This window comes from Marmota flaviventris, chromosome 16, assembly GCF_047511675.1.
Source record: "Marmota flaviventris isolate mMarFla1 chromosome 16, mMarFla1.hap1, whole genome shotgun sequence".
Classification (NCBI taxonomy): domain Eukaryota; kingdom Metazoa; phylum Chordata; class Mammalia; order Rodentia; family Sciuridae; genus Marmota; species Marmota flaviventris.
This window is the reverse complement of record NC_092513.1, coordinates 417,025-486,494: the sequence shown is the minus strand read 5'-3', so window position 1 is coordinate 486,494 and position 69,470 is coordinate 417,025. Positions and strand designations below refer to the sequence as shown.

The 69,470-nt window shown below is 55.5% G+C and overlaps 1 protein-coding gene across 3 annotated transcripts; it reads left to right on the top strand.

The window, feature by feature from the left end:
* Positions 1–22,392: 22,392 nt before the first annotated feature.
* Ctdp1 (CTD phosphatase subunit 1) lies at positions 22,393–65,821 on the top strand. Of its 3 annotated transcripts, none has more exons than XM_027935294.2 (13): positions 22,393–22,821; positions 34,796–34,879; positions 35,558–35,651; positions 37,972–38,100; positions 39,827–39,977; positions 43,624–43,714; positions 44,419–44,585; positions 45,498–46,529; positions 48,082–48,223; positions 49,050–49,259; positions 58,266–58,428; positions 62,649–62,836; positions 65,087–65,821. In XM_027935294.2, the coding sequence occupies exons 1-13, from the start codon at positions 22,508–22,510 to the stop codon at positions 65,226–65,228; spliced, it is 2,907 nt and encodes a 968-aa protein (XP_027791095.2). In that variant the 5' UTR covers positions 22,393–22,507; the 3' UTR covers positions 65,229–65,821. The 3 variants fall into 3 exon arrangements, with proteins under 3 accessions (XP_027791095.2, XP_071458690.1, XP_027791096.2); XM_071602589.1 differs by having other exon boundaries at positions 22,513–22,570; XM_027935295.2 differs by lacking the exon at positions 49,050–49,259 and having other exon boundaries at positions 22,748–22,821.
* Positions 65,822–69,470: the final 3,649 nt, after the last annotated feature.

Here is a 69,470-nt window from a genome sequence, read left to right as displayed (position 1 = left end):
GTGAGGAGACCCTCCAGTCACATGGAGACCTCAGGGGCACTGTGCTGGTGGGAGACCCTCCAGTCACCCGGGGACCTCAGGGGCACTGTGCTGGTAGGAGACCCTCCAGTCACCTGGGGACCTCAGGGGCACTGTGCTGGGGGGAGACCCTTCAGTCACATGGAGACCTCAGGGGCACTGTGCTGGTGGGAGACCCTCCAGTCACCTGGGGACCTCAGGGGCACTGTGCAGGTGAGGAGACCCTCCAGTCACATGGAGACCTCAGGGGCGCTGTGCAGGTGAGGAGACCCTCCAGTCACCTGGAGACCTCAGGGGCACTGTGCTGGTGGGAGACCCTTCAGTCACCCGGGGACCTCAGGGGCACTGTGCAGGTGGGAGACCCTCCAGTCACATGGAGACCTCAGGGGCACTGTGCTGGTGGGAGACCCTCCAGTCACATGGAGACCTCAGGGGCACTGTGCTGGTGGGAGACCCTCCAGTCACATGGAGACCTCAGGGGCACTGTGCTGGTGGGAGACCCTCCAGTCACCTGGGGACCTCAGGGGCACTGTGCAGGTAGGAGACCCTTCAGTCACATGGAGACCTCAGGGGCACTGTGCTGGTGGGAGACCCTCCTGTCACCTGGGGACCTCAGGGGCACTGTGCTGGTGGGAGACCCTCCAGTCACCTGGGGACCTCAGGAGCACTGTGCTGGTGGGAGACCCTCCAGTCACATGGAGACCTCAGGGGCACTGTGCAGGTGGGAGACCCTTCAGTCACCCGGGGACCTCAGGGGCACTGTGCAGGTGGGAGACCCTTCAGTCACCTGGGGACCTCAGGGGCACTGTGCTGGTGGGAGACCCTCCAGTCACCTGGGGACCTCAGGGGCACTGTGCTGGTGAGGAGACCCTCCAGTCACATGGAGACCTCAGGGGCACTGTGCTGGTGGAAGACCCTCCAGTCACATGGGGACCTCAGGGGCACTGTGCTGGTGGGAGACCCTTCAGTCACATGGAGACCTCAGGGGCACTGTGCTGGTGGAAGACCCTCCAGTCACATGGGGACCTCAGGGGCACTGTGCTGGTGGGAGACCCTTCAGTCACCCGGGGACCTCAGCACACGGTGTTGGTGGGGAGCCCCTCACAGTCTCCTGGGGACCTCAGGGACACTTGGTTAAGGAGATCCATGCAGTCAGTCCCATCTGGTCCTCAAGAACACTTTGTTATGGAGACCCTCTTAGTCCCCTGGGGACCTCGGGGACGTTGTTCTGGAGTCTTTCACCTGTTTTGTGTTTTCCCATTTGCAGCACCAGACCTTTCTGTACGCTGTATGCTGCGATCCCGTCACACTGTCGCCAGGGCCCGCCAGGCCTCCGCTCAGCCACCTTCTCCTTTCCCACACATAACCCGATTGTCCAGCTCTCCGCCTGCCCGTGCAGCCTGGCCCAGAGGAGCATGCACTGAGGCCCCCTTCCCCAGTGGCCAGTGGGTCGTGGTCCCTGGGCTGGAGATGGGACCTGAGATGATCCTGTCGGCTGCCCCTGCTCTGGCACTAGGACCTTCCCTCTCCTGTCCCCAGTGGCTGTCCGAAACAGCCTTAGGGTGGCAGATGGAGCAGTCCCAGGATGACCACTGCTCATGCAGTCTCCCTGAACATACACCTCTGGGACAACCTTGTGGAGGTGAGTTTGAATCAACCTCAACCTCACTGCTGCTGTGGGGTTGAGCTGGGGTTTGTAGATAACTTCAAGTAGCCTGGAAAGCCCTGCCGAGGCCCAGGGCCCTGGTGGCTTCTGGGGACATCCCGCCAGGTGGTGTCCTGCAGGCTCACAGGACCTCCCCGTGGCTCTGTGCTGCTGCTCACCCACCCTGCTCTATGGGTGAAGACGAGGAGTCTCAGGGCTGCGGACCCCCCACCTGAGATCCAGTGTTATGAGACGGATTCCTTTAAAAAGCTCAGTTCTCTTTAAAGAGAACAATTAAATAACGACAGCGTGACCCAAACAGTGTCCTGCTCCAGCTCACGAGGCTGCGACAACTTGTCTTGTGAGATGTTGATGTATTCACTTAACTAAACCGTGGGTGAAGCAGAGGGCTTGGAAGTGGGACTTTCCTCGTGTGAGTGTCTGTCTCAAGCACTGACATGTCTTGCCGACAGAGGACTATTTCTGGAGAAAGCAGAAATAATCAACGCACCCAAAATACCCATGATTGATCCACACTTCCTCTTTCAGAGGGAGACGGGAAGCTTCCCCTTTGGGGTTCTTGTGGGAGCCCTGGCAGGTGCCGGGCCATGCCTGGTGCTGGGACGATGACCTTCCTGCTGTGACTGGGCAGCCAGGCCTCGGTGAGCAACTCTGGAGTCACAGTTCTGTGGCGGCACAGGGCCCTGACCGCACCACCGGGGACAATGACCAACTGGCCTGAGTCGGTTCCTCCACTTTGGAACTTGAAAAAACTGCATTGTTTTCTTGGAGAAGTAAGAAGTAAAATGATCAGACAAAACCCCGTGAGGAAGGAGGGTCTGTGAGCCAGAAAGACAGGAGCATCCAACACACAGTCACTGTGCAGGTGGCACTTCCAGTGGCCAGAAGAGCACACTCCTATGGGTGCACAGACCATCTCAAGTGCCCGGAGCCTCCAGGGTAGTGGAACTCCTGGCTGAGGGGTGGCACGGCCCTCCCACCCAGACAGGACAGTCCTGGTGCTGCACAGGCCGGGTGTGGCGCTGGCCCTGGGGGAGGGACGGGCTGCACCTGCGGCAGCTCTGGGCACGGTCTCCTCCACAAGAGCGCAAGCAACACCAGCGCCTGCTGAGTCTGAAAAAGGGCTCGCCCGCTCTGGTTCTCCTCAGGGCCCAGCTCCCAGCCCAGCCAGCTCTGCAGACCTGGAAAACCGCACGCAGCGCAGGGCACGGACAGCAGCAGGCTTCGTCCTGCCTCCCTCCTGTGGCATCTACTGGGGAGTCAGGGCCGGTGCTCTGTGGACACCTGGCAGGAGTGACTGCTGCCCTCCTCCTGGACCGTCATGCTGCCATGTTCCTTCTGCTCTGGGCAGACTGGCGTGGGTGCCCTGGCCTCTGCTGTTTCTCCTGGCTCTGAGCCTCCCCACAAATTGCTGCTTCTTTATTTATGCATTTTGCTCCTTTCCATGTATCCCTCATCTTTTCTGCAGCTCGGACAGATTTAGATTGATCAGCAAATTGACGGCTGTGGAATCTGGTGGTCCTCACCCGAGTAGGGACACTTGAGCTGGTCAGGTCCCATGTGCAGAGGTCTGTTGGGAGCCTGCATCTGCAGCAGGCCTCATCCACTCCGCCATCCCCAGGAGGTCCGCGTGCTACAGGGGAGCCAAGGGGACTGAGTCACAGCCCACCTCAGCTGCAGCAGGGGGGCTGTCACAGCTGCCCCATTGCTGCCCACACCACTGTCCCCTGAGGCGGAGATGCCATCCAAGAGCTAAGTATAACCCATCACATCCCAAGGCCAGCCGTCAGGGAATCTGGAGCCTCCGCCCAGTTCCGGAGTCTGCACTCCGGAGGAGCATGTGTTTAAGGGCCCCAAGAGCAGGTGTCAGCAGATGTCCACGCAGTGGCCTGGTGCTCACAGGGACGTGGCCTGACAGTCACTGAGTCTGTTTGCCCAGCTGGCTGTGAGGAGGCAACGGCAGAACGTTTAGGACGCTTGACTTGAGAGGCAGTGACTTTCCAGTGAGGCACTGTCTGACATGTCCAAATAAGCAGGTGTCAGTCTTCTGCCGGCCTCCCTGATCAGCGCACAGACAGCTGTGCATTGCCAGAGTGCCGGCTCCGGGGGAAAGTGGGGTCCAGACGTGGACCCGAGGAAGGAGGCTCGGTGATGGCAGGTGGGGGGAGGTCGGGGGAGGTCTGCAGCTGGACACAGGCAGATGCTAGCCTCACGGGCACCAGCAGGGCTGGCACTCGAGCAGCATGGGCAGAGGGCCCCCTACCAGGCATCCCCAGGACACCAATATCAAAACAGGAGCTCTGGCACAAGGCCGAGCCTGGAGCCCTGGGTATGCTGCCCTGGAGGATATCTGCCAGTGAGGGCCGGGGAGCCCTGTGCAGCCATGGCCTCCATCTCTAAGGGATGAGCCACGGGACTGCTGCTCTCCTACCTGTGAGTCCAATGGAAGGTCTGAGCCCAGTTGCTCTTGAGGGATGGTGGAGGTGAAGGTGCAGGAACGCTTTGATCATCCCAAACCGAGACACCTCCCACCATGAGTCTGACCCCCGAGCACAGCCCACCCATGGCTCCTGACTCAGGATCTGCAGGGTGCAAGGATGCACCCTGGGTGGGAGTGCAGGGCGCTCTCTAGACGAGGGAGCACCCTCCACACAAGAACTCACCACGCAGGAGCCTACTGACCAGCTGCTGCCGGAGGCCAGCCCAAGGCAGTGCCCCCTGCTCCTGAGCCCACAGCACTGCAGCGCAGGTGGGAGGAGCTGCCAGTGCCGCCCGCATCCCCCCATCCCCGCTGCAGGCTCAGGTGGACGTCCTCATGGTCATGACTTCACAGGCCTCAGGCGGGGCAGGGGCTGGCCCCCTCCTGGAAGGTGAGCTGCTGGCTTCAAGCTCACTCCTTGCAGAGACCTGGCTGGGGAAAGCAGCGTGGGAACTCCAGTGTTGGCGAGTTCTCTTTCCCAGGCCCTTCCCCTTCCCGTTAGGGGCTGGCAGGAACCCACAGAGGGTCAGAGATGTACAGGTGACACTGGGCACCATCAGGCTGAGGGCACACACCAGAGAGCAGAACGTCCTTCCTGAGATTCTGTGTCACACACTGGCTCCACCGGTTGGCCGCTGTACTCTCAGCAGCCTCTCAGTGAGCCCAGCACATTCCCTGATTCTGCGCCTCACTTTCCCCTGGCGAGATGTGAGAGCAGATGCTTTCAGCCTGCAGGAAAGCTGTTGTAGAAATGGGAGGAAGCGTGGTTTCGGTCCCACTGAGCACAGCGAGCATGAGGGTCCACGGCCCCCCAGTTTCAGCACCTGGGCCATCAGAGCTCCAGTCAGAGCAGAGGAGCTTTGCACCTGCTCACCTCACCGGCACCAGGCACGGGAGGTCAGATGTTGTTACCGTGTGTGCACACGTGTGCATGCGTGTGTGCCACCGGTGGTGTTCTGGGTGTCAGGCGATGGCCCTGCTGGGAGCGGCCTGATCAGGACATCGCACCAGGGAGTCCAGTGTATCCTCTGTGACTCCCCTGGTAAAACCTCTGCTTGCGACTTCATTGAGACAACGTGAAGTTAAAGTGATTTTAGAAAAATCTTTCCTTGAATGTCCGTGACGTTAAAAAACTGAACACAAAACAGAAGTGACCTTCATTGAGCAGCAGGCTCAGTAAAAGGGTCAGATGCAAACCACAGGGCTGGTGAGCCCGAGGCAGGCACTTGCAGGCCCCCAGAGGCATTGGATGTGTCTTGGTGGTGGCCACAGTGTGGCTGGCTGTGGAGAGATGCACATTGGGCAGGAGTGAGCAGAGGTCTCTGGTTTCCCCACCCAGGCCTTCTGGGACATTCTAAGGAAACCCTGAGGTGGCCACCAAATGTTTTCCACGAGCTGACCCAGGAAGAGTGAAGGTCAACCAAAGGCACATGCCTGCAAGGGCCTCAGTGGCTGGGGGGCCTCTAGACACTGAGAAGTCCCAAGAGTCCGTCTGCAAACCCAGCCAAGAGCCCCTCACCCAGGTCTCTGCCAAATACCTTTTGTTTCCTTAAAAAAAACAGGCAAGATCGTATTTAAAGTTCGGTAATTCAAAGAAAAAGGAAAACCAGAAGTCACCACAAAACCAGAGGCTGCTAATGGCCACCTTTCTAGGTGCCTCCTGATGGTGTGAGTGAGCCTGTGTGGGTCCCTGTGGGCCAGGACAGCTTAAAGTTGGACACCACTGAGGCCAGACGGCTGGGTCAAGATGCAGCTGAGCCCGGTGGAGCCAGGCAGCTGCACCAGCTCCTCCCCCGTCCCAAACACCATGGGTACCCACAGCACAAGGCAGACACTGGACACTGCCAGGTCTTACTGTCACATCAGGCTCTTGAAGAGTGACACGCACCGCATGCACCATTGCGGGTCCCGTCTTGGCTCTGTCCCCGGGAGCCGAGTAGCTTGGGGAATGGTTTCCAGTCTAGGCTGCCATTTCCCACTCCTTGGACGTCGTGCATTGTGTTTAGGTTACGATGATGACGCAGTGAAGACCAGGGACCCTGTGATCCCTCCCAAGGAACAGTCTCAGAGCCAGGGTCACCACGCGTGTGGCTCCAGGCCTGGCCCTGCCATGGTGCCTGCCCTTTAGGCCACCTGCCGTTCCAGGAGGTGCGTGGGCGGCACAGGGAAAGGCGAACTGCACACGCTGGGCTCTGAGGGTGGGAGGGGGCCAAGGTGGAGAAGAGCCGCTGGGCCCCCACAGAGGCCCCTTCCTGGGCTTCTCAGGAATCCTCCTGCTCAAAGAGCTCTCCCTGCCACCCGAGCACCAGCCTCTGAGGCAAATAGCTCCCTGTGCCTTGGGCTCTGGGCCAGAACCCCAAGGTGACCTTGGCATCTAAGGTGAACGGCTGGTCAGTCTGCTGCCTCTGGTCAGTTTCTGCGTGTGGTGTCAGCTAGCTTGAGTTTATGTGTCCTCTCACACACAGGACATGGCATTATTAGCTCCCCGTGCTTCGGGATGGGAGAGTTATCAACCTTAGAACCAGATTTAAAAGTGGTGGGTATCGGGAATGATGAGAGGCAGAGCCACCCAGCCATGCTAACCCTGCCCAGTCTCTGAGGACGAGCCAGCCAAAGGCCACCACAGCATGGCACAGCTCTGGTGGGAAGAGGGACTTCTACAGCATGTAGCCTGCTGTCTTGGACGCTGGGAGGGAACCCAGTCATGCTGTGCACAAGGTTAGTTCACCTCAGAGTTCACAATAGTTCAGAAATAAATAGTACACTGAAGTCCAAAGGACTTCTACAAACATCAGGGAAGTAGACTACCAGAAATAAAGTAAGACAGATTAAATGAGAATCCATCTCTAAGAACCAAGGGTCTAAGTGAAGAGACCTAACGTGGGCCCAAGACAAGTGTGGGCTCCTACCCAGGGCTCGCCCACACCTGCCCAGGGACGCACCACCAATGACCTCCACAGGCGCCAGTGTCCAGAGGCACAGGCACCTCCAACCGGGCTGAGCCTCCAGGCAGTGAGGCTCATGTTCTGCCCATCCACACCCCACTCCAGGGAGAGCAACCTGGAGTTGCTCCTGGGCCAACCTGGGCCACAACCTGGGCCACAACCTGGCCCAGTGTCCACAACACATGGATCAGCCTCAGCCATGCGGGCCTGGTCAGCTTCTTTCTGCAAGGACTTAGTTGCAGGCAGGTGTCACTCATTCCAACAACTGGTCATTCAACAAATCTGGCTGAGTGCAGGCCTTTCACTGAGGTGCTGTCCCCAGATGATTGCCACCTGCAGCAGAGGGAGCATTCATAAGGTGTTCTTTTTCTTTTTGGTACCAGGGGGATTGAGCCCAGGGTGCTCAACCACTAAGCCACATTCCCGGCCCTTTTTATTTTTTATTTTGAGACAGGGTCTTGCTAAGTTGCTCAGGGCCTCTCTAAGTTGCTGAGGCTGCCTGTGAACTCGGATCCTCAGGCCTCAGCCTCCTGAGCACTGGGATTACAGGCAAGGACCACCACGCCCAGTAATAAGGTGATCTTAAGGTGTTAGATAAAGGTGGAGACAGCCCAGGATAGAGCTCCAACTGGACTCCAGAACTCTGCCAGGTCTGGACCTGAGAGAAAAGTTGGGAGGTAAACATAGAAAAGGCCATGGAATATGACATGTCCTTGACTCTGTGTTGAGCAACAGCCATGGGACAGTTCTCAGGAGGGGGTGGCTGGTGCCTGCCACCACAGCAGGCCTCAGATGGAGGGGCCAGCCCAGAGACCAGCAGGAGGTGGCTCCAGCAGAAAAAATGGAGGGTCCTCAGGGCAGAGCTGCAGGTCAGAGGGCAGGGCAGGGCTGTCCTCCTGTCCTGGGGTACATGGGAGCTCAGGATGGACAGAGTGGGCAAGGGGGACCAGGAGTCCAGGGGAACCAGAAAGGTGCAGCTGGACCCCAGGACAGAGGGTGCTAGCAGACCCTGGAGCCGACCCTGGGTGGAGACGGACATAGCCCTGAGCAGGAGGCCAGGCTGGCCAGGAGACAGCACCCTGTCTCGATTTCCGCACACACATAGCCCCCGACTTTCCATCTGAACACATGCCAACCAGGACTTGGGTTGCTCCGTGGATTCCGGGACCAGGCGAGCTGTTCCTGCGGTCACTCCAGTGACCTCACATCTCCTGAATGGGGCTGGGTGGCCCTTTCCTGCTGCCAGTGGCAGGGCTGGCCTTCCTCCTGGCTCTGCCGCCCGTGGACCCTGGCCCTGCAGGCCTGGCCAGCCTCTGCCTGACAGCTCCTCAGCCACGGCCTTCGTGGCGCCCATACCACCCTCTGATGAAGCCAGAGGCCTCAGGGATTGGGCAGTAAGGAGAGTTCAGGTCCTCACAGCTGGCCTTCCCCTTACCCCACTAAGACCACTGAAGGCCACCCAGCTGCCCATGGCCCAGAGCCACCACCCTCCCCACTCCCCAGCACCCACCATCTTCCCAGTGCCCTGGGGCTTCCTCTACAGCCCACTCCCCGGCCTCCGGCCTCCGCTGCACAAGAGCCGGCTCCTGGAGTGCTCGGCAGGACCCCGGGGAGCCACCCCGCAGCCCACAGGGTGCCGCCCCTCTTACTTGGAAGGCAAGTCTCCTCACTCCCCCCCGGGGGGGGGCCCCTTGCCGCCTCAGTCTCCACAGGCAGCCTTCTGTCCCAACCTAAGTCCTCCTCTCTGAGGGCCAGGCCCTGAAAGAGGGCCTGGTGGGGCCTTGCTGGTCTTCCCTCTGTGCACACGGCACCCTGGGGAACTGCCTCCCCTCCTCTGTGGGGTGGGAAGGGTGGTCCAAAGAAGGGTGCTCAGTGAGGGGGACCCACTGTGACCACAAGGCCAGGATCTGTGTGAACACATGGTGAGGGGACACACAGGGGGTCCACCTGCCCTGCTCACCTGCCCCCTCACAGGGGCCTTTTCTACTGCCCAGACGCAGCAGCTCTGTTCCTCCTAGCAGCTGCCCTTCCTCACTCCAGTGAAGGCTGGGGACTGCTGGGAACCAGGCGCCCTGCCCGGCAGCCAGCAGTGTGGGAAGCTCGGCCTCCTGTTTTCTCTTAAGGCTAAGCTGGCCGGCCTGGTCAGGTACCCCGTTCCCACAGGCTTACTGCAGGGTCCTGGATGGGATGGATCTGGGCCCTGGCAGCTCCAAGGGGCCAGCAGGGGTTGGGAGCCTGAGGAGCCAAGCTGAGTCCTGCCGCGGCAGCACTGTCAGAGGACAGGGCCGTGCGACGCTCAGGGCACCTTGGGCATCACGAGTCTCTGTACAGTCCTGTCAGGCTCAACTTGGCTCCGGGAGTCCAGCCTGGCTCTGGTCCAGCCCTGGGTAGAGCGCACAACTCCAGCTACATTGCAGTGGCAGCCTGGACCCTCCCCAGTGCTGGGGCTCCATCCTTTGCCCCCAGCTCCATTGGAGGCTCAGGAAGTTCTGTCCCTGGGGTGGTGCTTGGCTAGGGGGATAGGGATAGTGTACCTATGAATCCTGCAAAGGAAACGCACACCGCTGGGACTACACCACCACCAGTGCTGCTGGGTACGAGGGCACCGGAGGGAGCCTGCAGGGGCCGCTGAGGCCATCAACGCAGACACACCCTTGGCCTCCAGGAGATCACCAGTCCACATCCTACAGTCACAGGGCTCCAGGCTGGAGAGTGGGCTCTCCAGCACCCAGGAGGGCCAGGGAGTGCTCCTGGGCACACACAGTGGCCACCTGGAGACAGGTCCCAAGCACAGTCCCCACAGGAGCAGGAGGGCTGTGTGGTGCTGCCAGTGGGGCCAGGCTTGGTCCACCTGTTCCTCAGCCGCACTTTCTTTCCATGGCAGCCGGCATGGTGCAGACAAGGTGTCTCTAGAGACAACCTCCAATTCCTGCTTTCAAATTGGAAACAGCATTACTGGCTCTAATTTTCTGTGAAATTAACCCACACACTCGATCTCCTCTGGCATGCAGGCTGCCATCCTGTGGGCAGAGGCAGAGAAAGAGCCCGAGGGGACTTCCACTGCTAGAAGAGGGGCTTATTCCCTGGAAAAGGCACAACTGAGCAGAGCCCCTGCTGGGATCCAGCTGTCTGCTCTGAGCAGCCAGGACCGGCCGCCGTGCTGCCCTGGGACCACTGTCTTCCCAACCATGGACCCCTGTGGTTCAGCCCGGGCCAAGGCACCACCTCCTCTGGAAAGGAGGGCAGAGAGTCCCCCAAAGGGGCCATGGCCCTCCGCTCACATCACCCACATCATGAGACTCCAGGAGGAGGGTCCCAGGTGCCGAATCAAAGGGAAGCAGGCCTCCCACCAGAGCCTGGGGGGGCTACAGAGGAACTGGCTCCCGCACAGTCAGCCGCCCAAGACTCGCAGGATCCCGGATCTGGCCAGACCAGCCTCCTGTGCGGTCCCTGGGGCAGAGTCAGAGGCCAGCATGCTCAGGAGGGGTGGGCAGACTCTAACCAGCACCACGGCCTAGACGTGTGCCAGTCTCTGCTGTGAATGAGGACGTTTGGTTCTGTTCTGACCTGACTATGGAACCGTCAGGCTCCACAGCAAGAGAGCGAGTGGCCTCCGAGTTTCAGTGAGTTTTAAAGTCTCAGTAAAACACTCGTGCAGTCACACTTCTTGAGAAGTTCAGTGTGAAAAGGAAGTCTTCTTATTTTAGGAAGCCTGGCCATTGGCACCCCTAGGCCCTGGCCCCCCACTCTGACCTCCACCTATGGTGTAAAGATGTCATCCGCCCTTTCTCCCCAATGGGTTCGCCTCACTTCTTATCTTTTTGGCACTGAGGATTGAACCCAGAGGTGCTCTACTACTCAGCTATGTCCCCAGCCCTTTTTTAATTTTACTTTTTATCTTGAGACAGGGCCTCACTGTCAAGCGCAGACTGGGCCTCACTTGCGACCCTCCCTCTGTAGCCTCCCAAGTCACTGGGATCACAATGTGCACCGTGCTCGATGCTCCTGACTTTACAACAGCCAGGGCGAAACTATGGAGCTCCACGTAAAGGATCGCGGGGGGAGAGGCCCTCCTGAAAAGGAAAGCCCCAACAGGGATTTTTAAACCGAGGTGGAAGATGTGGAACCCAAAATCCACCATCCCAGCCACTGCTAAGCACTCGGGTCAGTGGCCTGACGGCCACGTGCCCCCAGACTCTGTCCCAGCTCCCAGCCCCACAGTGCTCCAGGTGTGCCACTCCAGGGGCCCCAGGTAAGAGCAGCCACGGGCCATGCCTTGGTGGCCCGCTTCACTGGGCACAGGGTCCTCAAGGGCCACCAGGCCATGGCCTGTGTCAGCACTCCATTCCACTGTGCACAAGAGCATGCCGCTCTGCGGACGCACCACATTTACCTTCATCCGTCCACAGACACAAAGTGGCTTCCAAAAGCCGGCTTCTGTGAACAGTGCCAGTGTGGATGTGGGTGTGCAGATTCTCCCCGAGGTCCTGATTTCCAGCCTTTCAGGCCTATATTCATCGCTCGTCGTACTTTAACATGTGCTTTTATGTTTGTTAAGCCACTTCTTACACAAGTTTGTAAGAATCAACTCATTTTTTAGTTGAGACGTATCTATAATAAATACTCTTCACATCATGGCCAGGGTCATCTCTCAGTACCTTTTCTTATTTGGGGAGGGAGACAGACAGGAGAGGAGGCAGGGGAGGGACATCTGACTGGGGTCTCCAGCCCAGGCATGGATTGGCCTCCCAGACAGAGGCCCCTTCTGTGGCAGTGCCTCTCCCAGCCCCCATCCTCAGTTCCAGTTTCCCCAATGTCCAGCCACCTCCAGCTTCTCCACAGAGGACTGTCCAGAGCCTCCAAGTTCCTGTCCCTCCCTCAGGAGCCTGTTATGCAGCCAGCGATTCGAAACGCCTCCTGAGCCTCCTGTACTCCCCGTACACGGCTGGGGCCAGCAGGGCCTGTCCTCCTGGTCACCTCCCCGTGTGACTAGCCACAGGCCTTCCCTCCTGCGCTTTGCCTTCCGCCTCCTCTGTCTTGTGACCAGCACGGCAGGTGAGTCATCACCTTGACCAGGGCACCTCTGGGACAGAGGGCCACCGACCATAAGCACCAGGGACAGACGGCCACCAGGGCAGGCAGCCCACGGAGGGCTGGGCCGAGGCCCACAGCCCACTCTCGGGCAGGTGCGGCTCGGGTTCACACGGGCTCCCCTTCGACAGGGGACACTGCCTGTACACCTCCACGTACTCCACACGTTCCCACTCCTCTCCCTTTTGTTTTCTGAACGCAGCGACATCCCCTCTCGCATCGCCCTCTCCCTGTCCACTATGGAGCCTGGCAGGTTTGGTATGGAAGATGCCAGGAACACGGGAAAGTCAACGTCCTCTCACACGCGTCATCTGTGAAGGTCCAATTGCGCCCCAGTGTGGTGACAGTGAAGACTGCAGACTGAGGACCTCCCACCAATGCACAGGCTCAGGGTCCGCACAGCACCCCACAGTTGGGGAGTGAGCAGGCGTTGGGGGGCCTCAGCCACACCACAAGCTCTAGGGTGAAGGCCCTGGAGGAGGAGCCGGGCCTGCTGGCCCATGGCTAGCTGCCGAGAGCCTACCTTACCCCTCACCGGCTCCTCAGCAAACATCTCCAGACACCTTGAAATTCGCCCCAGCATTTTATTTCTTTATTTTTATTTTTTTAAAGAGAGAGAGAGAGAGGAGACAGAGGATTTTAATATTTATTTATTTTTTAGTTTTCGGCGGACACAACATCTTTGTTGGTATGTGGTGCTGAGGATCGAACCCAGGCCGCACGCATGCCAGGCGAGCGCGCTACCGCTTGAGCCACATCCCCAGCCCTCGCCCCAGCATTTTAGACGGAAGCTTTACAGGGGACGAGGCTGGCGCTTCCTGCAGCCACGTCAGGCCGTGCCATGACTGGTCCATAGGATGGCTCACGGGAACGTGGACTGCCACCTCAGGACCTGCCAGCCCGTGTGCGGTGGAGCATCTTGGTGCCCTGCCAGAAGGCAGCCAACGCTCGGCGGTGCCGGAGCAAGTGCAGCGTACTCCTGGGGTGAGGATGACCCTGAGTAGGGGTAACAAGGAGACAGAACATCTGGAACTAGAAGACCCTCACTCAAGCACCAGCTACCAGTAACCAGTCACACTGCTCACGTTTCCTCATGGAGAAAGTGGGGATAAGGGCAACTCTGTACTGTCACCAACATGGCGCGGGGCCTTGGGTCCCAAAGCCTTAGGAGTATTGCAACTCGCACACACATGTGCCTGTGCTCACACTGGCAGGAGATCTGCAGTGCACAGGAGGAGCCACCAGTCCTCCCAGCCCCACAGAGGCCTCAGCAGAAAGACTGGGAAGAGCCAAGGTCCTCTCACAGGACTTCCAGGCCTCGAGGCACTAGGCCCCATGGATGGTGCCTGTGGCCCTGACCACCCTCTTTCTATACTCCTCTTGGGCTCCTGGGACACCCTAGGTCCAGCACTGAGGCAGAACTGCCTCCTGACTGCATCACTGCAGGACGAGACTCCAGACTGTCCAGGGCTGTCCTTCCTCAATACAGCCCACGTTCAAATAAGTGAGAACTAAGCGTGAGGAACAGCCGCAAAGTACCTGCTCTCCATACGCTGCCCAAAAGGCCTCTCCTAAGGCTGCAGGCTCCCAGCAGGAGACTCCCTTCCAAAGGCTGTGCAGCCTGCTCCCCGGCTGGCCAGGGCTATGGGGAGACGTCCCCACCTCGTGGCCGCCATTTTCACTTCACTGAGAAGCAGGCTCCTGGGTGGCTCCGGAATCAGACAAGGGCATTTGTGCACGACCTCATGACTATGCTAAAAACCATGCAATTGGACATCTTAAGGGGTGAATTGTATGGAATAAGTCATATTTCCATTTAAAAAAAAAGAATATCGTGAAAGGTTTTCATATGAACAGAAAGAGAAATCATCATCCATGTTTCCTGACAGACAAGTTGCGGCCTGGAGCCCAGTGAGGACCTCCTCCTCACTCTGTTCCTAGGACACAGGTCGGGCCTTTGGGGGGCATTTGAAAACCACAGCTACAGTCCTGGGAACGACTCGCCCAGGACCCTCGGTCTACGACTGCAGGAAGCCCTTTCTTTTTAGGGCCACATCTCCACCACACACTCCTGGCTGCGACCACAGCCCTGAGTGTGCCACACACGCCACCGCCCCTGCCCGGCCTCCAGCTTGCTGCATCCCCTACACGACACCCAGCTGAATGCCAGGCAGGGCTCCCAGTACTGCCACCACACGCCACCTCAAGAGCCTTCCCCCACTTCGTGTGGGACTGATCAGTGCAATTATTTTGTAAAGGTCTTTGTCAGTGGCTTCAAAATAACCAGAAACAGTAATTATTATCATTTAGGATTCAAGTGTTATTTTCCAGCTGAGACGCAGCCTCAGCGTCACACAGCCACAGGTGTGGTTGACGAGGAAAGCAGTTCTCTGGCATTGTCTTCAGGGGGGCTTCTGAGACCAGCTCCCCGTCCCTCTGCCCAGAAGCCGACTCTCCACACAAGCATGGAGGAATCTGCTGTGGCCTCACTGTGTGTTTCCCTAGCCCTGCAGGGGTCCTCCTCCTCCATCAGCTCAGACAGAAAGTGCCTCCGTGGAGGAAACAGAAGTGCTGCCCGAGGGGGGAGGCGGCTGGAGCTGCCTCTGTGCAGAGCCACAGCCAGGCCAGAGCAGCCATCAAGTAGCCTCAGGCAGCACAGCGGCCACACTCACCATCCATTGGCTGCTGGGCTCTGCTGCCTGCACCGTCTGCCCCCTCTGCCCAGCCCTTCCTTCAGCTTCCTCTCACAGCTGTGAACCAAACACATTCCACACCAGATGTGTGCACCAATCAGACACAGCCCACAAGCACAGGGCAGCCTTAAGACCAAGAAAGATCGGCCCGAATGCCAACAGTGCTATGGCCAAAGACCCTGAGGCAGATCAGCGGGAAGGAAGGAGCAGGGAGGGAGGGAGGAAGGAGCCTCGGCCACTGAGCTGGAAGCCAGGGGTCGTTAGGGACACCCCAACAGCCGTGTGCAAAGCAAGACGCAGCGGAGAGTCCTAGACAGGTACAGAGGGCCACACCTGACTCCAGCAGAGACAGGAAGCCTGAATAAGCCTAACAGGTGAAGAAAGTTCCTGTTTTAAAATCTCCCCACAAATACAAGCCCAGTCCCAGCTGGCTTCAATGGCAAAGTCTATCAAATACTTAAAGAAAATAAAACACTGATCCTCATGGACTGAACCCACAAGAACGTGAACCCCAAGCAAACCCTTGCTCCTCATTGTTCTTGTCAGGAATTTTGGTCCCAGCAATGGAAGGCTGGGCTAACACACCCACTTACACAAAAATGGACTGACATTAGCGGGCTCAGCACCCTTTTAAGATGACAGGAAAGAACAATATGAACAGAAAGAGGAATTATGTCCATGTCTTCTTATAGCTGAGTTCCAAGGCCTGGAGTCTAGTGACGCCCTCTCCTTACTCTACTCCAGGGAAAAGTTTAAGACATCCAGGGACACAGGCTGGCCATTTGGTGGCCTACAAAATATGATTTCCAAAAGTGATCCCAGGTGAGAGCTCTGACTGAAACTATGACTATGAGACAAATCTATCAGTTTAAACTTTCCCACAGAGAAATACCACGACCAGAATGGTTTCAAAGGCTGATTGCACCAAACTTTTAAGGAACAAGTCATTCCACACTTACAAAACCCTCTTCAAAACCAGAAAAGCTCCCTGCTCATTCTCTGACCCCAGGCAGCCCTGATGATGCCAGAGGGGAGGCCTGTGGATCAGTCTCACCCACAAACGTGGGTGTGAGAATATCAGCTAAAATATCCACCAGCTGAGCGGGGTCGTCCCAGAAATGCAGAATTTGATTTAGTCATGTGTGTGTGTGTGTGTGTGTGTGTACACATTCACATATTCATAAGTTACTATTTTGGCAAATGAAAGAGAAAAGCCACATGACCATCTCAGTAGACTCAAACCAAACATTTGAAGATATTCTGAAACAGTCATAAAAAGCTTCCAAGGAGACAGGAAATGGATGCAAGTTTCACTTGACCAAGGATATCCTAACACTGTCCACAAACTTCTTTCTTAATGGACATTTGTCAGAAGCCTCCCTTTAAAACCTGGAAAGAGGTAAAGATTCTACCAGTCCTGCTCATCTTCACATGAGAGAAACTAGCAAGTCAGGACAGGAGCGGAAGAAGCCACAATCCTGGGAAGGAGGAGCAAAAGGCGCCTGCACACAACCTGAGTGCACTGGGGAACTCCAAGCACCTGCTGGCACTATACGAGACCCAGGTCACAGTAAGGTGGGTATACCAGAACTTGATCGGCAGTTGTATGCACCAACAATGACCACTCAAAACTGATATTTGAAAAGGAACATCATACACAATAGCATCAGAAAGATAAGGTAACTAGGAATAGAAGGAAACAAAAATCTGCAAGTCTGATGTAGAGAAAACCATCCCTTTTTTGGAGGACTTGTGAGGATCCAGCAGATCCTTGTGCAGATGGCATGATTCAAACCACAGGGTCAGTCGACCCCCCAGAATGTCTTACAGATGCCCTAGCAAATTTTATCAATAAACTTGACACATTAATAAAATTTAACAACAACAAAACACCAAGAACAGCTATTAGACTCCTAGAAAGGGAGATGCCCATGTCCTCCAGAGACCAAGATTCTGAGAGGCTGCAGCAGTGAGGTAGGGTGGTCATCACCCAGAGCAGAACACCCCCGTGGTCCCCTGCTAGGGGACATGAGCACAAGAGGCACTGCACACAGAGCAGGAGTGTTTCAGTCCACAGGGCTGGGACCACGGGTCATCCACACAGAGAAGAACCAGGGCCCTGCCTCACACCATCAGAACATCCACTTCTTAGGAAGACTTGGTTGTGACAGGCAATTTTTTTTCAAAAAAGAAGATATTTCTGTGACCTCATATTAGGGAAGGCATTTTAAAAATTAACAGCTTCTGTTCATCAAAATACCTCAAAGCCAGGTGCAGTGGTGCATGCTTGTCATCCCAGCAGCTCGGGAGGCTGAGGCAGAAGGATTGTGAATTCAAAGCCAGCCTCAGCAATAGCAAGGCACTAAGCAATTAAGTGAGATGCAAACCAAACATTTGATAATATTCTGAAACAGTCATAAAAATCTTCCAAGGAGATAGGAAATGGATGGAAGTTTCACTTGACCAAGGATATCCTAACACTGTCCACAAACTTCTTTTTTTAATATTTATTTTTTAGTTGTAGTTGGACACAATGCCTTTATTTCACTTATTTGTTTTTATGTGGTGCTGAGGATTGAACCCAGGGTCTCGTACGTGCAAGGCGAGCACTCTACCGCTGAGCCACAACCCCAGCTCCAACAAACTTCTTTCTTAATGGGCATTTGTTAGAAGCCTCCCTTGAAAACCCGAGACCCTGTTTATAAATAAAATACAAAAAAGATCTGGGGATGTGGCTCAATGGTTGAGTGTCCCTGAGTTCAATCTCAATCCCTGATACCACCCCCCCAAAAAAAAAGACAAACCAAGAATTGGCAGGTGGAGACGTACCCTGAAAGCTTTGTGTTTAGAACCCATGCAGAGCTGCTGCAAATCAGGAACCCACAGGAAAATGAGCAACAGACATGAACTGGCACTTCACAGAAAATACCCACAAATAAAAAGCAGAAAGATGTGCTATGCCAAATGATATCAGAAGCAGCAAGTTAAGATGGCAGGTTTTATTCTCCCTGCCATCTTTTGTTTGGCTCGGCAAAGGTGGAGTCTGACGAGACCAGCTCCTGAGGGTGCATGGGAACATTGTACCCTGTGCAGAGAGGGCTAGTGAGGAAAACCACTTTGAAAAATAACGTGGCCTTGTCTCATGAACCTGAGGTATACATCTTTCCACACTTGGGTGTACATCCTCAGAAGACTAACTCGTGTGCACCACAAACCAGCACCATCGCAGCACTTCTCACAAAGCAGAAAGTGGAAACAGCCCGAACACCCTTGTCCAAAAGCACCCCCACCTCTCAGAAGTCTCAAAGAACAGGCCACTTCCGTGAGATAATATGGATGGGATCTACATAGGTGATAAGTGGAAAAGCCATCGACAGAACAGACACAGTATGTATACATACATGTGCTGCTTCCATGAACCTCAAGAGCAAGAAAAACTAAATACCTTGTGCCAGCCTGTATCTCTGTGCAGCAAGGACTACACAGGACAATGACACACATGGGCGGGAGTGGAGGGACAGGGCCTGAGCTGAGGCAGCTGGAATGACCTGGTGATGTCCTGGTGAGTGCTTTTCAGGATCAGGGTCTTTGGCATGGACGTACATTGCACGGTTTTCAAAGAGGGAAACTGGAAGCTGGCAATCTGGACACTGGTCTTCTTCAACACGGCTAAGCCTAAGGACTAGAGGCCTAGAAGACAGCTTTGGGGAAAAAGCCTAACAGGGCAGGTTCGAACAAGAAACCCAGGAAACGGTGGGCAGCAACAAGACTCAACTTCCCCTCCTCTGAAGGGCCTAGAGTCCAGGAGGCCTAGGTGACCAGATGAACCCTCGGCCTCTAACTTGGGACCGCTTTCTTAAGTCTACCTGATACTGAGTCAAACAACACGTCCCCCAGCATGTGGGGTCCAGGGGAGGGAGGCAAGTTGGCTTAGCTCCAAGCTGAGTGCCCTTCTGTTGGCAGGAGTCTGTCTGGAAGAACCCTGAACACAGGCCTCAGAGACAGTTCCCTGAGTGGCAGAAGTCATTGTCACTTCTGACGTGACAGTACATGGGGGAGGAATACTACCAACACCTTCCTCCAAGCGGGTCCAAGTGGAGCATCACCTGTATGCCCCAGTCAACCTCACCTCTCCTTGGGCTTTGCCCTACTCCTCTGGTGCCTTAGGAGGAGTGAGATACCTGCTGCCTCAGACCCAGGGCCAGTCACCATCCTCACCTGTCTTGGAAGGCTGACCCATCGGCTGATCCCCTGCCCTGCCCAGACAGCTTACAGAAAGACAAAACCAAAGAGCTCAATGAAACTTCAAATACATCCAGTGTCTCATCTATCATTAGTTTCTACCTTATTCTGATGATATTTATTGAAAAGCCCTTCCATTTTGTTTTCATGGCCCTTGACTATGGCCCCTTAATCAGATGAGAGAGCAAAGCTGACCTGCAGAGGTTAGGAGAGCAGGTCTGCAGCCAGGCACCTGACCTCAAGACTCCAGTCCTGCCCCAGCACTGGGGGATCTCATCCATCCTCCTTACTTCAAGTAAAGCCAGTCACTGCCACTGCAAGCTGCATACCAGCTCTGCAGTGCACTAGCAAGACGTCCATCAGCACACCTGCAGAAAGCCATGCAAGCTAAAGACGGATTCGAAACTGAGGTTCACTGCGTAACAAAGATCTAAAGCTGTTGTGATTTGGAAGTGAAGTTAGGAAGAAATCACAAAGGAACATAAAAAGGAAATCAAGGATAGTGAGAACTGGTGAACACTTCATTTTCTTAATTTGCTGCCTAGAAGTCATCAATTTTTAGAAATAGCTGGCAACAATTTTTTTTTTTTTAGAGAGAATTTTAATATTTATTTTTTTTTTTTAGTTTTCGGCAGACACAACATCTTTGTATGTGGTGCTGAGGATCGAACCCGGGCCACACGCATACCAGGCGAGCGCGCTACCACTTGAGCCACATCCCCAGCCCCTGGCAACAATTTTTAAAAGGCTTCTAAACACACCTGGGCCTTGCTTTTTCTATGTACATAATTCCCCTTATCAATCTGCATGCTTTTCAACCAAATATGGCTTATAGTCTAAGAATGAGCACAGCCTCAGAGTATTCAGAAATATCAATATTTATTATGCTGAAAATCATGAACACTACAAAGGGTTTCTAAAAATACATCAGAAAAATAATCATCTTATTCCATTCGCACTTTTCCTTTCTTTTAAAATTTCTAACTGTGGTTACAAACATAAAAGTTGGCACATTAACCATGGTGCACAGCTCAGGACCGTTGAATCTGTTCAACTGCTGTGCAAACTATCCTGCTGAACACGCACGCCTCCTTTCCCCTGCCCCCAGCCCTGGTGACCACTCCACCTTGGTCTGAGTTCTAGGCACCTCACAGGTAGACTCTTACGTGTCCCCCGTGACTGACTCATCTCACTCAGCACATCTCCAAGGTCCACCCAGGTTGTATCATGTGCTTTTCATTGCTTTTTGAGGCTAAATAATATTCCATGGTGTGCACATACATTTTGCTCATAATGCACCCCACCTACAGGGCTTGTGTTGCTTCCATATGCTGTGTACCTTTCTAACACTGCTGTCAACCTGGGTGTGCACGCTGCTCTTCTAGATCCTTCTTTCAATACCCAGAAGTGGGACTGCTGGATCATGTGCTAATACTAATTCTTCTGTACCTGAACACCATTTCCCACACTGGCTGCAATATTGTATACCAACAACAACAGTGCCCAGGATTTCTCACATCTTTGCCAATACTTATTTTGATAGTACCCCCCTAGCAGGTGTGAGTGATGTTTCGTTGTGTTGTTGATTAGCTTTTCTCAACTAGTGATTATATTTTCATGAGCTTGTTGGTCATTTCTTATCTTGGGGAAAATGTCTACTCAAGTCCTTTGCCCATTTTTAAATTGGTTATTTTATTGTCCTTGAGTTGTAGGACTTCATACATTCCAGATGTTAACCCCTAATGACGTAGAAATAAATATTTCCTCTCATTCCATAGGTCCCATTTTCAGTGTCAGGTGTGTCCTTTGAGGTGCATAAATCTTAAGCTTGATGTGGTTCCATTTGTCTACTTTTACTTTTGCTGCCTGTATACTTGATATTATAACAAAGAAATCATTGCCAAGTCCAAAGTCATGGAGCTTTCCCTGTTCTAGAAATTATGTGGCTTTAGGTCTCTTTAGTCTTCAATATGCTTTGAGCTAATCTTCATAAATGGTGTAAGATAAAGCGTCCCTGTGGCTTTTCTTGAGGCCACACACTGGTTTATGAAGCAGGCGAAAGCCTTCGGCACAGTCACATAAACGTGCAGATGAAGTTCACAGCTCAGGAAATTGGGCCTTCCTGTGGTAATACTGCCACCCTACCGCTGCTATGCCTTTCCCTGCACTCCTCAGTTGTGGCCTCACTAGCACTGACCCCAATCAGAGGACAAAGGAAATACACATGAAAAATTGAAACACTTTCTGGAAAGTAAGGAAAAGGGCGGACAGAAGTTTGAAGAGCAGTCCACAGGAAGTAGATGGAACCCTGACGCAAGAGAGCTGGATCCCTCTCTCCCTCAGAATACGTGCAATACTGTGCGTTTCTCCATAGGCCCCAAATCCAAAGTTTTGAAGGTGGGAAGTTTTGTTCAACTGATTTGCAAAGTCAGAACTAACAGACGCTTGTGGTCTTTTCATCCCACGCAGATTTTCATGCACACCTACTGACTCATTTGATGAAGATGCTGCCCAGGTTCCATGTCCACATTACGGCTTTCCTAAAGTCTGAAAGACTTTAGGAAGTTTTTTGGAGTGTAGACACCACCTGTTCTTTTAGGGTGAGGGCTGGGCTTATGGCCACTTTCCGGGCGGTGGTTTGCTTTCTGCAGAGTAGCTGCCTTCCTCGGATAAGGCACGATGCTTGGTCTCAACCCCTACCTATTCCTTCCTGCCTCGTGACGCTGGTGGAAACTGAGCACAGGACAGGGGTGACCTTCCGCCGGGCCGGGCGGACAGCGGCTGGGCACTCGGTCTCGGCCTCCGCCTCCGCACTCGGCTGGCTGCTCCGAGCCGCCTGCTCCCGCCCACCGCGCTCTGGCCTCCGTGCCCGGCCGCCCGGGGCTCCGGCCCGAGAGCGGCCGCGGACCTGCGCCCCGGAGCCTGGTCCTGGGCCTGGGCCCGCGCTGCACGCCGGGAGCAGCGCCCTCGCCACTCCGGGTCCCTGACTGAGCGCGAGAGCCCTGGGACGGCGGCCCGCGCGGCGCGTCGGGACTTGTAGTCTCGCGACGGCGGGACTCGACGCGCCGGGGTCCTCCGACCGCGGCCCGCTCGGCACGCCCGGACTCAGGGACGCCGCCCCGCGCCGCGCCCCGCCCCGCGCCCCGCCCCGCGGGAGTGGCCCCGCGTGGCCCCGGTGTTTACCCGCGGCCGGGCGCACGCACGCGACGGCACGTCGCCCGCCGTGACGTCAGCTCGCCTCCCGGAAGCGGGCGCGCACGGAGCGGCGGGTGAAGCCGGTGCCTGAGCGGGAACCGCAGCGTCGCCGCCGCCCGCGGTGGGCGCCGCGCCCCGAGCGCCCCGGCTTTGCCGACCCCCGCCCGCCCCGGTCGCGATGGAGGTGCCGCCTGCGCCCCGCCTTCCCGCCGCGGGCGCCCCGCCGGCGGCCGTGGCCGAGGTGCGCTGCCCTGGCACCGCGCCGCTGCGCCTGCTCGAGTGGAGGGTGGCGGCGGGCGCGACTGTGCGCATCGGCTCGGTGCTGGCCGTGTGCGAGGCCGCCGCCTCGGCGCAGCCCGCCGGGCCCGCCCCGGCCCGCGCCGCTTCGGGGGGCTGCGTGCGCGCGGCGCGGGCCGAGCGCAGGCTCAGGTCGGAGCGCGCCGGCGTGGTGCGGGAGCTCTGCGCGCAGCCGGGCCAGGTGGTGGCCCCTGGGTGAGTGGGCCGGGTCGGGGAGTGGGGTCCCGGGGCCGGGCGCCGCGGGAGGAGTGGCGGGGTGGGCAGTGGCACCCGGAGGAGCTGCGCTGGGTGGGAGCTTGGAAAGGGCGACCCCAGCAGCTGCGCGCCTTGGTAAAGCTGGGGACCCACCACTTGTGACCATACTACTGGAGGCATTTTGAGTTGGAAATGAAATTTTTAGTGACCCAAAGTTGCTCCCTTTGGGGAATCTGCACGCACTTCTACTTTTCTGTAGTAGATGGACTCCACCTTTTGTAAATGAAGACAACTTGGGGGTGGCCGTGAGTACAGGACTACTCAGGCAGGTTCCAGATTTGTTATTGAAATAGAAGCTGTGTGCAGGTCTTTAAACACTTGTAAACTTTGTGAAACGCGGTTGTAAAACCCGGTGGTTCTGCCTCATAGCTGAGAAAGGGACAGAGCTCAGGCTGGGTCCAGGTGACAGGATCGTCATGTATGGACTCCACGGCTTTCCAGGCTTCACAAAGGGACATGTGTCCTCTTCTCAGGTGCTTGACTGCTGAGTGTCCAGTTTATGCCTGAATTTGCCAGTGTCGTGTTCTTAGAGTGTGCTGACACACGGGCACGTGTGTGTACCTAGGCTGTTCTGATTCCAAGGAACAGAAACTGCGGGGAGTGGGCAGGCTGCTGGCCTCACTGGGTGTGAGAGCTTCCCTCTGGAAGGACACCACCCTTCTGTTTCTGCCCACCACCGTCCTCTACCTTGGGTTGGCACCACCCTGCCTGTGTTGAATACTTTCTACTTGCTGTTCTGCACAAACAAGGATTAGGGCAGCACCATCTTTTGATCACAGACCCAGGCATTCTGCCTCATTGTCTTTCCCAACTTCACTTCCCATGTAATGGCAGCCCCAGTGTGTCTTTGGAGATGGAGCCTGGGTAACTGGACTTTGGGTCACCACCCACTCCTCCTATTGAATGCTCACAGGCAGGGATAGGAAGCCCCCAGGCAGAAAATATGCTGCTTCAAGGATGTGCCCCTTGAGTGCCGCCCACATGGCTTCCTTCAGAGGTCAGGGCTGTGAGTTTGGTGGGCACTGTGTTGGTATGTTAGGAAAGCTACCTAATGTTCACTTGGTCCCTAATTAGCATTTAGCCTCAGTCCGAGTACCAAAGGGGTAAAGTTCACTGATCCAGAAGTGGAGAGCTCTACTCATTTCATTCCATTCCTCTGATTGTACAAAAGGGGCCACTGAGGCCCAGATAATGAATCAGGCCACCCAGCTAGTTGGCCTAAGCAGTCAGCTGAGCAATTGGCCTGATGACACGTTCCAGCAGCAAGTGGCTGTTATCTTCTTTTTGACGTTTGAGACCTTGGGGTCCTTTATAGTGGTGGTTTGTCATGAGGCTTGAGAAACTGATGAGTGGCCTCCCTTCTCAGATGATGTATCCAGGTGACACCAGAGGTGTTCCTGGACTCCTGAGAAGCCCAACTTGGTCATTCCCCACCAATCCAGGAGCAGCAGGTGGATCCTTGCTCTTAGAAAATCAAGCAGTGTCACCTTGAATTTAAAATGCTTCCTTTCCTGTTGGAATTATTTATATGCATTTGTATGTGGGGTTTTGTGAGTCCAGGGAACATCATGATGATGTGATATTCACAGCTGCGGTGGCATTCCTGTGTGCCTGCCTGTGTGCGTCAGGAGGGAACAGTTGACATAAGCATGAGTTTAAAGCCTTGTTGTGTTTCCTCTGGCAGTTGTAATTGCCTCTCTGGAATGGGTTCCACGGCTCAGGGTTGCCTGCCTTCTTGAATTCCACAGGTGTGTTTGAGCATGGACTCAGGGCTGACTGGGACTGTCTGGCTTCACACAAAAAAATGTCTGCTGTACTTCTGTGTGACACGATTTAAAAATCACTAAATTAAATCACTTGTTGACAGGGGTTTTGTAAAAGACACCTTGCCAGTGACTTCTTTAGTAAGGTGGCACCCCTGACGTGAGCAGCCTTCCGCTGTGTGGACTGCAGAGGCGTGACTGGCATGTGTCTGAAGAGCTGTAGGGAGAACTCTCCATAGTAAAGCATACAGCCATCTATGGTGGGTTCCCACAGCTCATGAATTTCGGCTAAGTAGTCCTTTCCCCACAATTTAATTGTACAGATTGGGTGTCACTGATCCTAAAATCTAAAGTCCAAAATGCTGCAAGATACAAAACTTTTTGAGTGCTAGCAAAATGCTCACGCAAAGTTTCAGATTTTGAATTTTCAGGTTAGGGATGTTCAGTGTGAAGTCTATTCAAATGTTCCAATCTCTGAAACACTTTTGGGGGCAGACATTTCAGGTGAAAGATGTCAGATGGATGTGTTTTTATGTGTAGCTAAGCAGAGAATGTGGTCAAATTCTATCCTAATGTTGGACGGTAATCACCTTCCTGGTCAGTAAAGAGCTAGCTGGTTTGCTCCCTCTCAGGATCCTGAGCCCAGCACTTCATTTTGAAGGATTTCCTGTTTTTCTGTCTCTGGTTTTGTGACCCACAGCAGTTCCATAGTCCAACTGATGGCTTCACACCAGGTATAGACAGAACAGTAGGGTCATCAGGGAAGAGGAGCCGGACCAAACCCATTGGTCTTTCTGTCTGATAGCCCCAGGTGTTTAACTTATACTGAGCAGGTCCCCAAATCATATGGACAGCTGTTTCATGACCGGTTTATATTGATAGCTTTCTGGAGGTGTTCTAGAAGTCTCAAGTTCTTAAGACCATGCAGGACAGACAGCATCTGATCTGGTTTGCACTAAACGTTTGTACACAGATTTGGGTTGTTCGCCTTAGAGAACCCCTCTGATGGCTTAAGTCACATACATCTGTTCAGACAGTGCCGAGGGGATTGAGGGGGTCTTGGCCTGCCCTTGTCATCTTGTCTGCAGGGACAGGTCTGTCCTTGAGCTTGTCTTCTCTGCACAAGCCTCCCCACGCCAGTGGAACCTATGGCTCTTGTAGCAGTGGCTTCTAGCCCTGCTGGCTAATCAGAAACTTGGGTGTCAGCATGGCATTCTTGGAGGGCTGCCTGAGGAACATGTAGGTGTACAGCTGGCCAAGACCACATGTAAACTTTGCTCTTGGGGGAAGCCTGGCCCCGAACCCTTGGTCTGTGCAATGGACCGTTTTGGTCCCTCATGGAGTTGCTGAGCCACTGCTGGCCCTGATCGCCGAGTTGCTCTCTGTGTGTGGTGTTGGGATGTCCCTCCTATAGAACTCCTGTGAAGGGCAGTGGTGTCTCTCCTGAGGCTTGAGTCCCTGGGCCCCTGCAGGCATCAAGAACGATTTCATCACAGAAGATTTGTCCAGAGTTTCCTACTATCATCATTTTTTCCTCTTGATTTTCATTAGGCTTGTAAAAAGCTTATTTTTGAATAGTGAAGTGAGGTTTTGAAGAAAGTCACATTTGCTGAGCAGGAGCCTGGTAGCTGCCTGAATGATGTCTTGATACAGTTGAGCACAGACTTTGCAACAGTTACTATAGCGGGCTTTGCAACAATTGCTATAGCCCGGGTGGCCCTTGACCCTTGAGCATAGCATATTTGACAGCAGCTTGGTTTTTTTAACTGAGACTGAATGTGAGACTGAGGGGTGTGACTGGCTTGTGTAACCTGTGGCCAGCACCCTCTGAGGTGCCCAGGAACAGAGAAGCAGCTCTGGTCCTGTGTCTGTGGAGTTCAGTATAATAAATTCTTAAGTCTAATAAATCCTCAACAACACAAAAGGTTAAAGCGAGGAAGGATCCCAGGGAGGTCTGTGGGAGTGAGCCTCAGGTAGCTGTTGCAGGTCACCTAGGTGGAGCGCAGAGCAGACAGGTGGCTGGGCTCCACGTAGGCAGCAGGCACATGTGGCCATTGTCTCTCTCGCCTTCCTCCCAGAGAACATCTGAGGTTGTTCTTAGACAAAGAACAGTTCTAAGAACTTAACACTTCTCTTGGGTGAAGTTGAAACAGTCGCTAGGTTGTCACCTTGATCTGTAGTAGGGTTATGTTTCCATAGCTCTCGGTCCATCAGGCGAGAGGAGGAGCCGTCCTCGGTGTACACAGGAAGGAAACCCAGGTTCAGAATCGGGAGCTGCACTGTGAATGCCCTTCGTGTGTGTGTGCCGCTGGCTGGACCATGTCCACAGACATCCCCAGATGGGAAAGTAGGTGCAGTGGTGGGGTACATCTGCTTGTGCAATATTTATGTGAGTTTAAAATATTTTGATTAAAAATACACTGATAAGGGCTGGGGTTGTGGCTCAGTGGTAGAGTGCTTGCCTAGCATGTGTGAGGCTTGAGTTCAGTCTTCACCACCACATAAAAAATAAAGTTATCATTCATCTACAACTAAAAATAAAAAATAAATACACTGATAAGTCACCCTCAGAAACTAAGTATGAATTTGTTATTTCTGTCATCCATTCATGGAATGGCACTGAAGTCCAAAGAGAGGGGAAATGGATGAAATGACCAGGTGACATGAGGTAATTGGTGCGATGGACCATCTCCACGCAGAGGTGGAGATGGTGCTGTGTGGCAGGTGCCTGACCCTCAGCCAGGTTCGTGAGTTGGTGAGAAGCAGAGAGAACCCTTGGTGAAAGGAGAGTGCTCCAGCAGTATCAGCATTGCTGTCTTTGTTACTTTTAGATGCTAGAATTAAAAATCTTGAAGAGGCTATAATAAAACAACTTAAACTGTAACCTCTTCTATTCTAAGATTAGCTCGCCATCTCAGTGTTCTAAACTTAGAGAGGTGTTTAAAATTCCAAACACATTTCAGTCAGTGCACTTAAATAATACCTACAGAATAAAGTCTTGCTTTGGAAATAAGGAAATTTCTTTTTCATCGTGATATAGAGAATTTTGATGGGTTAGTAGATTTTTTCAGTTAAATAATCATATTCTTTCTTGTTGGCAGCTGCATTATTTAAAAGATTACACAGTTAAAAAAGAAAGACATGTCCAAAACTAGGGAAATGGTCACTTTGTTTAATCAAACCTGTTAAACACAGTTGAACTGTACATCAGGTGGAATTCCACTTTGTGTTTCCGGTTTTTGCAGAACAGAACCCCAGCCTCCTTTCTGCCTCCCTAGCTGTGTGAGCACACTGCTGGCCCGGCTGCAGGTTCTGGTGTCTCCAGCAGAGGCCTGTCTGCCTGGGATGGGGATCCCCATCCCCGTGTGTTCTTTAATTTTTAAATGTATTAAGTGAAGTAAAATGTTTGGGTATGGTGGAATGGATGAGTCAACTTTATATATACATTTTTAAATAATGATATCAAAGGTAAATATAAGAAATGATGCAGATCTATTGTCTCAAGAAAAGTACTTTTTAAGTTTCGGGGGAAGAACCTAGACAAAATGGAATAAGTCAGTGTGTTTCCAAAAATATTCTAAAAGATACATATACTTCCTAAAGATTATGAGCAGATGCCTTAGTGATTTTTACATATTACTTAGCATAATGTGTGTACAGGTCTTTGTTGTTTCACGAACTTGAGAAAGGTTTGTCTGGTATTTGTGTTTCAGAGTGGCTTTTTCTTTTCCTTTTTCAGCAGCACTGAGGATAGGCACTCTACCACTGAGCTATAGCCCCGCCCTTTTTTAAAATTTTGAGACAGGATCTCACAAAATTGCAGAGGCTAACCTGGAACTTGTGGTCTTTCTCCCTCGGCTTCCCAAGGATTATAGGCATGCGCGGTTGTATCCAGCTGAAAGTAGCTTTTAAAAGATTTTCTGTAGTTTTCACGTTGTGCTTTAAATTGTGAGGATTGGCATTTCGTGCCGTTTCGATGTGTTCTGGATTGACTGAACTAGTGGGGTGGTGGACTTTGATGATCCGTTCGTTGGTCGTGTGCTGTTAGCGCACAGGCACAACCCACAGCTCTGGCCCTATCTTGGGTGTGCCCCAGGGGTGGTCAGGCTCTGCAAGGCTGGCAGTTAAATTCTGAGGTGGGTGCTGCTGCTTCATCCTGAAGCCTGTCCCCAGCAGAGGGCAGTAGAGCCTGTGGCGCGCCTCAGCCCGTGTGCTCTGAGTGGAAGTCTGTAAGAATCCCTTCTGTGTCTCCATAGTGGCCCTGTGGAGTTCTGGTGGCGATGAGAAGGAGCCAGCCCATCCTTATTGTAGCTTCTTCTCCACATGCTTCAGACGGGTGCTTCAGAGCCACAGTTTGGTAACCACTGCCGGGTCCCGACCTCTCCGGGGCCCCAGGCTGTGGCGTGGCCCTGGTACCTTCTGAGCAGGGCCCCGTCAGTGGCAGCCCAACTCCGACTGTAGGTTGGTGAAATGCTGGATGGGGACTGCCCACTCACATGGCAGCCTACAGCCAGGCAAAACAAGAACTCTTTTTCCTTCCAGCCTTCTTGGCCATCGTTTTAGTCTTCAAGAAAAGTTATGATGATACTACATATGAATTTTCATATGAGCTCACCCAGGTATCATGCCACCTTCCCATGAGTGATTCATTTCAAAAACAAACAAACAAAAAAACCCAAAATCCTCTCACACAACTGCTGTGCTGTCACCAGAGCCAGTAGTCAGTGTCTGTGCAGTGCCACCCTCTGTGCTGCAGAGCCCCTTCTTTTTCTGAGAAGGCCTCTGTAGCAAGAGCCACCTGCCCTGTTGCCTTCACGCCTGTCCTGGGTCAGTGCCATCTGTCTTCCTCCTGGCCTTATTGTCGGCTATCATATAGAACATGCCTTGGTTAGACTGTGGTTTGTATGTGAGTAGGACTGAGACAGAGCAGTGGTGTCACTTGAGAAGGCCTATGAACTCCGTGCATCCTGTATGGTGAGGTTAGACGTCGATCACTGGGTATGGTGGCGTCTGCCAAGTTCCTATTGCAGAGTCACTAATTTTCCCACTGTAATTAAGTATCTTGACAAAGATACTTTATTAATCTGTAAATACCTTAAATTCTCACTAAACTTTGACCCGAAGACAAACAGCCCATTGGCATGTGTACATGATTGAGGCTTTGAACTTGCGCAGGTCACAGAGCACCCAGGACTCGTCCCTGTACTGTCGTTTGGCAGCACCCAGCTGCTTTCCAGGGCATAGACCCCGCCCAGAACTCACCTGCATCTCTCTAGTTCTAGAAGCTGGCACTTGACGGATGCTGAGTGAGTGGACACAGGCATGTCCTTATGGCCACAGTATGCAGGCTCTGCGTGTCTTCAGCAGATGCTGTCCCAGGCCTCTCCCCAGAGGCCTCTCTCTGGGCCGGCAGGGGTGCTGTGTCCAGTGGCGCCTTTCTTCTCAGACTGGTCAGGCTGTGGTGTTGGCATTCCATGCTCATTCATCACAGCGCAGGTTTCTAAGTAGACTGTCACTTGGAGTTGAGATCCTGTGGGCTGCTTTTTGCTTCCTTCTGAGGGAGCCGGCTCCATTCTGCACTGAGATCCTCTTCATTCAGAGGAGCGTGTGCTTTCTGCCAGGGCGTGGGAAGCATTCGGGAACCTTCCGCACTGGCCTTGTGGAGCATCCTTCAAAATTCTAGTTGACAGGACGGGGATTCCTGGAGTCACTTGGAGTTGGAGAGATCGAGCTTGATTTTAGTATATATTTATTTTAACATTTTTATGAGTGTAAATTTTCATATTCTTAATCCCCACAGGTATAAGTAAGGTCAGATGTCAAAGTTTTGTGGGGAATAAAGTTAGTCTGTGACCTCCTCTGCAGGTAGTCTTTAGATAGCCGTCCAGTGTCCCTGCAGAGGGGAGGCTTCTGCAGGCTGCATGACACTCACTTGCATGGTCTGCGGACTTCTTTGGTGATGGAAGCTATCACATGAACCTGGAGCTGTCCCTGTGGGTGAGTGTGCTGGCTGACCGCTGTGCCCACTGGGATGACCTCCTGGAGGCTGAGTGCACTGGTGGACAAGCTAGCAGGCAGTGTGTCTCCTCTCTCTACCGCAGCCTCCAGCATGGGCACCCATGGACATTCTGGGCTGGATGATTGTGCCGTATGTCCTGTGCCCTGTGGGATGTTGAGCGGCAACCAAGATTCCCCCCCCCCCCCAGGTGCCCATTGCTGTCCCAGGTGTCTTGGTGTGCAGAATCTGCACTGTAAAATAAGACCCTAGCGCAGAAAATTACATGACTTATGCACAGTAGAAATAAAATTGTAGAAATCAAGGAGCTGGTTCTGAAGTTTATATGGAAATTCAGGAACCTTAGAAGAGCAGTTTCAAAAAAGGACAAAATTAAGGAGTGTATTGCCTGGTTTTAAAACACACTGTACAACTTCAGTAATCAAGGCAGTGTGATAACTGATGTAAAAATAGACGAGCATCATAAACGTGGGATTAGAGTCCAGAAGGCTCATAGATACAGACCAACAGGTTGTCCTCAGGGTACCCGGGAAGTTCCGTGAAGAAAAATGCCAGCACTGGTGCCTTGGTCATATGGGCCAACAACTGTCTGTCCCTTTAGTGGACAGAATTGTCCTCCCACCCCCATGTCAGAGGGAGATGTGACATTGGGGAAGAACCAGAGAGAGTGTGAGGGACTGCCCCCCTGCCAGCAAGGATGGCTGCAGCTGACAGCTGCAGGTGCCTCAGAAGAGCAGAAGCCACGCAGCGCTTCTGGGCCCATGGAGGAGCCAGCTCTGCCCAGCTCTGGGCTGGAGCCCAGTGAGACTCCTTCAGACTTCATCTGCAGAACTGAGATCCCAGGCGTGTGCCTGGGCACTGAGTGGGTGATTTGTTCAGAGCCACAAGTTCCGCAGGCAAGTTAAAAAAGCCCAGCCTTTACTTTACATCTTACTGAGAAGTGACTCAATGATCACACACCTGATGACATGATGCAAAACTGTAGACCTGTGGAAGGAAAGCTGAGCAATCTTGCGTAAGGCAAAGATCTCCTAATAAGGATGACCCCCAACATGCGATCAACAGTACTTAGCCAAGTCTTGTAAAACTTGCTCTCTGAAAAACACTAATAAAAAATGAACAGTGAACTGTAGGCTGGAGGGGAAAAATCTTTGCAAAAAAAGATGCTCCTTGGGCATTTGGCGAAACAGCAGGCTGGCAGGAGCAGCCAAGAGGAGATGATTGTGTTCACTTGCCTGGTTTCAGAACACACTGTGCAACCTCAGTGATGAAGGCAGTGTGATAACTGGCGTAAAGACAGACGAGCACCGTAAACGTGGGACTAGAGTCCAGGAGGCTCATGACTATGTATCCATTTCCTCTCGGCTGCTCCTGCCACCCTGGCCCTCCGCTCTCTTGCAGTCTTTGATCACAAACCCCACAGCCCATTGCATGGCCAGTTTACTCTGCTTCTTGTGACACCCACCCCAGCACCCCACAGGGCACAAGGCACACCCAGGCCTCACAGGCCCCCAACAAATCTTCAGAGTCCTGATGGCCCAGGGCTCTTGTGGCCCTGTAGCTTTGGGAAGGAGCACTGAGTGCTGGTGCTGGCTCTGCCGGAACCCAGAGGGCCACCCTGTGCACGCCTTTGCCACACGGAGGGATGGTTTTGAATGGGGCAGGAGCAGTGCAAGTCTCCCTTGAGAGAGCTGGCTGCTCTGTGGTGTACAGGCATGGGCCAAGGAGAGGGGAGACCAGGCGCTCATTGAGGGGCTGGAGACCTGGAACTTGATAATGCTGCTCGGGTGAGAGACACCAGACTCTATTCAGAGGATAGGGTTTGAGTGTCGTGGTTGGGGTAGAGCAGTACAAGACATGGGACAAAGCCCCAGAGAAGCCTGGGCACTGGGAGGTACGAGGCTGAGTCAGGCGCTGTGGCCTCCCTTGTGTACCAGTGGACCCTAGCCTGTCAGTGCTGTGGATGTGAATGTTGTGGAACCTGGAGGTGTCCCAGAGGGAAGATGGTTTGGCAGGAAAGCCACGTGGATGGGTGCAGGTGGGCCTGGTCCTTTTACTTTAAGCTTGGGAAGCAGGGCAGAGTTTGGATGGAGGTCAAAGTGTTGTTTCAGATGGTCAGAGGGTACCCTTGGGGGAGGGGAAATATTGGTGGGACAAGTTTCTGGAGGGACTGTCAGGACTGGAGGAGACACCCCCTGTCCAAGCCACGCTCTCTGAACCAACAGGAACTGTTAGGTTGCCGTGTGGGGCTCCAGCCCAGGGCTTACAGTCCCATGGGAGACGGACTATCCTAGTGGCCCTGGTTGTGCATAGTAGGAAAAGAAGCCAGTGCCTGTGGGATGCCCAGCGTGGCCGTGTGCTCTGATTTGAGACCCAGTAAGCTGATTCTTTGGGACTTGGAGCTTGTCTCTGTATTTTACGGCCACCACACGTGGTGGTGTGTCCTCGGGAAGCAGAGCAGAGCCACTGTGCCTCCCTTTGCAGTGCTGGTGGTCCATGGCCTTGCCGTGGTGGTGTGCTGTGCCAGCCACGGTGGGGAGTGTCCTCGGTGTGCCTCTGCTGTGTGCACACCTTTAGTGAAACGTCTGCGAGTGTCTTCTGCCTGTTTTCTAGCAGGGTGGTGGAATCAGAAGAGTTCTGTATACCAGATACCAGTCCTTTGTTGGGGCTGTGACCTGCAGACACCTCCCAGTGCATATCTCGTCTTTACACCCTCACAGGGTATTTCTAGAGCAGGAGTTTTAATTTTGATGAGCTGCATTGATCAGTTTTACTGTTTATGGCTCAGGCTTTTAGTGTCAAGTCCAACAATTCTGCCTAGACCATGATCTTAAAGATTTCTTCCCTTTTTTTAACGTGTCAGTTCATTTTGAGTTGGCTTTGTGTGAGGTCTGATGCTCAGGTCAAGGTTTTGTGCATTATGTTCCTGCACGTCTGTGGAAGGCTGTCCTTCTCAGCCACAGTACTGGCCAGAGCCGTTCACATGTCTGCACTGTTTGCAAGCATTCCTGTCTGCAGCCCCTCCCTCTGGCCCCTGCAGCTGTGCAGGGCGACTCCAAACCAGGTGGCGGTTCCCGTCATCTGACTGTCTTTTCAAGATTGTTTCACCTACTTGAGGACCAGTGCCTTTCGCATAGTTCTTAGAGTAAGTTTGTGCCTACAGAAGCTGTGCTGGGATTTTGATAGGAGTTGGGGAAACCTGAAGGTCATTTTGAGAGAACTGACATCTTTGCTGTGTTGTCTTTCAATCCATGATGGTTATTTTGACTTTTGATTTCTCACATCAGTGTTTTTGACATTCAGCATACAGATTCTATACATTTTGTTAAGCATTCTGTAAGGGCTAAACCAGCAGTGACATAGGGAGAAAAATCATCTCTGCATCTGTATAAAACTAGGAATATTGTAAAAGTTCTATCAGAAAAAAATACTTCTCTGAACATGAGCCTTTCTGGAATGGGAACCACCCATGGGAGGAGCCACAGCTTGTTATCCTACAATCACCCAAGTGCTTCCCACTGCATTCATGAATAAAGCTTGGTTTCCACAAGCTCATTGGAAATGCAGGGGGTCACAAGCACATATTTGATATATTTGATATCTTTTGAGGCCATTTCTGTGTGGTCTCCTCTTCTAAGTAGACATCCTTATTTTTTCAGCTCCTCCTCTTCTAAGTAGACATCCTTATTTTTTCAGCTCCTCCTCTTCTCATCCTTATTTTTTCTGCTATGTATAGCAGAATTTGTTCTGTTTTGTTTTCCATGAGAGAGAGCCACAAGGGAAAAGTCCCTTCATTTTATTTATTTAGTTAGTTAGTTAGTTTTCATGGACCTGGTACCTTTATTTTATTTATTTATTTTTGCGTGGTGCTGAGGATCAAACCCAGTGCCTCGTACATGGGAGGCAAGCGCTCTGCCACTGAGCCACAATTCCAGCCCAAAGTCCCTTCATTTTATAGTCAAAGAAAACAACCCTGGTGTGGGGTGAGGCCCTCTGGAGCAAGTGAGAGCCAGGGTCAAGCTGGCATAAGGCTCATGTCCTTGCCTGGTGCCCTTTCTCATACTCTGACATACCCATGGATTTTAAAGCGTTCTTTCCTTTACTATCAGTCGTTGTTTCATCTCATATTTTGCAGGGCGCTTCTGGTGACACTGGAAGGATGCAGCCACCCGGTCGTCATGAAGGGCTTGTGTGCGGAGTGTGGCCAGGACCTGACCCAGTGAGCAGCATTGGAGGGAGGAGCAGCACTCTTGGGGTCTGAGGCTGGGCCTGCGGGCAGGGTTCAGAGAACAGCCGCCTTCCCTTGGCCACACCCAAACCAGACTGGATCCTGTTTTCATTCTTGGTTTGTGGAAGCCCCAGATCACTCCGGTGCTCTGCTCAGATGCAATGGGAGCATGCTAGAGGGTTGGGGTTTGTTCTCCCTGTGGGGACCACAGGCTTGTCATGTCCCCGGTGCAGGTGGCCATGTTCCCGCCTGAGCCCTCTTTTCCCAGGCCGTGGGCCAGCCAACTGCTGATAACAAGTGGTTCTTTGTCAGTCTGGAGGGTGGCTGACACTTGGATTTTTTTTTTTTTTTCTGTTTCACCTATAGGCCTGTTCATGGGTCTCATGACTTCGTAGTTAATTAGAGGGTTTTGACCCTGAATGCAACTAACTCTTGCCTGCAGGCGTGAGTGTGGCTGGGACAGCTGAGCTTTGTGGCCCAGAGAGTGGCTTACTGAGAGCTTGGGGTCTGGTGCTTTCCTGATGGTGCTCGGACAGTGGAGGGCATTCCCCAGCTGCCGCAGAGCAGGGTTCTGTGCAGGGGCAGCGGGCATGGCCCTGCCTGCAGCTTGGAGCCCGTCCCAGTTAACCCAGGCACAGCACCTTCTAAGGTATCTTCTTGCATTCAAAGGCTGCAGAGCAAGAATGGCGAGCAGCAGGTGCCGCTGTCCACAGCAACCGTGTCCATGGTCCACAGTGTGCCAGAGCTGATGGTGAGCTCTGAGGTGAGTGTACACAGGGTCCTGTGAAGACATGGGACCCGCCTACAGTGTCATTTCTGAAGGGTAGCTGTGCAGTGGCTCAAACGTTTCAGACTGATGGCTTCTGTCCTCCGCTGTCTTCAACCAGCAAGTGTGCCCCACAGCTCCATGGCAGGCACCTCCCTCATGCTGCCAGTGCAGGCACCGCTCTGTTTGGGTGCCCCTCGAGCCAGATTCTGGGTGAAAGGGAGGTGGTGGATGCCTGGACACAGCTCCAGAGGCAGCATGCTTCCCAGGGTGTGCACAGGGAGGACAGCAGGGCAGGCGGCTGTGAGGGACAAGGCTGCTGGGGCAGTCTGCTGCCCAGGAACTGCCATCGTCCTGGGGCTGGTGGAGCTAGGGATCAGCTGCCATAGAGAGTATTGGAAGTGAGGTGGCCACGGTGGGATCCAGGTGACATCTGCTGTGCTGCTGGTTGAGAACACCGTGGCGGGTAGCAGGTCCTGTGCAGGACTGGGAGGGAGGCCCTCCAGATCGTCTTGAGTGTCTGTGCTGCTCTGGTACCCACGGGTCACCCTGAAGCTTGTGGCCGTATGGGCCTCTGTCTGGTGTGCAGGCAAGTGTCCCGGGAGGGGCAGGAGCTAGCACCCTCCATGCCCCCACCCCCAGCACCTGTAGAGAGTTCCACCACCAGTGGGAGTTTTTTCTGGGTTGTGAGAATGCTTCAGGGTCATCCATTTCTCTTAAGTGGGGAAACATGGCTCATCAGGAGGATTTGGTCAGACTTATGCTCTCAAGTGACACACAGCAACTTCAGTCTGTTTTTATGGGGAAGACAGAATGCCAGATGCACTGTTCTGGTTTTTCTGGATCACTGAACTTTAAACAAAGTGAATGCGTGTGTGTGTGTGTGAAACAAAGTGAATGCGTGTGTGTGTGAAACAAAGTCGGGAACTTTGGGGTTACAGGAGAAGGGCGTCTCCCATCTTCCCACCACAGCAGAACTGCTGGCCCTTTATGCCACATCCCTTTCGGGAGCCATGTGGCAGGAGGTCTCCAGCTCACCTCTTCTGTGACTAGCTGAATGCAGTCAAAGCAAGAAACCTGGCATGAAGCACACCCGACATATTTACCTAGTGGATACGTTTGCCCTCTAGCAGGTTGGGCAGGGCCGTCTCAGAGGAGAGCCCGCACTGGGCCTGGAGTGTGGCCGTGCTGTGGCCGTGCTGGGCCCAGCCGGGCCCCCGGGTGTTGCAGAGAAAGAGGCAGGCCCGCACAGCCAAAGCTGCTGCAGGGTTCTCTGCCGCCGCTTGCTTGCAGTCTCGCAGGGAGGGTTTCAGGTGAGTAGTGCTGAGCTGCAGTAAACTCCCAACAGGAGACTCGGGAAGAGGAGAAGCAGAGAGAGAGCCTTCAGTGCGACACCAGGTGTCCTGTGCAGTCTCTGAGAACAGCAGCCCTGGAGAGTCTGGGTCGGGGATCTGGCTTCATTGTCCTTGCTCTGCTCTCTTCTTCCCCCATACATGTCCCTTGGTGTAGCCTCAGGGGATCTCCTCGCGACGACCTCGTCACAGGGTGGTTGTGCCCTGGTGATGAGGGAGTGAATGTCTGGGAGACCTGGTCATAGGAGAGAGTGGTCCCGTAAGAGGTGGTACTTCACTTCCTCCCGGGAGGCTCTGACACACCAGGCCCCATTTCCCTGAAGCTCACCGGCTTCTGTCAGGCCCCATGCCCGGGATGAGAGTCACCTTAGGGTCGTGATCACCTACAACCAGGCGAGGTTGGGCATTGGGGTTCCCGTTGCCAGATGCCCACTTCTCCAGGAGGACTCCCTGGGGTCTCAGTCGGATGACTTATGGATCTTCTTAGTGCTCACGTCTGACGTCGGCCCCTGCCTGTTCACGGCTGATGGCCTACCGCACAGTGATAAGGGCAGCGCTGGGCCAGGAGGACTGACCCTCCTCCCTGGCCTCTGGAGCAGGCCGGTGGTTCGCCCCGTCAGCCTCCTCTGTGATTGTTGCAGCTCACCCGAACTGAGGTGTCCCCTAGCATTCAGCTGACACCCACTTCCTTTCCCCCTCTGCTTTCCATATCTAGTCCATCACAAAGTGCCACCGTGACCCACATTCCCGTAAGCAGGTTTTGACCAGACAGACTGGATTTTGGTCAGTGTGCAGCGCTGGCCAGTGGGGAGACGCTGAGTGTGCAGGCTGCTGTTGACTGTAGGTCCTGGACATGCGATGGTGCTGATGCGCACCTACAGTGTCCTTTTACTTCTTTTAATGGAATTGGGCTTTACATTGGATCCAGATATAAGTACTCTTTTAATTTTTTCTTTTAATTTTAGCAAGCTGAAAAACTTGGAAGGGAAGATCAGCAAAGACTACATCGAAACAGAAAACTAGTCCTCATGGTTGATTTGGACCAGACCTTAATTCACACGACAGAGCAACACTGTCCACAGATGTCAAACAAAGTGAGTACTGTCATCTGTTCCCAACGTGGCTCTCCTAGAAGCCACCGCTCCCATAATTCAGTGTAAGAGTACGTTGTCTTGGGGTTGGGGTTGAGGCTCAGTGGTAGAGCGCTTGCCTAGCATATGTGAGGCACTGATTCAATTCTCAGCACCACACACAAGTAAATAAATTAAAGGTCCATCAACAGCTAAAAAATATTTTTTAAAAAGAGTACATAGTCTTGTTTTTAATACTTCTATAGGTCACCCTGTGTTTGGGGAGCAGATTAGCCAGTGTAGACATGATCTCGTGCTGCAGTTCACTGTGTCTGAGTTGTGGTAATTATCCTACGTGGTTGTTAGGTCCTAAGGGAAAATCACATCACCATGGGTGGTTAGCAGTTACCAGTGATAGTTAACTGTCACTATGTGTGGTTAGCAGAAGTAGTCACCATAGGTAATAGTCATAGGCAGTTGTGGGTGATTGTTATGGTTACCAGGGGTAGTTACCCCAGGGAGCTGTGGTAGTTATTATGGGTAGTTGTTAGGTCCCGAGGGACTGTCACCATGTGTGGTTAACATGGTTATAAGTGGCAGTCAGTCATCACAATGGGTAGTTGGTAGTTACTATGGGTAGTTAGCAGAAGTGATCACTTTAGGTAATTGTGGGTGATTGCATGGTTATGAGGGGTAGATACATCGGGAGCTGTGCTAGTTGTCAGGTCCTGGTGGTTAGTGTGCTTACAGGGCAGTTGGCTTCAGTGGATGTCAGCCTGCACTTCCTCAGTCATGAGTGTGAAAGGTTTTCCCCTGGTGTGTATCAGTGCTGGCTACTGGCTCCTCCTGAGGTCCTGGTTGGGCCCTGCAGTTTTCGAGATGACCAGCACCTCGCCAGGAGAGGATAAGCCCCCTGAGAAATAGTGAAGTCTGAAATAGTGAAGAAATAAGAGACAAAGTCAGAGAATCGGGGTTTTTTTGTTTTTGTTTTTTGGTTTTTTTAGTACATTTTTTATTTTTAGGTGGACATAATATCTTTATTTTGTTTTTACGTGGTGCTGAGAATCGAACCCAGTGCCTCATGCATGCTAGGCCAGCGTGCTACCACTTGAGCCACATCCCCAGCCCAGAGAATCAGTTTTAAAAGCAGAGTGCCTAGGCTGGGGCTGGGGCTCAGTGGCGGAGCACTTAGCTAGCATGTGTGAAGCACTGGGGTCCATCCTCAGCCCCACATGTAAGTTAACAAACGTATAAAATAAAGGTACTGTGTCCATCTACAACTAAAACCAAATAAATAAAGGCATTGTATCCATCTACAACTAAAAAACATTTAAAATAGAATGAAGCAGAGTGCCTGACAGAGTCTTCTAGTCCTGGGAGGAGCTGGAACCCAACAGTTAAAAAATGGCTCCAGTTATTCAAGGGAGAGGATCAAAGGAAGGGATACGGTTTCAGCAGGCGGAGTCTTTGTTTATGGTGTCTTGCAGTCATCAGGTTGATGGGCATCTTGACAAGCCACACTCACCTCTGAGAGGCTTGGGGACCTTTGGGCAGAGCTGAGTAGGAGCTCACATGTGTCTGGGCGTCGCACCAGCAGGATTTTCCTATTCGACGGCTCTGATGCCGGTTTGGTCCATGCACCGTTCACAGATGGCTCCCGACACTGGAGCTCGTCTGCAGACTCCTGCCGAGCCGCAGTCGCAGGTGCCCGCAACCTGTGCGCGCTCTCATGGCCCTGTGGTCCTTGCAGGGCATCTTCCACTTCCAGCTGGGTCGGGGTGAGCCGATGCTGCACACCCGCTTGCGCCCGCACTGCAAGGACTTCCTGGAGAAGATCGCCAAGCTGTACGAGTTGCATGTCTTCACCTTCGGCAGCCGGCTGTACGCACACACCATTGCAGGTCAGTTGGCTACTGCAGGACCAGCAGTGGGGTCAGGGCTGCCCATCTGTGGGCATCTTCAGGGACAGGATGTTAGCTTAACAATGAGGGCAGGAGAACACAGGCTCAGTTCTTGTGTTAGCAGCAGGACGTTGGTAGGTGAGAAATTCTGCTGTGGCAGCCGAGTGCTCTGGCCAGGAGGCACCGAGTAGGCCAGTGTGCAGGACCATGGGTGCGTGGGAACAATGGTGGGAATGTGCTTTCTGAAACTGTTTTACTGAAGGCTTGCACAGCTCCCGAGTAGCTGAAGGAGGGCCTCTGGCGCCCGCCACTGGTCTTGGCTGCACTTGAGCTGCTCTGCAGTGGCTTCCTGCACTGGGTCCTGTGCGGAAGACCGTGTGACCCCCGTGTGCTGCTGCCACACAGGGCCAGGGCAGTCCACAGAAAGACAGTGTGGGGAAGGAGGGGCTGGGCACCGCAGTCAGGACCTGTGTCACACTACAAAGCAGGTGTCCTGTCTGGGCTGGGTGCCCGGCAGGGGGCTCTGTGGGGACAGCAGGCAGGAGTCCCACTGCCCCAAGTGGGCATGCATGCTGCGGCGTGGTAACTGTACCTTGGCAGCAGCTGCAAAAGCCTCTTCAGTCAAGTACTTAGAAACTCTCAAGGTTCACTTTGTTTTGGGTTTTGATTGGTGATAAAGAACTGAATTTCTAGATTTCTAGTCTCCCTTTAGTATTTAGTGCCTTTGAAGGAAATTTTTTTAAATAGTTTTTTTATCTTTTTTTTTTTTAGAGCAGCATTAGGTTCACAGAAAAATTGAGCAGAGTGCAGAGACTCCCCATGTACCCCCACATACACGTGCTCCGCCTCCCTCAGGTCAGCATCCACTGCAGGGTGGTGTGTCTGCCATGATGGGCTGCCTGCGTGGGGGTTGTTCATCAGGACAGGGAGCAGCATATTAAAGTGAGCTCGTCTTGTTTTGCCCTTGATGTGTGGCTGTAGTGTAGCCGAAGCCTGAGAGGCAGGACGGGACTGTGTGTTTAAGCTAGTTATTTTCCACAGTCCTTGTGTGCACCCTGGAGTCGTCTTCTCGGGGACGTCAGGACGTTCGATGGGTCTGAGCTTTTGGAGCACAGTGAGGGTGAGCATGTGGCAGGCCCAGTCGACCTAGAGAGGGTCAGTGTCAGCAAAGCCGCATTCCCGGCTTTCATCCAGTCACACCCTTCTCCTCAGCCCCTTGACACGGGGTGTCACCCAGAGAGCCTGGCCTCAGGGAGACCTCTATCCAGAGGGGCTGGGCCTTGTTGCAGGCAGACTGGGCTGGAGAAGTGTGGCTTTCCTTCCATGGAATGTCCACTGGGTGGCAGCAGTTCACGCAGGGAGGAAGCAGACATTTTCTAGGTCAGATTTTTGCAAGTGAGAAACTTGCAAAGAAGCAAGGTTTTTAACAAAGGTGGCTACTAAGTGTCCTCTTTTATCATTCCTTTAGTTTTCAGAGTAAACTGCTTATAGAATGTGTACTTGGGTGATAATTAGGATACAAATGTTAGCAGTTTGAATACTCTTCCCTTATTGTAGAGACTGTTAATTCTGTCACCACTGGGTAGCTTCAATGTTCACAGGGAATTTACATTACAAGTATATGGGGTGACTTATTTCTTCTGAAAAAGCAAGCGTTTGGTGCTAATGAAATGCTAAGGGTGGGTGATCTGGGAGAAGTGAGGCCTGCCAGGGCTGCATTCTAACATCAGGAGGCAGTGGATGCTCAGGACACAGAGCCCCCTTCCATGAGATCGTCTGACCCCCCCGTGTGCTGCTGCCCACAGAAAGCCAGTGTGGGGAAGGAGGAGCTGGGCACTGCAGTCAGGACCTGTGTCACACTACAAAGCAGGTGTCCATGTGCATCTGGGCACCCAACAGAGGCAGTGGAGTGAGATGTGACCCAAAACACCAGTCTTCAAAGAGCAGGTCATATTGCAGTGTGGGTGTAAGAGTGCCTCCCGGACATCTGGCTGAGCATGCTCTTGCCCGCGGCTGCAGCGAGGTCCAGGAGCCACACCCCCTCTGGACTGCTGTCCTCTCCATCAGGGGTTCCCTGTGCTCTGAAGTCCACTCCGAGTCTTCTGCCTGGCAAGACTCTAGGCAGGGCAAGCCAGCGAGCGGCCCTGGGCAGGCTGCCCCGCCTGCCGAGGGCCGGGTTCCTGTCTCCTGCACATGCTGGGTTTGTGCCCGTTCTTTGCGGGGCTGTATTATTGCCATGGGTTTCCCCAGGTGCCTTAAATGGCAAGTGACGTTAAGTTGCTCAGCTGGCATTGAACCTGGACCACCAGTGTCTTCACCCCAGGAGATGACGTGAGAAACCTGCTTTGTTTCCGGCTACTTCTCCTGCTTCCACAGACCGGAATACTTTCACTGTCCTGTTTTTCTGTGTTCTCTGTATTAAAACGGCATGTCTGATTATTAAATAACGTAGATGTAAACTTTGCAGCCTTACTAAATGTGATGTTTGGTACAGTGCAAGCAGGTACTTTGATAGGAAATTGATCCTTTGCCGACTGTTAGTATGTAACGTAAAGCTTACTACCTTCTCAGTTCCCCAGGCCAGTTTCCGTGATGTTGCTTAAGTTTGCAGCACTGGGAAGTGGTGCATGCCAGTAGGAAGTGGTTGCAATGACCCTGCTCTGTGTTTCTGCTTTGTAGTGTGTGTGTGTGTGTCAGTTCAGCAGCTCCCCCGGTCTGCAGTTCTGCGTCCACAGAGAAGGGCAACTCTTGTATTACCTTGGGGTCTCAGGTACCCATGGCTGAAAGCAGTCAACAATTGATAGGCTTTAATCGTGCCATTCTGAGTGGGGATGCGGCTTGGCCCCTTGACTGGTGTGTCCATGGTGATGCACTGCCCACTTCATGGCCACTTGGTAGACATCGCAGTCATCAGATTGACATTGCGGTATCAGGGTGCTGTGTTCCAGTAACACTTTCCTTAGTAACAGCCTCAAAGCCGAGGAGCAGTGGTGCTGGCAGTTCAGGTATGCCAGAGAGCCAGAGGTATGCTCTGCACCACTGCTTGTGGTCACAGGCAGGAGTGCCAAGGAGTGCCCCAGGTGCTTGAGAGAGACCATGTCCACCTTGCTGTGGCAGCATGTTGCTGCGGTGGCTTTGCTTTGTCATTGTGTGAGTCTCTCACTGCCCCGTGTACAGGCTGAACTTTATCACATGTCTGTGTGTATAGGGAAGACACAGGCAAGGTCTCGGTGCCACCCAGGCTTCAGGCACCGCCGGTACCCCTGTTGGTGTTGGGGAAGGTGGAGGGGCTCCCGTCAGGCAGTCAGGCAGCTTAGCCCTCAGACCTCAGAGGCGAGGAGCCCCCATCACCTGTGCCTGAGACGGGGACGTTCCCTCACTTCACCACAGCTCTGTCTAGGTCAGTTAGCTTGGTTAGGCAGTGGTTTCAAATTAACAGCACTGCAGACACACACACGGTTCATTCTGGAGGAATTGAAGCCCAGGGTTTGAGCATAGGAGACCGTGTAAGTGGTCTCACCTGGGAAGAATGCGACTTGCTGGCACCATTGCCGGGCATGTCCGCTGGGGTGGGGCGACGCTGGTGCGTGGTGCAGAGGGGCACGTCTGCCCCCAGGTGTGCAGTTCTGTCGGTTTTCTTTCACAGGCTTTCTAGACCCTGAGAAGAAGCTTTTTTCCCACCGGATCTTGTCGAGGGATGAGTGCATCGACCCGTTTTCTAAGACAGGAAATCTGCGGTATGTGCCAGGCAGGGCCCGTCACTGAGCAGGGCCCCATTTGGCTTCTACTTTCAAAGTTGCATTTTGAGAACCAGAGTGAGGGTTCTGGAGTTGCGTCTTCTGGGAGTTGGCCGATCTTCAGCAGTGGCTGTGGAGAGCCACAGGCGCCTCCTCCCCCTGAGCCCTGCCCTGTGTCCAGAGTCCCCTGTGCTCTGCTGCTCTGCCCCAAGCGGCACAGTGGCCATCTCACCCTGCACTCGTGGCCCCACAGCCTGCTGTTGAGGCTCTGCGTCACTCTCACTTCACATAGGCCTGGGGACAGTGCTCCAGGTCCCACGCCTGTGCAGAGGGCCTGCTGGACCCGGCTCCAGAGGCAGGCAGTGGACTTCCCACTCTAAAGTTACCACCTCTTTTCTGCTGGGCTCCTGGGGAACTTGGGAACCTGACTGCACAGGGTTGAGCCTGGCCCCATGGCTGGACGCCTGAAATGTGTACTGTCTGGCCCTTTAAGAAAAGGGTTGCCTCATGTTGTCAAGGAGAATTGGAAATAGTGCTGCCGGTCTGACTCCTTTGATGTGACTCTCTGGAACCACCAGGGGTGGGAGCTGAGTAAAGGTCCCCTCCTCTCGTAAACCTGCTCTGCTCGAGGCGTCTCCTCAGCAGAACAGAGCGCTGCGCCCGCTGGTCACTGCTTGGTGCAAATCGCCTGTTTTCTCTTGTAGAAACCTCTTTCCCTGCGGGGACTCCATGGTCTGCATCATCGATGACCGAGAAGATGTCTGGAAGTTCGCCCCCAACCTGATAACTGTGAAGAAGTATGTGTATTTCCCAGGCACAGGCGACGTGAACGCACCCCCTGGGCACCGGGAGTCTCAGGCGAGGAAGAAAGGTGGGCAGTCTCCTGGCGCGCCTCCCAGAAGCCAGCGCTCTGCTTCAGCGTCTGTCTCTCCTCTCGTCCTGTCTCTGTTTTGGCTGCTGTAAAGTCAAGATCCACTTTTTAAATTTATGTTACAATTTTATAGAATTTGCTTATATCTCAGTTTTATTTGGGGCTTATGTGATACTGAAGGTCGGGGCAATTAAAATCGGTATCTTCTTGGTCAGGTGAGATTCTAGATGCTTCTCAGCACCGGGCACTGCAGCTCGTCCAGTTTTCCTTAAAGCCTCCGCATTCCTCAGAGGGTGTGAGAGGTGGGTGCAGGGGCTCTCTCATGAGGATGCCCAGAGCTCAGGGCCCTGGCTGTGCCCTCCTGGAGTCCGCAGGGAACCATGGACCTCTCAGGCACGCTTGAGGCAAAGCCTGTTGAGGAGACGTGATTTGGTTTTTTGTTTTTGTTGTAATTTTTCAAAGATTTTTTTGTAGTTGTGGATGGACAGCGTGCCTCTGTTTTGTTTGTTCTTTTTTTTGTAGTGCTCACATATGCTAGGCAAGTGCTCTGTCGCTGAGCTACGGCCCCAGCCCCTTGATTTGGTTTTCAGAGTTTCTGTTGGTCTCTTGAGTTTCAAAGCAGGACATCTTGAGGCACGCGTCACTGCTGTAGTCACTGAAGTAGAACTTAGAGGTCAAGGCCAGGGGAAGGTGGTGCTCAAGGGCCCCTGGCAGGGTGTGTGGTGGGGACCTTCTCCTATAAAGCCAGGGCCCGTGTGGGTGAAAGGGCGCCAGGTTGGCGTGGCCGCACCCTGGGCGTTGCTGCTGGCTCCTGACAGGTGGGTGGTTGTGGTGTGGGGAGGCGCGTGCTCAGGGTTCAGAAGTGCCGAACGGGGGGTAACAGGAGCCTTTCCCTTTGTGTGCACATTTCAGTAAACCATTCTTCTAAAGGCGCCGATGTCTTGGAACCAGCCCCGTCTGTGAAAGAGCCCGAGGAGGGCAGACCCGTTGCCGGGGCAGAGCGGAGCAATGGCCTGGGGAAGCCCACCCGAGAGGTGAATGGCAGTGAGGCTGCACTGGGAGCGTCTCCCAGCAAAGCAGATGAGAGGGACGCCTGGCCCTGTCCCCGGGCCCCTGGTGGCCGTGAGCTGGCCGAGGCTCCAGAGCCCCAAGCCCAAGCCTCCTGTGAACAGGGAGGCCGGACCTCACCAGGGGCCCAGCCCACACAGGGCGCCTCCAGCCCGGAGTTGGATTTTGACTTGTCCAGTGACAGCGAGAGCAGTGAATCGGAGGGCCCCAAGTCGTCCTCCTCGACCTCTGAGGGGGAGAGTGAGAGGAGGAGCCGAAAGAGACCTGCAGCTGCCCGCGATGGCGCCAAAGCCGCACAGCAGGGAGGTCCGCCTGACACGGGCGGGGAGAGACTGGCAGGGGCAGGCCCCCCTGGAGAGCCAGGGCCCAGAGTCCACACACAGGACAAAGGGCCAGACCTGGACGGGCAGGAGGAGGGTGAGCGAGATGGCCTCTGTGGCCTGGGCAATGGCTGTGTGGACAGGAAGGAGGCAGAGACGGAGTCCCAGAATAGCGAGCAGTCAGGCATCACCGCCGGCGAGTCCCTAGACCAGAGCATGGAGGAGGAGGAGGAGGACACGGACGAGGACGACCACCTGATCCACCTGGAGGAGATCCTGGTGCGTGTGCACAGGGACTACTACTCCAGGTACGACAGGTACCTCAACCAGGAGCTCGCGGAGGCTCCGGACATACGCAAGATCGTGCCAGAGCTCAAGAGCAAGGTGTTGGCGGACGTCGCGGTGATATTCAGTGGCTTGCACCCAACCAACTTCCCTGTGGAGAAGACCCGTGAGCACTACCATGCCACGGCCTTGGGGGCCAGGGTCCTCACCCAGCTGGTGCTGAGCCCCGACGCCCCTGACAGGGCCACCCACCTGATCGCAGCACGGGCTGGTAAGTGCCCCCCACGTTCTGCGGGCGCAGCAGGCCAGCCGCGCGCTCTGGGTGGTCAAGGCCTGCCTCCACCCGATGGCAGTCCCTGTCCTGGAGGCTGGCGTGGCTGTGCGTGGCCCAGTGCGCGGTCAGGCACACTTTCTAGAACGGGGACCTGTGAGAGCGGGTGGGTGATTCCCTGTGGCGGACTTCTTTGCCCGGGTGCATTCTGTGGGCCTCTGCACTGGCGGCTGGCCGCTGTGGGTCCTTTGAGCAGTCGCTTTGCTGCTCTGGGATGGTGGCGCTCTCTCCAGGAGTAGTGGGAGGGAGCCAGCCAGAGGCTGCGTGCCTCAGGGAGCAGGCGAAAGACGAGGAGCCCTCTGAGAAAGCCAGTTGAGCAAAGAGAGCATTCACTGTAGGCAGGAAAGGGGAGGACCCCCTGGAACTGGGTGCACCTCCTCTGGCTTCCGAGACCTCAGCCAAGGAGGACGGAACCCTGGAGTGACGGGCGAGCTTGCAGGGATGCTCACCCCAGACGCGTGAAGACTGCCAGCTGCCTCGGCCTTGCCTGTCACAGCTGCTGTCAGCGAGTCAGGGCTGCGGACGCTTGGCTTCACCTCAGGCCTGTTTCCACGGAGGCCGGCGTGCTCCTGTTGGATGCTGTGCCTCGGGTGCACGTCGGGCTGTGCAGAGCCTTGGGTCATAGTGTGGAGGGCTCCCACCACCGTGTGCCGTGCTCAGGGCCAGAGGCAGGCTCTTCTCCCAGCCAGATCCCCTGCCCGGAGAAGGCGCGGGGGGTCCAGCCTCCACCCTCCACCCGCAGGTAGAGGAGGTGTGGCTCAGGTCCCTTGCTTTTGTACCCGAGTGCTTCCACCTGTGGCTGTTGCCCGCGGCCACCCAGCACCTGACCCGCAGCTTCTCCTGCGCGCTCTGGGCTTGTTCCCTGTGGCACACCCTCGTCCTCTTGGCTCTTGTGTTCAGGATTCACGTGAGGTAGGCAGCACCTCGTCCTGCCTCACAGCACAGGGGTTGTGCCGCCAAGGGAAGTGACTGTCCTAAAGACCTAGCTGACCAGAGCTGCAGCAGCCACCTCAAGTCACAGGGGTGGGACAGGCTCAGCAGGAGCTCAGGTGGAAGCCTCAGACTAGGGGACACTCAGGATGCACGAGGGGGAGGACAGGTCCTCAGGAGGCCACCCAGGTGCTGGAGTAGAGCTGAGAGCCCGTCGGGTCCCATAGAAGATGGTGGCATCTGGTGGGATGATGATGGCAGGGCTGCAAAGAGAGGGACAGGTGTTCGTCCCTGCGGACGGCTCTTTGGAGGGGCTGGGTGCAGTTGCGAGGCCCTGGTAGTGTGTGGAGGGAGAGCTCGAGGTCCTGGTGGTGGTGAGATACACAGGTCCTGCCCCTGGAGGCCGAGTCTCGGGCAGAAGGAGGCGATGCTGCGGGGACCTGGCCTCTCAGGGTCCCTCCTCTCGGCTCCTCCTGGTCCCTTCCCCAGGGTGTCCTTGCCCTGGGTCTGTCCCAGATGCCCTCCCCCTGCTGCAGGGACAGCCTGACAGTGGTCTCCACAGGCACGGAGAAGGTGCGGCAGGCACAGGAGTGCAGGCACCTGCACGTGGTCAGCCCCGACTGGCTGTGGAGCTGCCTGGAGCGCTGGGACAAGGTGGAGGAGCAGCTCTTCCCGCTCACGGAGGACGACGCCCGGGCACACAGGTGGGTGCTAGGCCATGCCCCGCCCTGAGCTGTCCACCCATCAACAGGTACCTGACCACCACTGGCCTGTGGGTGTGGCTCTGCCTCATCTCCCAGCAGGCCCGTTTCACAGAGGATCAAATGAGGTCTAAGTCGGTGAGGGGAGCTTGCTGCTGGCCAGTGTCCCCGGTCCATGCCACCTGGCCCCCAAAGCTGCTCCTGAGCGCTGGTGTGTTCTGCACCACCTTTGCCCCATCCCCCAAGAAAGTGACCCCTCCCCGCCCGTAAATTCGGACAGACTGAGGAAGCCTGTGTGCAGTCATCAGAATCAAGAAGCGGAACTGCTTTCTCTGTTTGGGTGAAGCGCGATGTGGCTTTTAGTGGTGGATCTTAGCTTGCGTGCCCCGAGGGCCAGGGAGTACTGCGCGTTAGGTAAAAGCACTTTCCAGATGAGCAGACCGAAGAAAGGGCGGGCCGGGCTGGGTATAAAGGGTCGGTGCAGAGGCTGTCCTCCATGTCTCCCGGGGAGGCACTCGAGGGTGAGTGTGCCTGCTGCTGGGCCACAGAGGCAAGGTGCCCTCGGCCCCGCGAGGGGCCACTCCCCAGGCAGCCCCACTGTGCTGGTGAGGAAAGCCTGTGTCTCCACAGCACACAGGGGCTGCTCTTGCACACCCTCCATCAAGGAACCCAACCAGGAGCCAGAGGCTTTGGGAACCATGTGCCTGGGCAGTGGACATTGGTGGTCCTGCATGCTGTCCCCCCTGGTCTGTCCCTGCATCATGCCCATCATGCCCTGTGCCCCACGTGGGCATGGCTATTCTCACGGCCCTGCTCCTGCCCTCGACAGGGAGAACAGCCCTACAGCCTTTCCTGACAGGCACAGCCTGCTTCCAGCAGCCTTGTTCCACCCCACGCCCGTCCACCCCAAGGCCCAGCCTGGCCCCGAGGTCCGGATCTATGACTCCAACACAGGGAAGCTTATCAGGACAGGTGCCCAGGGCCCTACACCAGCACCAGCCGGCTCCCTGCCTGTCCACGGGGAGTCGTCCTCCTTCAGGTAAGCGTGGCGCCTGAGGCCGTCTGGGTTGTAAGGCGTCCACCCCATTAGGTGATCGTGTCAGCTGCCACGGTGTGGGCAGGGATGCTGAAGGTTGAGTTCAGTGTGTGCTGGCTCCTGGGCCGAGGGCAGCAACTCAGTTGGTGGGCACTGGGGCTCTTCTGTTCATTTCTCTGCCCCCTCTTGGGTTCCAGAACAGAAAGCAGAGAACTTGTGTGGATCCTCTGGAGCACCCTTCATAAGCCCTGCCCCTCCTCGTGGCCCTGCACGTGTGTCGGGTGCCCCCGGGCAGCCCTGTGGGGTGGTGCTGGCTCTCTCTGATGCCCTCCAGGCCTAGCCTTGCAGGCCTGTTGTCCCCGGCCACCTGCCTGTTTTCACACACTCTGCCTGTGGGTCCTGGTGATCTGAAGCAGGCGAACGTTTCCCAAAGTGGCCTCGGTGACACTTCACTGCTAAGGTGTGCTGAGACCACACAGCCAGAAAGACGACCCAGCCGGGGTCTTGGTTCAGGGTGGCTGCAGGGTGGCTCTCCTGCCTTCTGGATGTGGACAGGCCTAGCGCCACCTGGGGACACATTTTTATGCCTGAAAATGTCAGCTGCTGCTTACGTGCTGGTTCCTCCCAGTGACGGAGCGTGGTCACTTGTGGTCACTGACCACAAGGGTCGTGGCCACACACTCTGCTTCCTGTGGCAAGGCTCTAGGCTCAGACTTGCTGCGTGAAGTGGGTTCCGTGTCGGGGACGCTCTGGCAGTGTTACTGCAGCATGTGCCCTGTGAGCCGTGTCCCCACCCCAGGGAGCCACGCCCTAGCTGGAGCCCTGGTGCCGGGCTTTCTCTGTGGGGAGCGTTTGGGATTCTGGCCTGAAGAGCAGTTTCACTTGGTACCGTCGAAGGCACTGGAGAGCAGCTCCCGGCCGCAGGGCTGTGCTCGTCCACGTGGCGTGGCCTCGCCGAGCCGGTGGCAGTACCTTCCTGGGCTCAGGAGATTCATGGTCGGGGTTAGGCCGTGAAAGCAGTGAGGAGGGCACAGAGGAGGAGCCCAGTGCACCCCAGACCTCCCGCCTGGTGGGACTGCCGCGCCAGGAGCGGCTCCTTCAGTGACCAGTCAGGCAGAAGGGTCCGTGAAGTAAGCCGCGAGGTAGGAAATTCATAAGACGACTCCTCAGGAGAGCCTGTGTCCCGTGGGTCTTGAGCACTGGGGTTTCCATCCCCTGGGGATTGGCGTGCACCCACCCCGCTGTGCTCTGGGCCTGGGTTTTATGAAGTTGTGCAGCTGTGGCTGCGGGAGCACTGGCTCTTGGCGATTAGCTCCATCCACAGCCACCCCCTGCAGAGGTCGCAGGTCAGGCTGGATTAGCAGGCCTGCTCTTTCTGGTGGCCAGCTCCATCCTGGAGCTGCCACTTACCCTCTGCGTACTCCAGCGTGGGTTCTGTGCCCACAGCCAGGACTGGCGCATGCCTGTGGCACTGTGGGATCTGGCCCCGGGTGCTGATGTCTCAGTGGTAGGTGGTGCAGGGCCCTGCCCAAAGGGAAGTGCTTGGGCAGGGAAGAGCGGTGCCCTGAGTGGGTGCCGATGAAATTCAGGCCTCCACTCCAGTGTTAAGATGAAGTCGTGGATTTTAGATCAGCCTCAGAACTCACACTTGCAGGTGCGGACGGGAGCCTGCCTGTTCCGAATGTGCTCCTCATGCCATGGGAAAGAGGTCACAGCTTCGCACTTTGGGTTTCTTAAGCACAAAAGCAGTTGTTGAATAACCGCGGGGTGTGTTTAAAGATCAGGTGCAGTTGTTTCTCGTCCGTTCAGCCCTGCCTGAAGCGTGTGTCTCAGTAGACAGGGATTCTAAGGGAAGTGGGAAGAAGTCATTGTGACTGAGAATAATTTGCGTAGGGTAAGCTGAATAGAGCAGAGCATGTCTTTGTCCCTGGAATGGCTGGTAATGAAGGCATAACTCGAGACAGTGACTGGCTGCAGGAGCAGTGTCCTCCGTGCCTGTCCCCAGCAGGGCCCAGCCACAGCTCTACCTGGAGAAGGGAATCGACCCCAAGGTGCTCGTGCTGTTCGTCATCACCAGCCTGTTGAGGTGCACGAGAGACAGTGATGTGGGCGGTCCAACTCACCACAGAGGATCAGACAGCCTGTTGCTCAGTCAGTCACGCCGTCTGTCAACACCGAGACCTACGGGAAGCAGCCTTTGTGTGCAGGTGGCACACGTCAGCGTTGATGGTTGAGAGCTGTTTGCAGACGCGACCACATGGCCCTTCTTCCCCTCCTGGTGCCTCACAGCACGGGGTACTGCAGGAGCTGCGGCCTGGGTACAGCCACTCTCTGGCCACGCCCCCCATGACCCGGGTGGTCAGGCTGGGCCTTCTCTCTGTGGGTGAGGGCATCAGCATGTTGCCCCCTGCAGCACCTGGCAGCGCCCCTCAATCAAACTGGAGCCTCCCTGTTCTTTTGACACGGTACCTGCCGAGTCTCGCAGGTGGAGCAGATGCGTGTGCTGGCGCTCTCTGCACTGTGGGTCCCACACCTGCTGTGCTCCCTCTCCACCCTCCACAGAGGCCCAGTGACTGCCCCCGCCCTTGGCAACGGGAGCCCTCACCCCACCCCAGCCACCCACTGCTTCTTATGCCCCCACAGCCTGCACCTTGCCCACCTCCCCAGAGGCTCCCGTGTGCCTGCCACAGTTCTGCAGAGGGCCACCCTCCCCCACCCAAGAATGACGGCCACTGCTGTTTGGGTCTAGAACCCTGGGTGGGCCCATTGTGACAGGGCTCCGGGTGGTACCCATGGTAGGCTGTCCTCTGAGCATGTCCTCACCCAAGGCTGGGGAACTGTGAGTTTTTCCTGACTCTTCATGATATTTGTGGCTCTGGGCTGGGTCACTGGCTCTCCTAGAGACTCAGATGGGTGGGTGTGAGGTGCAGGACCTCATCAGAATCAAAACCTTTCCTGCCAAAGGCCCCGTGGAGAGGACGAGGCAGCGCAGGACAGACAGAAGACGACGGGCATGTGCAGAGCTCTGCAGGATAGCGGAAGGGGCAGGCCTCGGGGTCCCTGCAGCCAGCAGGTGGGCAGAAGTGCTGTGGTGGATGCAGTCAGCTCACCCCACACCAGCTCCCTGGCTCCCTGGGCCTGGGGAGGAAGCCATGCTGCAGGACCTCTGGACACACTGAGACTGCACAGCTGAGCACGTGTCTGTGTGGTTGCACCTTTTATTGTGAAACCTTTCACGTCACCTGCAGTGGAAGAAATGTCACACAGAGAGTCCTCATGCCCTTGGCCAGCTCCAGTGACAGCATCCTCCAGAACCCTGGAGCAGGCGGCCCCCCCAGGGCATGGCAGGAGCACAGTCCCCGACAGCACCTACACCTTCCTGCTGCCCCTGGCACTGCCCTGCCTCATCCAGCCCTGGAGTTCAGCCCCTTGAAGAAGGTTGTCAAAAACAGGGCCCGGAGCCATGTGCCCTGGGGTCTGGCCTTTCACTTGCCGGTTCCCCTGGAGGTCAGTGGGTGTGGCTGCCTGGACAGTGCCCCCTGGTCAGTACCCAGTCACTGCCAGCCCTCTGGGGGTACCTGGGCTGTGCCCAGAATATCTGTTGTTCCCCATGCAGCTAAGGTCTGGCGTTGCTCTGCCATGCAGGGGTGGGCTGTGTGGCAGCTCAGAAGTGTGCCCTTGGAGAGGCTGGCCACTTCCGCCCACCTGCTGGCTGCAGGGACACCGAGACCTGGCCTTTCCCTGGCGGCTCTTGCTGCTTCCCTGCAGAGCTCTGTCTTCTCTGTCCTGCGCTGCCCGATCCTCCCCACGGGGTCTTGGCAGGAAAGATTCCGATTTGGACGCGGTCCTGCCTCTCCAGCTCCCCCCCCCCCCCCGTGCTTTCCCTGCTGCCTGTTGGCCTAGCCAAGCCCTAGGTCCCAACAGTGCCCTCTGCTGGTCATTCAGGAAGTTACAGGTGAGGGCCTCCCTAAGTGGCTGAGGCTGGCCTGGAACTTTGGATCCTCTTGGCCCAGCCTCCTGAGCTGCTGGGATGACAGGCATGGCCGGCACCTGGCTACGTCTTTGCCGCTCAGACTCTGTTCGGGCGGTGAGCTGTTGCTCCACCTCACTCAGTGGCCTGCAGCTCCCCTTCCTTGGCTGCCTGATGCCGCCTGGAGTTGGTGTGGACCTGCAGCGTGTCTCCAGTCTGTCTGTCCCCTTGGCCTGTGGAACCTGACCTTCCCCTCAGTCCAGGGCGACGGCTGGACTTAGGGTGGTGGAGCTGCAGGTGTCTGCAGGTGCTCTCTTGGGTTGGGCAGGGTCCCTCCTGTGAGTTCGTCACTGGTGGGTTCTGGATTTTGTGACCGTGTGGTTTTGCAGCTCTGCAGACGGTTACTGCACAGGGAGCATATTGATTGCCTTAAAGGATCGACACAGCCCTGCTCCCTGGGTCGGGTGCTGGTGTCCTTGGTGGGGAGCAGACTCGCCCGGTGAGGCAGGCTGGGACGTGTCGCCCACCCACGAGACAGGAGGAGACTGCCCGGGTGTACGTGGTGGCAGTCTCTAGGGAAACCACCTGGGTTTTTGGGGAAGCTCTCCAGGTCACCTGCTTCACACTAGGCAGGGCTATGTCATGTGTCACTCTGCCCTGTTCTGCTGGTTCTCCTGGAGTGTGACGATGTCCCTGCTGGTTCTCCTGGAGTGTGACGATGTCGTGTGTCACTCTGCCCTGTTCTGCTGGTTCTCCTGGAGTGTGACGTGTCGTGTGTCACTCTGCCCTGTTCTGCTGGTTCTCCTGGAGTGTGCTGATGTCGTGTGTCACTCTGCCCTGTTCTGCTGGTTCTCCTGGAGTGTGACGTGTCGTGTGTCACTCTGCCCTGTTCTGCTGGTTCTCCTGGAGTGTGCTGATGTCGTGTGTCACTCTGCCCTGTTCTGCTGGTTCTCCTGGAGTGTGACGTGTCGTGTGTCACTCTGCCCTGTTCTGCTGGTTCTCCTGGAGTGTGCTGATGTCGTGTGTCACTCTGTCCTGTTCTGCTGGTTCTCCTGGAGTGTGCTGATGTCGTGTGTCACTCTGCCCTGTTCTGCTGGTTCTCCTGGAGTGTGCTGATGTCGTGTGTCACTCTGCCCTGTTCTGCTGGTTCTCCTGGAGTGTGACGATGTCGTGTGTCACTCTGCCCTGTTCTGCTGGTTCTCCTGGAGTGTGACGTGTCATGTGTCACTCTGCCCTGTTCTGCTGGTTCTCCTGGAGTGTGCTGATGTCGTGTGTCACTCTGCCCTGTTCTGCTGGTTCTCCTGGAGTGTGCTGATGTCGTGTGTCACTCTGTCCTGTTCTGCTGGTTCTCCTGGAGTGTGCTGATGTCGTGTGTCACTCTGCCCTGTTCTGCTGGTTCTCCTGGAGTGTGACGATGTCGTGTGTCACTCTGCCCTGTTCTGCTGGTTCTCCTGGAGTGTGCTGATGTCGTGTGTCACTCTGTCCTGTTCTGCTGGTTCTCCTGGAGTGTGCTGATGTCGTGTGTCACTCTGCCCTGTTCTCCTGGTTCTCCTGGAGTGTGACGATGTCGTGTGTCACTCTGCCCTGTTCTGCTGGTTCTCCTGGAGTGTGACGATGTCGTGTGTCACTCTGCCCTGTTCTGCTGGTTCTCCTGGAGTGTGCTGATGTCGTGTGTCACTCTGCCCTGTTCTGCTGGTTCTCCTGGAGAGTCTGATGTCATGGGCCTTTAAGGGACCAGGTATCGGCTCTGCCTTCTGTGTGGCTCTCTTCTGTTCCTCGCCTTCGCTGTCTTCTTTCCCATTTTTCTTTTTTTTTTAATATAGTTTTAAATAATTATTCTGCCTTTGTTTTAATTATTTTATTCATGTGTGGTGCTGAGAACCAAACCCACGGCCTCACCCGCTCAGCAAGCGCTCTGCCTCGGAGCCCCAGCCCAGCTCTGGACTTGATGAGTCAGAAGTGACTCAGACCTTCAGTGAGGCAGTCTGTGCCCTTGCACCCGGCCACACAGAGGGTCCCATGAGGGTCTCCTCACCCTTCCTGTGCCCCTCAGGGCTCCCTCACACTCCCTCGGCAAGGTCCACCATGGGACCTTTGTCACGTTCCTCATGACTCGACCACTGGGTCACTCCAGGGGAACTGGGCTGCACAAAATTCCTTTGGGTCCTGTGATGCTCCTCTGACTTATGGGTGGCAGAAAGGGAGCCCGTGCTGAACCTTTTATTGAGGAGAAGCCATTCCGCCGAGGCAAGGGGTCAGGTTTCAGGGGCTTGAGTCTGGTTTTGTGACGCCTGCTGTCAGCGGGTTGACTGACATGTAGGAAGGCCACACCCAAGGGCAGAGCAAGAGCAGGGGACACACAAAGCGGTTTCCCTGGAACGTTCTATCCCAAACAGGGCACAGGGGTAGTATCACAAGGAACAGGGGAGAGTAGCTCGATTCACGGGCAGCACACCTATGTCTGAAGATGCGTCCTCAAACCTCTGGGACAGGGCAGTGCCAGGCACGACGAGACGTGGTGACAGTGAAGTCCTGTCCGCTCCAGGACGAAGATGCAGTCATTCAGAGTGGCTCCCCACAGACCTCTGTGTCTCCTCATCCAAAGCGTCTCGAGCTTCTCTTCCCCCGACACGTTTTCGAGTTAGGCCCCTCTTTGCAGTGCCCTGGAGCGCCTCCGCCTGCTTGCCTCTGCTGGCGTGGGCAGCCCGCGCTCCTCAGTCTGCTGCTGTTCAGGGCTCTCTGCTCCTGGGAGTTCAGTGTCATGTGTGTTGTGCTGTGCTTGGGGGTGGGTGCTCTCAGATGCTCATCTTTTGCCAGATTAGGGCTGTTTCCCGCTTTTCTGTGGGCCAACTCTGCCTCCACCAGGACCCTGAGCCAGTGTCACCTGGCGTCATCTCAGAACTGCATTCCCTTTTCCTCTTTGGCCTGTTGGCTTTGTTTTCAGAGAGGTGATTCTGTTAGAAGCTGAACTCACTGGCAGTTTTCTTCTGTCACCCCCATTTTGCTGTCATGCCCATCCTTTGCTTTTTGTTGTTGTTTTCATCACATTTTTTGGTTTTGGGATCTCTTTTCGTTCTGTTTATTTACTTACTGATTTTTGCTGAGGCTCTGCGTTTTTCCATTTAGCTCAGGTGTGTTTGTGATGACTTGAGGAAGCATGTTCATCATGGATGGTTAGAATCTTTGTCAGACGACTGTGTCATCCTGGAGTTGGCCTCTGAGTTCCACACTGTGCTGTTCTTGAAGGACAGATGACTCTGATTGGGCCCTGAGGCTTCCCGTCACGTCAGGGGATGAGGGTTATAGAATCCTCCATCCTACTGATGCCAACTCCGTGGTGGAAGTAGAAGTGGAGGCAGCACCTGTTCTTGCAGGGGTGAGCGTCAGGCCCGCCTGCTGACGCCCAAGGTGGGGTGGGGGGCCCCTGTCACTGGGAGACAGCTATGGGGGTCCCTGTTACCATGGGGGATGAGCCCTAACTCTCCCCTGGGCTGCCTCTGACACTGCAGATGGAGTGGGAAGGGCCTTGCTTCCTCCCCCAGGTGGGGTGGACGCTGGGCTCCTGTGTCCCTGCTCTACCTTCTCTGAGCCCCAACCCAGGAGTGTTGGGGTCCTTGCAGTATTTGGCTGTGGTGGAGCAGTTATTTTCTAAACAACTTTAAATACTGATTTTTAAAGTAACACCAAACCATTATATGTTAACATAACGAAAATACCAAATATGCTGAAGTCAAAAAGAAATGTTATCAGAGTGACATGTTTTACCCTTTGTGAATCACTTTGGCTTAGTGTTTAGGTAGAAATGCACAAATCTGTCCTGCCCCAGAGGTGCTGCTGGGGAGAGAGGGAGAACTGGGCAAGAGGCCCGGGAGGCCGTGGTTTGGTAGCTGATCTGTGTTGTGTCTTCGGGTCAAGGAGGGGCATGGTTTTCCCGTCTTGCAACCCTGCAACTGCACCAGGACAGTTTACCTGGGTGGCCATGCGTGCACACTGGGCCTCAGCCCCTCTGACCTGAAGAGCAGCACTCTTCCAGCTGTCCCAGTGGACACTCTTGTTCTTACATCCCATCTGCAATCAAAAAGCTTTTCTAAATGGCAGCATGATACATTTATTTTTAGTAAAAAGAAAGCTTCTGCTTTTGAGCTCTGGGCATGTTCGGCTCTGGGGTCGTGGGTGTGAGGGCAGTGGGCAGTGGTGGTGTCCCCCAGGTGAAGCCCCGATCACACGTCTGTCGGTACCTGTGAGGAGGACAGGGACCTGGAGTCCAGCCTCTGACGAGGCAGAGGTCGCACTTCCCAGACCTGCAGACAGAAGCCTGGTCCTCACATCCGTGTGTGGCTGGGCCAGCACAGGTGCTCCTCCTAGCCTTGTGGCTGTGAGCAGGCCTCACTGCCTAGGCCGTGCTGTGCGTACTGACCAGCCTCGGGTGCATGGCCCAGCCCTGGGAGAAGCGACGAATAGCAGGAGAGATGGTGCGGCCTGTTTCCCTGGGGTCTGCCTTACGTTCTGAGAGTTGTGAGCGTGCCTGGAAAGGAGTTGGGGGGAGTCACACCTCTGGGCAGAAGTGCGTCAGCCGGGAGAGCAGCAGCTTCCCGTGGGCGGGTTCAGCAGGAGAGCCTGGGGTTGGTGGGGCTGAGCAGGCGCGCCCCTGAAGCAGGGGCCTGGTGATGTGGTGCCACTGTCTGTGACTAGGTGGCTCCCCCCCTTGGCCCACTCATGATTCACCGTTGTACGGAGGTCTTTCGTCGCCTGGTGGATGTAAATGCCGCTTTCTCCGCTTGCTTTCTGCTGTGTCTTTGGGCTCTGGGGCTTCACTTGAGCTCAGTGGCGCCTCCTGGTGGTTGCTGGGAAGCTGTCCCTCCTCCCGTGAGCCAGGCCAGGCTGAGCCCTGTGGCAGGGCACTTTGCTGGTGCAAGGCAAACGTGAGCCGCGGGGCCTAGCCCAGGAGCAGTGCCCAGTGTACTGAGCACAACACTGCGTGTGTGCCCCCTGGTGCCACCAGCTGCCTTCCTCACACAGCACTGTGACATTCCTTTCAGAGCCGTCCAGCCACAGCAGCCGCAGATGTTTGGTGAAGAGCTGCCTGACGTGCGGGACGGAGAACGGCCCAGCCCTGCTAGGAGGAAGCGGCAGCCCAGCATGTCGGAGACCATGCCGCTGTACACACTGTGCAGGGAGGACCTGGAGAGCATGGACAAGGAGGTGAGCGGCTGTGCGGGAGCTGCAGCCAGTGCTCACACAGGTGTGCACAGGTGTGCCTGTCCTCATCCCGAGCTTCCTGGCACAACAGTGCCCACCAGGTGCACCCCAGACAGCCAGGCCTGGGCGCTGGCCATGGTCTCAGCCCGCTTCACCCCCCACCCCAGACTTGTGGCCTTGTCTGGAGAGACTTCCCGTCACCAAGGTGAGGGGCAGGTGCCTCTGGCACCTGTGGGCAGAGCCGGGGTGACACTCAGCACCCTGAAACCCTGTGCCAGGACGCCCTGCTGGGCAAGCGAGGACCCCCTTGAGCCCCGGGTTGCCGTGGGCAGCACAGTGACTCTGAGGGCAGTTTCTGGTTGTGTCCTTGACCCCGAGCAGGCCTCAGCAGCATGCAGAGTCAGCTCACCTGCTTCCTTGCAGGAGCAGCAGTGGCAGGACTCCAGACCCACTGTGAGCTAGAAAGAAGGCGTGGTCAGCATGCACCTTCTGCTGGCTTCCCTAAGACCAGCCCCAGCCTCATGCCACCACGCCCCTCCTGGGGTTACAGGCCGGCCCCCGTGGGAGCTCCCAGCCTGCCAAGTGTTTTGGGGTGGTCTGCATGCTGGGCACGTGCTGGTGAATGGCTCCTGCCTGGCCTCACTGTCCTGCCACGTGGTCTGGCTGGAGCATCCACCTGCGCCCCACGCTGCTGTCAGGAAGTACAAAGGGGCGTTGAAGGAGGAAAATGGGTTGTGCTTACTTTCAACTGTAGCAGAAAGTGCAGGAGGTTAAATCCAGGATGGTGTCTCACCAGTAGCCCAGTTTTCTGTCACCTTAACGGCACTTGGTCCTCTGAGGACTGAACCTTCTCTAGTGTGCTGAGTCTCTCCATGTACCACTGTCAGCTCACCGTGGCTCCTCTGCCCTCACCTAGGCAGCTTTCTCTGGGAACAGCGTCTGCATCCCTTTGGGCACAGGTAGCGAGGGCCCGTGGAGCCAGAAGGAAGTCACCCATCCTACCCTCCACCTCCAGAAGGTCCTGAGTGTCAGCCCGGTGGATGACAGCCACCTACAGGCCTAACAGACCTCAGATCCAGTCCCTAGATCCCAGGTCGGGGGTGTCTGGGGCTCCCTGACTCCCAGGTTGCTTCGGTCTTTAGCCTTCAGATAACTCCCCAGAGCCTGGGGGAGCCGTGGAGAAGCAAGGTCAGACCAGGCATGGCACCAGGGCCCAGGACCTACTGCCCTGGTGGCATCTAGGTGCTGCCCGGGCCTGTGTTCACTGGCTGCCCCTGCCAGCCTTCTCCCCCTCTCCCAGCCAAGCACACCCCGATTCCATGTTTGTCAGGTCTGAGGCTGCTGGGGAGACCCTGTGTGGAGGAGCAGGCAGCAGCTCAGAACTGACCGCGGTCCACTTTGGCACATGACCATACAGCTGGCCATTCTGCACCATGTAAAATTCTCTAGTGGGGCCAGATAACTGACTGTTCACCCCACATGACCAAAGGTCAACAGTGCTGTCCCTCAAGCAAGCATTTGGTGATAACAGGAAAACACCAGAGCAGGGTACTTCCTAGCTGGCAAGGTGAAGCAGGCCCCTGAGTCCCGAGGCAGATGGATGGAGGGGTCTGCTCAGGGTCCCATTGGGATGTGGGTCTCCTGGCTTTTCCTCCTGTGTTTCCCAGCCCCACCCTGCACAGCGAATGCTCAAAGCTACAGGGCCAACCCTGGGAACCACTGCGGGTGTGCTGGGGGTTCCTGGTTGGGGTTGGGGGTTGGTTCTCTCTCTCTTCCTGGCTCTGCTCAAGGCCAGCCCCCAGTCACAGCTGTACAGCCAGCTACACGCCACACAGGAACCTGAAACTCAGGAAGCTTCCTGCTGGCCAGCAGAGCCCAAGGGGTATCCTGTGTCCTGTGATCAGAGAGGAGTGGACACTTGGACAGCACCTATAGTGCTCTGGGTCATCTTGGGGAACCTGGGCAGGGTCCCCTCGTGCTGGCTCTGAGGTACAATCCCAAGAGCATGGCAGAGAACCTGTGGCCCTGACACTGACCCAGGCCACGGTTGCCTAGCCCTCCAAGGCACTTGGGACCACACTGGCATTCAGAGACCATGGGGCAGTGGAGCCTGTCCATGGGGCAGTCAGTGCTGTGCAAGGAATGCTGGGGAGTGTGCTGCCGCGGCAGCTCTGAGACGACCCGGCCAGAACTGTGCAGAGCTCACAGGTCCACCCTTCCTGGGGGCAGACCGTCCTGAGTGAAAGGTCAGGCAGCAGGTCTCAACCCAGATGCAGGAGCCACAGAGGTGAAATACACCAGGCAGAGCAGAGTTGCTGAAGGTCAGCAGTGGACTTCCCTCAACCACCTGAGTCGTCCGACCTCAAGGAGCAAGGATAGGCTAGGAGGAAAGACTGACCACGGGGATCTCTGCGCCACGGTGGCAGCTGGCATTGTGTCCTGGAGTCCCCAGGGAGAGAAGGGAGGCGGCTAAGTGTCTCCTGAGGCCAGAAGATGTCAGAGCAGCTTGTCATCTTCCTGCTCAGGATCCTCCCCATGCCGTGGGCACTGCTGACACTGCAGGCCGTCTCCAAGACTCTTGACAGTCACTGGCAGGTCAGAATCTACCCAGTGACTGGAACCAGCCCCGCCCGTGGCACTGTGGTGTCCAGGTTTGAAGCTGAGGTTCAGAACCACAGGACACAGCCACAGGTGGTGTTCAAGAACCTGTTACTGACAGGTTTCCTATGTCATGGTCTGATTGATACTGCCCAGCCACGGTCCCCAAGAACAGTCTCTGGTGAGCCACAGTCCCCAAGAACAGTCTCCGGTCAGCCGTGACCCAGGCATAGAGGCTTTTAACCGCTTTAAATGCTGAGCCCCAAGGTGAATGGTTCCCTGGGCAGTCACGGCTTCCTTCTTAGATCAGGTGTTGACTCCGTTCTAATTTTTCTTTTATTGATAAATATTTTACAAGAATGCTGTGATCACTCTTTGGGTTCTGAATATTTACCTTTTGAAAGTTTTAGTTTAAGTTTTCTGAAATACGAAAATCCATATGCAAAAAAGAAATCAAGGTTCTGTTTTGCTTTATAAAAGATTTGGCCACACTTCTCTAAGTAGAGAGCTCTTCAGGGAGTCTCAGTGTGATCTGCCCAAGCCATTTTTGGCACGGATGTGCCGCCTACAGCTAACTAGCGTCTGCATGGTCTTCAATCCTGCCGAAGGCACTTTCTCATGCCTCAAGTTTGGGGGTTTTTTTCCCGTTCATCATTAAAGTTCCTCTTTGGCCTTTGAAGTATTTTCTGTTGGTAAAAATGTCCTCTCAGTCGGTGTCATTCCACTTAAAAACCCATGCTGGCCCTATGTCAGGTGTCCGTGTGGCACACAGATGACCACAGATTCAGCAACTTAGCACAACCCCATTTTTTGAGTCACTGCTTCCAGGCTGGGAAGTGGAGCTCAGGGAGCACATCCCCTGCACACAGTAGGTCACCCTCAGGGCTGGCACACTGACAGCGTCCTGTGCACAGGACCCTCTGCCACAGGGTCCATGCTGGAGGTGAACGCCCCTGGTGGGCAGCTGAACACCGGCCTCTCTGCCCTGTGCACCCACCTGTCTTTCCAGTCCTCTTTCCACCCTGTGGGTGCACGCCTCAACCCTGGGGCCAGCATGCCACGGCTAGGCCCGGTTCTGTGCTTACCTGCAGCAGGGCAGCCATACGGCCGCTCCATGCGTCAGACTGAGCAAGGGTCCTTGAATCACGGTCCCTCCCCATCTCTCCCTCCTCCGGGCACCCCTACTCTGCATTTCCTGCTGTTTCTCTTGGCCCTGTCCTCAGGAGTCGGCAGGGTCTGCCCCTCCTTGCCACTGCTCTGGCACATCCCAGACTTGAGGTGGGGGGGAGAAAGCAGGTGAGCAGAGCAGACGGCCAGGCGGCTGCACCCCAGGCCCCAGCTGAGCTCCCCCGGGAAGCCGGCTCAGGGCCCTGCACCTCTCCGACCCGGGCATCCCTCACAAGCGTGCTACTCACATGCTCCCGGACTCCAGGGCCTGCAGGAAGCCGTCATCCCCTTGTGTGCGGCCAGGGTCTCCCCTGCTCTCGCGGCCTGGCTTAGCCTCCAGTGGGGGAAAGCAGAGCTGCGGGTCAGGCCTGCTGCAGGGTGGACGTCCCTGCTCTGGCAGGGGGTAGCCAGGGCCTTCCACAAAGCTTGCGCAGGCCCTGACTCTGAGCCATTGGCAGGTGGATGACATCCTCGGGGAAGGCAGTGACGACAGCGACAGTGAGAAGAGGAGGCCAGAGGAACAGGATGAGGACCGGGAGGGTGCAGCACGGCCCCGGGAGCCCAAGGCCCCCAGCGCCCACAAGGGCCCACCGCTGGGACCAGCCTCGTCCAGCGACCGGAGCACTGCGGGCACCCGCGGTCCCAGGTCAGTGTGGGAGGTGGCTGCAGGCCAGCGAGGGCAGCAGAGCTGGCGGCAGGAGGGGGCCAGGAGTGCGTTCTGCTGTGGTCGGGAGTGTTTGGAGCACCCTCACAGCTGCTGTTGGGAGAGGCCTGGTGTCCAACAGAGGCTGTCCCTCCGATGGCGTTCCTCACACTGGCATTGAGAGCACGGCTTCTTGGGAACGTGGGTGGGTCTTTGCCACGTTTCTTGGTAGCCATGTCCCCTTCAGGATGTCCTGTGTGCAGAGCGTGTGGAGTGCCCACAGTCCAGCCCACAAAAGCCACAGTGTCCTCTTCTGGGTGCTAAGTGGGGAAGGGGAGCACCAGGGGCCATGAGATGCCAGCACCGTGGTCCGCTCTGCTGACCTGTGGTGGCTCTGGCTGTGGCCCCTCTCAGCAGAGGAACTGCACGTGCCTTCCACTGAGGCCCGCACGAGGCAATGACCCAGGCCGCTGGGGAGACCAAGGCCTCTAGAGTCCAGGGAGGGCCCCCCCATCCACCGCGTCCCTGGCAGTGGACAGCAGCAGGAAAGGGCCTGGGCTTTACTGCAGTGAGTGCTCTCGTGACGCCTCTGCAGGGACGGGGTGGGCAAGGCTCTGGTCTCCGCTCTGGTGCTTGCCGCAGGGTCTTGGGCAGACTGCCCAGCCACTCCGCCTGTCCTGCCTGCAGTCACCCCTGGCTTCCTGCTGTCACTCTGAGCTGGGCGGTGAAGCCAGGTGTGGCACAGTGGGCGTTCAGGGACAGGTGGCTCAGCTATGCCGGCTGCACTTGGACTTCTCAGCCCAGCGGTGCAGGGACCTTCCCTGTCCACCCACTGGCTCCTCAGACGGGGGGGTGACACCGCAGTTGCTGTTTTACTTTGCACTGAGGGTTCAGGATGGCTTTAGAACCCGAGACCAGAGGCAGGGAGTGCCCTGTGGGGCTGGGCCTGTCCCCCGTCAGCAGCAGGTTCTGTGCCTCCCAGATGTGGGGATCTCGCCCTTTCAGCCAGGAGTGGGAAGGCAGTGCTCTCTGGTTTCACTGATCCTGTTATGGGGTATGAGACCAAAAGCAGATGGCATCTCTGTTTGAAACGAAGTAAAACATCTTCAGGGTCTTGCAGGGGCTCCGCTGTTTGTGCTGTGTGGCACGTTCCTTGGCTGCAGCGCCCTCTCAGGGAGGCCAGAGCACAGTGCCTGCAGGAGACCCTGCGAGCAGCTGGCATGGCCCAGTTACCCCCTCATCGTGGGGTGAAATCATGGTGCACGTAGCTGGGGCCCCGGAGCCTGCAGGACTGTGGGAAGAGGGTGTCTGTCTACGGCTCGGGCTGGCTCTTCAGGGACCACGGCCTAGGAAATGTCTTGGGTGTCATCTGCAAGTTCTACTGAACAGGGTTGATCTGCAGTGCTCAGTTAAAATAAAACCACCCCCTAATGGCCCTGCTGTCCCCTGGTGCTGCTGATGCCTGAGGCACTCGTCGGGGGTGGTTTTAGCAGCTGCCCCAGGAGGTGAGTCTTGGGGAAAGGCGATGGGTATGGTGTCAACCTCCTGTGCTGCTGGCCCAGAGCGGGCAGCTATGCTGCCCTGTGGTAGGGGGCTTTCCTCTGGTGGTGCCCTGTGGACATGCTGCTCTCATTCATGCTGACCCCAGACTGCCAGCTGAGCTGTGGGCCGTGGGTAGGGGTTTGCATCCCTGTGTGGGTGGGGAATAGTCAGCCCTGCCTGGCGCCGCGTGCTGTGGACGAGGGGTTGCTGGCAGAGGTGGCAGAGCACGTGCAGGCACCTCCGCAGGACGCCACTGTACGGGGCTCTTTTCTCTTGTTCACCCTGACAAGCCATGCCACCTGGCTCCTGGGCAGCTGCAAGGCCCTGCTCAGACACCTCCTCCCCCTGCAGCCTGGGAGCTGTCCCAGATCCCTGTCAGGGGCTGCCCTGCACAGCCAGGCCAGCCCATGGTCCTCCGCCCACTGCTGTCTGAAGTCCCTTTGGGGAGGTACAGAGGCCCAGCCTGAGAGCCGGCTGTCCTGACGGGTGTCGGAGGCTCGGGTCCTCTGCTCACACACACCTCCAGACGCAGGCCCAGCCCAGGGCTGATCCCATGTGGACACCCAGGCGCCTCAGCCACGGAGTGGGTGCCTCAGGGTCTGTGGCCGTACCGTGGGGCTGGCTATCCCTCGCGGGTGCGGACGGGCAGCGCCGGCTGCATGCCTGCCCACGGCCTGGCTCTCACCGCAGTTGTGCTCCCCTTCTCCTCAGAGGCCACAAGAGAAAGCTGAATGAGGAGGACGCGGCCAGCGAGTCCAGCAAGGAGTCCAGCAACGAGGACGAGGAGGGCAGCAGCTCCGAGGCGGACGAGATGGCGGCGGCACTCGAGGCGGAGCTGAATGAGCTGATGTGACGGGCCGCCCCGCCCCGCCCAGGTCCCTTCTCCAGAGAGACGGATATTGTGCAGAGCTCTGCGTCCAGAAAGACATTATTTTGCAGAAACAGGTGTTTTTAAGAAGTTTCACTATAGGAAAGTCTACTTTTTTACCTGACGGAGTGCTGCGGGGCGCTGCTGTGCTGTGCCAAAGAGCTCAGCAGAGCCGCGTTGTCGTGCAGCGGGAGTCGGTGGCTGTCACACCGTAGGGTGGGCTTGGGGATCCCCCTGTGTGCCCCAGCACATCACTTAGGGGGCACCCGAGGAGACTGGGTGACCGTGTACAGGAGCCTGGTGTCTGGTGCTTCGCCACCGGAGCTGTCAGAACGCCAAAGGCTAAGCGGACAGAGCAGCACGCTGCGTGCAGAGGTCACGGGCCTGAGCCCCAGCCAGCCTCGGAGGCCCCGAGTCGGGGCTGCCCTGCTCGCCGAGGGCGTCGTGATGAGAGGACCTCCCTTTTCCTGGGTGGCCTTGTGCTTCTTTGAGAGATCTGATGTAGAGTTTTTGTATACCGCTTTCATATCTGACCCACCAAACAGATTCTTTCATTTAATAAAGATCCTTTTTGTACATCCTGTTCTCTCTCTGGTGCATTTTGGCAGAGAGCAGCCCCCTGCTCTGGCTCCTTTCTTGGCCGGGTCCCAGTTCTTAGGCTGGGCGCTCTGCTGGGGCGGTGGCGTCTCTGAACGGCTTCTCGTGGGAGCTTGCTCAGTAGAAAATACAGCACTGGAGGTTTGTTCCAGAGGTACCAGGGCCTCGCGAGTGTAGCCAGGAGATCGACGATGTCTCAAGCCACTCTGTGGCTCTTGCTCTTGCCATTATTGGGGGGAATTTTTTAAAAGATTGCACCATGACATTAACAACCACGGAGTCCTTGTGGCTTGATCGGTAGCTTGACGGAAATGAGTCACGGGCCGTCTGAAGTGACTGGCCGACCTGGCACTCCGGGCCACGGCCTTGTCCTCGGGATCCCTGGACAGCGCGCTTGATGCGGAGTTCAGGAAGGTTCTGGCCCCCTTCAGCGGGCATCCCAAGAGCTTGGTGCCTCCAGCTTTAGGAGCCCAAGGTGTGCTCACCTTGGACAGAGCAGGAAGCGATCCCGAGCGGACGTCGGCTCCAGGATGCCGCGGGCTTTCCCTGATACGTGGTGTGGCAGTCCTCTGTCACCAGCTTCAGGTCAGCAGCACCACTGACCTGTACCCTGTTTTCTGGGTTATTTGCCAAATTAAAAGTGAAGCATTGGGGGCTGGGCTGGGGCTCAGTGGCAGAGCGCTTGCCTCGCACGTGCGAGGCGCTGGGTTTGGTCCTCAGCAGCACGTAAAATAAATAAATAAAACAAAGGTATTGTGTCCAACTACAACTAAAAAAATATTAAAAAAAAAAAAAAAAGTGAAGTGTTGGGCTAAGCTGTGTACCCTTGACCTGCAGGTAACTCCAATAGGCTCATCTTCACGTACTGACTCACATTTCCGAGAGGTGAGGAGCAACTCAGGCACAGCTAGATCTAGGGGTTCCCAGAGGCTCGGCCACGGTCTGTGACTCTTCCCTCCGTTGTTGGATCTGATCCGTCACGTTCTGTTGATCTGTTGCACCTGTGTTCCTGAGGGTGTTCGTCTCTGGTTTTCCTGTAAAGTGGTCTGGGTGCTGGGACGACGCGGGCCAGGTGAGTGTGTCAGGAAGTCGTCCGTCAGCCCTGTCTTCTGGAGGAGACGCGGAGCATTGGTGTGGCTCCCTCCTCAGATGCCTCTCACCCGCGAGCCCCTCCGGGACAGCTGCTTCCGTTGTGGAAGGGTGTCTTTGATGGACACAGTCAGTCAGCTGCCGAGTATGTGTTTTGACCCTTGGGTCTCAGAGAACTGGGGCACACCGTCGAGGTCTTGGTTGTCTGGGCAGAGCCATTCACAGTATCCCTTCGGGGTCCTCTAATGTCCGTGGGCTCTCGGTTGGTGTCCCCTCTATTTTTCATCGCGTGCCCCCTGGAAGCAGCTCAAATTTCTTCATGTTTTGAGAGAATCAGCTTTTGGTCTCATTCATTTTCGTCTGCTCGTTTCCTATTTTTAATTCCGTTGACGCTACTTTAATATTTATCATTTCTTCTGTTTACTCTGCGACGAATCGTCGTTCTGTTTCCTAAAGTGGAAGTTAGACCCCTGGGCTTTCATTGTTGTTCTTCTCTAACACGCGCCTCCTGCTCCCAGCCACCCTCTGACGCTCTTGCCTTTGCTGCATCCTACAAGTTTTGATAAAAGTCTTTCTTTTTCACCTAGTCAGATGTTTTTTAGTGTTTCTGAGAGCTCCCTGTGGTTGAGTCTCTGTGTTGGAACTCTCCGGCTGTCTTTGTCCCCGTTTCTGCTGTCCTCCCTGTGGCCTGGGCATCCTGCTCCTGGTGAGGCATCTGCCACTGTCCTCGCTGTCAGCTGTTAGCTGTGGGCTTTCTGCCTCCTCACAGTTCTCGACGCTGCCTCCTGGTCTGCTGCTGTCACACCTTCATCTGAGCAAGGACACGGGAAGGGAGGGTTTCCATCCCACTGTACAGGTTCTCTCCAGCACTCCTCTCCACGCAGCTCCGACTCTCTGAACTGTGTCCTTTTCTTTCTCTCTCAAGAATCTGAGTGAACATCTCTTGCAGGCAGTCTACCGGCCTCAGTTTCCTCAACAGCTGTTTGCCCCGGGAGACCAACTTGGATTCTCTCTGAAGGGTGCTTCATAGACACAGAGCTCCAGTGCGTTGTGTCCCTCAGCAACACCTGGTACTCCACCCTCTCCCGGCTGCCGCGTTTCTGACGAGAAGCTGATGTTATTCCCGGTGCTGCCCTGACTTCCTTCCTTAGTCTTCATACAAGAACCGATTTATGAAACGTGCTCTTTAAAGAATAAAAGCAAAATACTATTTATAATATAATTATTTTATAATTGATTTTCTATATATTATGTAGTTGTATTTAAAGCATTTTAGTCATATTTTAATTATTAATAAAATTATTAGTAAATATTAATAAAATGAAGATTATAATGAAGATGGGTGAGATCACACCACGGGTGAAAATGTTGGCAAAGCCCTGGTGGAAAGAGTACAGCACTTCATCAGAGTTAAAAAACATAATAATCGTAACCCTACGATATATCCACGGGAACCACGGAGACCCTCCTGAGACCCCCACACCCAGGGAACCACGGAGAGACCCTCCTGAGACCCCCACACCCAGGGGAACCCCAGAGACCCTCCTGAGACCCCCACACCCAGGGAACCACGGAGAGACCCTCCTGAGACCTCCACACCCAGGGGAACCCCAGAGACCCTCCTGAGACCCCCACACCCAGGGAACCACGGAGAGACCCTCCTGAGACCTCCACACCCAGGGAACCACGGAGAGACCCTCCTGAGACCCCCACACCCAGGGGAACCACAGAGAGACCCTCCTGAGACCCCCACACCCAGGGAACCACGGAGAGACCCTCCTGAGACCCCCACACCCAGGGGAACCACAGAGAGACCCTCCTGAGACCTCCACACCCAGGGAACCACGGAGAGACCCTCCTGAGACCCCCACACCCAGGGGAACCACAGAGAGACCCTCCTGAGACCCCCACACCCAGGGAACCACGGAGAGACCCTCCTGAGACCTCCACACCCAGGGAACCACAGAGACCCTCCTGAGACCCCCACACCCAGGGGAACTACAGAGACCCTCCTGAGACCCCCACACCCAGGGAACCACAGAGACCCTCCTGAGACCCCCACACCCAGGGAACCACGGAGACCCTCCTGAGACCTCCACACCCAGGGAACCACGGAGACCCTCCTGAGACCCCCACACCCAGGGAACCACTGAGAGACCCTCCTGAGACCCCCACACCCAGGGAACCACTGAGACCCCCACACCCAGGGGACCACAGGAAACTTGCACAGTCCCGTCAGCGTCGATTATTACAGAGGAAAGGCAGCGGCAGCCGAGAAGCCACTGGGGAGGCCCAGGTGGGGGAAGCCCCTGCCCCTGTTGCCAGCTCAGTCTTTGTTCCCATGCCAATCCAATTAAATATAGGGTTTTGATTTAAAAAAAAAATGAGGTTGGTTTATTGCTTTGCTAGCAAAGGAGGAACATGGGGACTCCTGTCCCAGGGGCTGTGATTCTTTGCGCCAACTGAACTGCTAAGAGGTGACTCAAAGGCTGCATCCACACCTCTCTGTTGGAGCTGTGATTCACTTGTTAATTTGGGCGG

Excerpts from the sequence above, each read along its gene's own strand:
- Ctdp1 (XM_027935294.2), top strand. The coding sequence starts at position 22,508 with ATGGAGGTGCCGCCTGCGCCCCGCCTTCCCGCCGCGGGCGCCCCGCCG. Across the intron at positions 46,530-48,081 it reads CCTGATCGCAGCACGGGCTG|GCACGGAGAAGGTGCGGCAG; the intron begins GTAAGTGCCCCC and ends TGGTCTCCACAG. Across the intron at positions 49,260-58,265 it reads GGGGAGTCGTCCTCCTTCAG|AGCCGTCCAGCCACAGCAGC; the intron begins GTAAGCGTGGCG and ends CATTCCTTTCAG.